Source organism: Megalopta genalis, unplaced genomic scaffold (genome assembly GCF_051020955.1).
Source record: "Megalopta genalis isolate 19385.01 unplaced genomic scaffold, iyMegGena1_principal scaffold0034, whole genome shotgun sequence".
Classification (NCBI taxonomy): Eukaryota; Metazoa; Arthropoda; class Insecta; order Hymenoptera; family Halictidae; genus Megalopta; species Megalopta genalis.
In genome coordinates, this window is record NW_027476103.1 from 1,320,223 (window position 1) to 1,392,311 (window position 72,089).

Genomic DNA, 72,089 nt, shown 5'->3' on the forward strand with positions numbered 1-72,089 from the left:
ATTAGATTCGCTCGAGCGTACCCACGCAATGTCGGGTCGCACACTTAGTGTGCGCCTTCGCTGATTATTTCAGCGAAGGAAAATTTAAAACGATCTTAGCTCGCGAGTCATTAGATTCGCTCGAGCGTACCCACGCAATGTCGGGTCGCACACTTAGTGTGCGCCTTCGCTGATTCTTTCAGCGAAGGAAATTTTAAAAAGATCTTAGCTCGCGAGTCATTAGATTCGCTCGAGCGTACCCACGCAATGTCGGGTTGCACACTTCGTGTGCGAATTTTTCCTTGCATGTTGCAGATGATGTTCACGCGGATCGGCAGTAAGGTGTGCTTGCGATGCTACCATTGACAGCGCCAATGCGGTTGAGGGAACGACCGACAATGTTCTGGCCAGAAGGAAAGAAATCGCTCTGGCATTCAACGCCGGGAAAACTGTAGGTATATGCAATATATATGTACGATGACATGTATATTCATAATGTATGTACTTCTAATTCTACTTCCGTGTTACAGTCGCAGTGGAAGACCATTCTCGGCAAATTAGCTCGGGAGGCGGAAACCATCTCCCTTTTGTCCGGAAGGTAAGAAATCGCTCTGGCATTCAACGCCAGGAAAACTGTGGGTATATGCAATATATATGTACGATGAAATGCATATTCATAATATATATACTTCTAATTCTGCTGTTATGTTACAGTCGCAGTGGCGAAATATATTAGGCCAGCTGGCTCGGGGGACAGCTAGGCCTAACCTGGCGAACCTAGTGGCTGCCAATGTAAGTAAATGAAAAATACTTTTATATATAATTTAATATAGTAATATATGTATAATAACAAATAATAATAATAATAATAATATACTTATACGTTGCAGAGAGAGCTGAAAAAACTTTTTAAAAGAACTGTTTATGGCCCCCAGAAGAGGGGCAATGAAAAAAGAAGAGGAAGAGGAGGAAGAGGAGGAAGGGGAGGAAGAGGAGGAAGAGGAGGAAGAGGAGGGAGAAGAGGGAGAAGAGGGAGCGCCAAATATATCGTTAATTTTTATTAAATGAAAGTTTGAATAAAAAATTTAAATTAAATAATGGTAAATTTAGTGCCAGCACTATTTTGGGTGTTCACGCAGTGCGAAGGTAATGCTGCCGCGACAGTCAGGAGATTGCGGGAAGAATTCCCGAACTTACGTACACCAACGGAATATGCCGTACGTTCATTGGCACATCGCTTCTATTCCCGCGGCATTTCATCGTAAAATGACGAGGGGCGGGTAGAGCATTCTCTGCGCGGACCCCCCGATCAGAAAATGATGTGCAGGCGCTGATAGAGGAGGACGGCACAGAAAGTGTGCGAGGAATCAGTCGCCGCTTGGGGTAAGTCACAATTAAAGTAACCATGATTTTTAATTATGTAAAAAAAATGTTCTTGATCTGTAAATGTTTATGCATTTGTATGTATTTTTTTTCTAGTGTCAGCCGTAGTACCGTACACCGTATCCTGCAGGACAATTCTCTGCACCCATACAAGTTCGTACGGGTGCAGGAATTACTGGATACCGACTTCGATCAACGGATTCAATATTCAAGGTGGCTGCTGGGAGAAGTAGCGCGAAATCCATCGTTCTCCAAATACATTTTATGGACAGATGAAGCACTCTTCACAAAAGAAGGGTGTTTCAATGCCCATAATTTGCATTTGTGGAGCAACGAGAATCCGCGTGCGCTTCGGTCACACCATACGCAGGTTCGCTTCACGGTAAATGTATGGGCCGGAATTTGTGGCAATTTTATCGTTGGGCCGTACATCCTTCTTAACAGGTTGGACGGTCCAGCGTATAAAATTTTTTTAAAACATGTTCTGCCAGAGCTTTTGGAAGACATTCCTTTGGAGTTCCGGCAGAACATGTTATATCAAATGGACGGTGCTCCGGCCCATTTCGCCACAGATGTTCGCGCCCATCTAGACGAAACCTTTCAAGACAGGTGGATCGGCCGTGGCGGACCTGTGCCGTGGCCCCCACGATCACCTGATTTGAATCCGTTGGATTTTTATTTCTGGGGGTACCTAAAGGTAATTTTAGAAATGAATATTTTCAAATTATTGTTGCATTTTTTTACTGTTTCTTTAGATTAATTTTATCTACTTCTAGGATACGGTGTACAAAGAAGCGGTAAACAATGTCGATGACTTTGTCATGAGGATGCACGCAGCTGTCGCAATGATAACCAATGATACATTGGAAAAAGTCCAGCGACAAGTTGTAAGCCGTGCCGAATGGTGTAACGAAGTTGGAAGAAGACACTTCGAGCAGCATTACCGCTAATTGTAATCGGCCCTTTTCAGGGCCACCAATTTTTAACGAGGGATTGAACGATTCCATAAAAAAACTCTACCCTTCCATAGGATACCTCACGGTGTTTGGAAGATCGGCGACGGGCATGGCGCCATATTAAATAAACAAGGTGTGTAGGAACGTAAACTGCGACCGACCCGCTGTCACCGACGGTACTCGGCGCTCTTAGGATATAATTAACGGCCGTTCAAAGAAAATGGTATCGGGTGTCATTTCCTCGGACGACCGAACGACGAACGACAAGGGCCCACCCATGGTTGTCTAGGCTTGGATTTTTCAGCAGTGAAACGTCGACTCCCGAACGAACGAGTCGCATAAACGATTATCCGCGAACTAGTCTCAGTGATATTTCGTTATGTTTCCGGATTATCAGTGATTCATTAAGTGGTCAGTGTTTGGTGACCGTGCAGTGCAAGTGAATTTCATAAATATCCATACCAGAGGTTCCTCCGACAGTATCCCTCGAATGTTGCGGTCATCTACCTGGAATCAGCTGTGTGTTGTACGAGGTCAGTGCCCTTCGACATTGTGAGCCACAATTCCAGCCAGCAAATGCATCCTCAACTAAATGGGTGAGTTTCTTATTGATAATATTCTTCATATTTCTCTAACAAACATATCCCTTATGTCCTTTAACGCGATTATTATTTATTAAATTAGCTTTGCGCATCGTTCGTTGAATTCTGTTCGGACACGGAATTATTTAAATTCAAATATCATTTATGTACTTCGACTGGGTTGCTTATTGTTAATCTTCACTGTACATATCGCATACAAATTTCACACGGTACACGTGAGAAAATTAAAACGGTTGTCACGGTTAAACTACATATTATTTCGGGACCGAAAATTTAGTAAACATTCTTTAGACATTCTGAAATAAGGATGAATAGAGTTTTTCTTGAAATTATCACTGTCACGTGGTAAAAAAAAATATCAAAAGATCATGCTCCGTGACTTGTTCATTGATTCGGACGCCGCACACAGTCCCTCCTTCAACTGTCAAACTCAGCGGTAAACGCACGTGCCGCTCGGCCGATCGATAACCATATGGTTCGCGCCAATTCGTCTCATTGGCCAGTGTTTTTCGTTAATAACTCGCAAACGAAGCCGCGGATTGCATTTTCGCAAAGGAAAAAGTTTTCATTTTCGGCTGTTAAAATAATTGTGGGACACCCTGTATATATATACCCGAATAGCAATAAGTAGTAATAGTAAGACCATATTATACGAAACACGTATAGAATAAGTTAGCGATATCGAGTATAGCATATAACCACGTTAACATAAGTTAGTATAGTCGTACCTCTCGAATCTACTGTATAGAACGAATTATTCTAAGTCCGAAATTCCGCCCGAGCGCGTCAAAGACACGCTCCTAGTTCTGACGTCACCCGCTCAACGCGGCCGCCCCACTCCGGCGACCGCCCCACCACAACGACTCCCCACCAGGACCTACCGGCAAGATGGCCGCCGAGGACCGGAGGAGCTCAGAGCGGCCGCACAACCGATCAGACTCGTTCCGGGCTCCAGCGAGGGAAGTCGTCTCCTCCTGCAAGCCATTCCCCTAATTCAACTCAAGTCTCTTTTCTATTTCAAAGTCTCATTCAAACTCAAATCACCGCGTTAGTAACTAAGTCCTTGTATCGTTAATATCTTAGAATATATTTTAGTTATTACTACTTCTACAATCATTAATTACCTAGACTCTCTCCCTACTCGGCAATACATTCGTACATATTCACTTAGAAACTATTCCGCCTTCGTGTGTACCGATCTCACCCCGAATGATCTGCACGAATGCGTAATACAATTAACGACATTATTCCCAAAGCGCTTGTACCGATCTCACCCCGAATGATCTGGGCGCAGCAGGGATAAAACCGTCCTTCTTACATTCTTGCTTAACAAATAACGAATGCCCAAACGCGCCGGTCGTCGCCATCAACTAAGAAAGCTGGCGAAAGCTTTCGTTTACGGGCCGTATCGTTCGAAGCACCAGTACTCCGAACGCGTCATCGAGGTAATCTCGCACACCTTCGTCGCCGATCTAGCTGTTACGTCCTCCGACGTTTGTATTAGTATGCATGTGTGTGAGTGTGCATGTATGTGTGCTCCGCGCGTACTAGTACATAAGCATATTATAACCGACTATAGCATAAGTTAGCATGTATCTATTTTATAACGTACCACAGAATAAGTTAACATAACCACATTATATACTCTCTCTCTAGACACTAAGCGAAATATTTCTAAGTATCACAAAAAGCGCGCGGACTAGGACTACGTCATCCCGCTGAACGCGGCATCCCCTCTCCAGCGCCATCCACCACCATGGCGGACGCCCCCACCACCGGGACTGCCCCCACCAGCGGACCGGCGGCCATGAGTCGAGGGAGCTCATTGCAGCCTGCGGCAGCTTCACTCTTGCTCCGGGACCCGACCAGTACAGTCGCATTTCTCGCACCGAAGTCCGGTCGTCCGCGGCCGTCAAATTCTTTGTCTTCGAAATCAAATTATAATTCTATTTCCAATTCCAATATTCTTGCGTATAGTGTTAAGGCATTGTAACCTTACTCCAGTTTTAAATTAGAATATATATTAATTTAGAAGCAGTGAACGTGAATTCATTCAATAACCTCTGCGTTCCCAATTCCAATTATCAGAATCATTACGATATTTCGAATTACAACTTCAGAAAGCGTGTGTACCGGGCTTTCTCCACAAGTCCTGCACGCCACCGAAGTTGCTCTAGCCAAATCTGTCCAGAAAGCGTATGTACCGGGCTTTCTCCACAAGTCCTGTACGCCACCGGACAGAGCGGACCATTTCGATATTTACTAATTACTGCTAATATTACCTATGCCGCTACAATCAGGGCGCAGAGCTCAGTTGAAGAGACTCGTCCGTTTATATGCGCAGATTCCGTACGAACGTCGAGTAAATCACAGGAGTCAAGACATTAGCATAATCGGTCATAGCCCGCGAGTAGACTCAGTTACGGGCGAACTTTCATACCGTGTAGAAATTCATTCGCCATGCTCGCCAGCCCAGCGGACGGTACGCGGTCCAAGTCGCACAATTTAGAGGGGAAGCAGTTGACGCAGGACGAACTCGCCGCGGTACAAAAGTCACTAATGAATAAAGAGCAACGGCTCATAGAACAATCGCGTAGTCTAGATAAAAAGAGGATGATAATAGAATCACAACAGATTCAAGCGCAGGCGGACATCGATAAAGATCGCGACGAGATGGCGGTCAAGAACGCGAGACTCCGCGAACAAATAGAGAAACTAACGTTAGAGAATACGCGAACCGCGGATCCGATAAATCCGACCCTCGAACTTCCTATGCAGGCGCAATCGACGTATCGGCCATACTATGATTTCCGCGAGGCCGAAGATAATCAGTTAACGTTAAAATCAGCGGCCGACATGATCCCCATGTTTAATGGCACGCAGCCACCGGTATTGCAATTTACGCGCGCCTGCACCCACGCGCGATCGTTGGTACCCTCACATTCGGAACGAAGTCTCGTGAGATTAATCATAGGTAAATTGCGCGGGGCACTTTGTGAGTAGTAGAGTTTCGTCACTTCAACCGTTTCAGAATTGTGCGAACGTCTAAAAATGTTATTCGGCGCGCAACACAAAATCCAGCATTATCAAGGCGAGCTAGCCAACATCTATATGGACGAGCGCGAGAACATTTTTACATATATAAATAGAGTAAGAGATCTGCACGGCGCAATCATCAATTGTTTGCCGGACCGAGCCGACATCGCGAAATCGATGACTTCGCGCGGGACTGTTTCATTGACGGTTTAATTCCTAATATCCGGACAGAATTTCGCGCGATACGACATAAACACATGGAGGATATTTTCGACGAGGCAGTAAGGTCATTCGAACAGCTAGAGATCGATTTGAAGAGATATGGCAACATAAACAGTCGAGGGGTCCGTTTTTCCAGTGAAATAAACAACGCGCGGCCGGAAACCCGAAACTTCCTGCCGAGGAACCGATCGCCATCACCCTACAATAACAGAGGGTCCGGTTTTGCTGACCCGGGACGGTCATATACAAACAATCCGAGCGATATGCATTCAAGGTATTACGAGTCACCGATGCGTCAACGCGACCATGACTCACCGGCGCGCCAATACGTAGACCGTCGCGAGCGCGCCCCGGACTACGATTACACATCGCGTAAACAAACCACATCCAGACCTTCGCCGCGTTACGAATATCAACGCGAAAACAATTACCGGGAACAGCCACGCGAACAATACCGGCCTAACTACATAAGAAACTCTCAAAAGTTTTGCAACTACTGTAAAACGCCCGGCCATGATATCCACGAATGTCGCAAACGCGAATTTAATAATAGGAACCGCGAGCAACAAACTTCGGGAAACGGGAGGAACCTCCCGACCACGCCGAACAACCGTCGGGAGGGAAGCCGAACGTTCCAAAACGTGAGACCGATCGCGAGCGAAGAGCAGACAGTAGAGACGGGAGAATCGCGAGGATAAACCTCCGTCCAGCCTCCGCGGTCCCACATGTAATGGTGTCTCCCCCGGAATTAATTAAAGCAGCCAAGTTAATGATAGACACCGGTGCCGAGCCTAATATCATCAAGGTCTCACAATTAAAACCGGACGTGATCGTCAACGTGAACAACGCGATTAACATCACCGGGATAGCAGATGAATCTGTCACCACACTGGGCACGACGTCAATATCTATTGCAAGCACAGAAGTAGAATTTCACGTAGTTTCCGAAGCCTTTCCAATCTCTGCAGACGGTATCTTAGGTTCTGCATTTCTATCACAAGGCGCGGAAATTTCGTACAAGAAAGAAAGCGTATCGTGGCAAGGAAACGAGTTCCCTTTCACGACGCAATCTAAAGTCAGCATCGAACCGCGAACCGCGGCATTAATCAAGGTAAAGGTGACCGGACCGGAATTCGGTTACCTCAGCCGTCGCGAAGTTTCAAAAGGAGTTTTCCTCCCGCATTGTCTCGTAAGAAACTCCGACGGACAAGCGATTGTGCGTTGTGTCAATACGAACAGCGAATCAATAACCTTTGCCACGCCGGAAATGGAGCTGGTAGAGGTGGAAGAGTTGTCGGACATCGCCATTCCGCAAAATTTTTTTTCAAATCCTAAAATCAATTCTAATTCTAATTCCGCTTCGATATTCAATTTAAATGCAATAAATTCCCGCTACGAGAGGATTAAGGGCATCATTAGCACCGATCACCTCGGCGGAGAAGAAAGATTACACGTAGAACGATTGCTGGAATGCAATCAAGACCTCTTCCACCTCCCCGAGGAGCGCCTCGGCAAAACTAACGCGGTGCAGCACCGAATCGCAACAACTGATCATTCTCCGGTTCATGTAAAACAATATAGATATCCACCGATACACAAAGATGAGATCAATAAACAAATGAAAGAACTCCTCGAGCAAGATATCGTTGCTCCTTCAAAGTCTCCTTACAATAGTCCACTCTGGATCGTGCCCAAAAAGGCCGATGCAGAGGGGAACAAAAAATGGAGAATGGTTATAGACTTTCGCGCACTAAATGAAAAATCGGTGCCCGATGCATACCCGCTACCCAGTATTCTCGAAATTTTGGATCAATTAGGTAGCGCCAAATACTTTAGCGTTTTCGACCTCGCAAGCGGATTCCATCAAATTGAAATGCACCCGGACGATGCAGAAAAAACGGCTTTCTCGACGCCGTACGGACACTATGAGTATAAAAGAACGCCATTCGGCCTCCGAAACGCGCCCGCAACATTTCAAAGGCTCATGGATAACGTGTTAACCGGCCTCCAAGGCACAGAACTCTTTGTATATCTTGATGATATCGTCATATATGCGCGGAGCCTGTCGGAGCACGCCACAAAATTTAATAAACTCGCAGATAGACTCAGACAAGCAAATCTAAAACTTCAACCGTCAAAGTGTTCGTTTTTACATAGGGAAGTGGCGTATTTAGGCCATATAATTGGCGAGAACGGCGTAAAACCATGTCCGATGAAGATCGAGGCCGTGCGGCAATTCCCGCGTCCGAAAGCGTTAAAGCTTAAGGGAGTTTCTGGGTTTGTCAGGATACTAGACGTTTTATACCAAAATTTTCGCAGATATCAAAACCGCTCACAATACTTTTAAAAAAAGATACTAAGTTCGTGTGGAATTTAGAGCAGGAGAAGGCGTTCAATACCCTCCGCGAAATCTTAACCACTCCTCCAGTATCCTGATTTCGAAAAAGATTTTAAAATTACTACAGACGCGTCCGGATACGCAATAGGCGGTATATTGAGTCAGGGCGAAATCGGAAAGGACCGCCCGATAGCCTATGCATCTCGATTACTACACGGGGCAGAGCTAAATTACTCCACAATAGAAAAGGAATGCCTCGCGATCATATATTGCACCCAATATTTTAGGCCATACATTTATGATAGAAAGTTCAGTTTAATCACAGACCATCGCCCACTGGTCTGGATGAATTCCGTGAAGGATCCGACATCGCGATTACTCAGATGGAGACTGAAATTAGCAGAATTCGACTACACGGTGATTTATAAAGCGGGCAAAACGAATCTCAACGCGGACGCGTTGTCCAGAAACCCCGCGACGGTACTCCCACTTTCCTCAGATTCCTCAACTATATTTGATAGCGTTAGAAAACCTGCCCGTTCCCCGATTCTCGGATCAAGACCGGCAGCAATAAATTCTCCTACGACATCCGAATCTAATCAACCACGTTCCCGCCCCACATCGCCACAACCCTCCACGTCACGAGGAAATTCCCCTCCGACGGAAAACACACTAGTATTCTCTCCCTCGAATAAAAAACAAACTTCGAGTCCGGACACTGACACAGAGACAGATACAGACGAGGACAAAAACATATTCGAAAATTATAATACTCCAGCCTCCCCAAAAGGAAGGACCATAACGATCACTAGGGATAGATTAGTCATGCGAAGCGATAATCTCGCTGCATTTGTAACAACCAGCGGCCACCCATTAGACCCGGGCGCCGTCGACCTGTCCAAGGCAGGAAAAATTCCAAAAGATTTAAAACTAACACTCTGCCGGACCACAGAGTAATGAAAATCGGTACTAAGAATCTACTTTTGCTCCCAATAAAAACATCGCAACACCATACCGCAACGCACGAAAACTTACTTGAACTTTTTGCCTCAATACTTGACGTGACGATCGAATTACAGCTAGATTCAATTAATATATCAAAGACAAACTTAGACGACATCCCATGGCACACCGTTTACAAAATAATCATTGATACATTCGCGACCACAAATACCCAATTCTTTGCATGCGCGAATCAAGTCATTATACCGACGGAGAACGAACGACTTCCTATCATAAAAGAAAATCATCTCTCTTCCTTTGCCGGACACAAAGGAATCACAAAAACGTATAGGAGAATCCGCGAAAAATATTATTGGAGTACATTAAAAAAGGACGTGACTGAATTCATAAATAATTGCGAAACTTGTCAAAGAAAAAAATTAGTTAGAGTCAAAACGCGACAACCGATGACGATCACTGATACACCCGGAAAAGCCTTCGAAAAGATATCTATGGATATCGTAGGTCCCCTTCCAACTTCCTCAAAGAACCACACGTATATTCTAACCATACAGGACCTCCTCACCAAGTATTCCCTTGCCCTCCCGCTGCACAACGCGACCGCGATTGAGATCGCGGACGCCTTTATCAAAGATTTCATCTGCCGATTCGGGGCTCCTAAGGGAATTTTAACAGATCAGGAGCGAACTTCCTGAGTTCACTAATGAAAAACATTGCAAAACGATTCAAAATTACGCAATTTAAGACGACGGCATTCCGGCCTCAGAGTAATGGTTCCATAGAAAGATCTCATCATGTGTTAACAGAATATTTGAAGCAGTATGTATCCAGAGCCGATTGGGACGAGTGGCTCCCACACGCAATGTTTTCTTATAATACAAGTGTTCATGAGGGCACTCTCTACACTCCACACGAACTGGTATTCGGTACACTAGCACGAACTCCGTCAGCAAACCCTATAATGCATGATTCATCTGACGAGTCATACATAGCTTATCTAGAGAACCTACGAACAAAAATTTCTGAGACCCTGACAGACGCCAAAAATAATCTTACCTCCGCGAAAAACAGATCCAAAAAATACTATGATAGGAAAACCAACGCACAGTCCTTTGTCGTCGGAGACAAAGTATACTTACTTAAACAACCCAAACGCGATAAGTTCGATGATGAATACATCGGACCAGTTTACCATAATCGAATGTATGAGTGACAAGAATGTTAAAATAAGAATGAAGAAAGGTACAAAGATTGTTCACACGGATAAACTTAAGCATGCGCCACGTCAGAATGTAAATGTAGTGATTCACGCACCCCCACCAACCCTTATCGCGAACGATAAACAAGATCTCGTATATAAAACCGCCGGGGAACTCCGCAGCAACCATCAGTCTACAACCAGAGCAGACACCATGAAGACCGCAACGATATTCTCAGTATTCTTTCTCCTACGTTCAACCAACGCATTGATAGGGTATGACTGTAACAGCCCTACACTAAATACAACCACAATTTCGACTGTGGACTCGCCTAAATGCGAATATACGCATTCGAAACCGATAGCTACGAACCTTACGATCCAGCTGCTCCAATTGATCGAGTTTAAAGATGTTCCGACATTTCAATGCAAAATAGAAGTTGACAGGACTATCTATTATTGCGGTATGCACTCGCATACATCCGTAGTACATAATGGGCGACATCAATACATACTAGACACCCCGAGGGATGTCTGCAAGACCATCCACGAATCAGGAATTCTACCCCTTCCACCCACCGGTCAAATGGGACCGTGGGAATCAGAAGAAATAGTACCACGACGCGAAGCTTCGCATTAGCCGGATCGATCCAGCAGGACGGCACCTGCAGAGGAACGGCATACAGCGACCCGTACGGTACTTGGGACAATGTGGTGGTCCAAGCGGTCATAAAAGTGACGTTAAAAACTTTCCAGGCTTCGATCAAGCTATCAAGTAATACGTTATACTTACCCAGCGGCCAACGATGTCCACTAGACAAAGAGTACTGCATGGACTCCGAGGACGGTTACACGTACTGGACCAGCCTCCCTGAAGATCCCTGCAAGATGAGCAACTATAACGTGTTGTTCGAAGGCAGAGCAATAAAGGTGTCTAACAAAAATTCGAACCTTGCCTCTCTATATTCAGTTACATCCGGCGACACGGCATTCGCTTTGACCAGCACGGGCCGTACGCAAGCATGTGGCTATACGCTCGTAAAAACCGAGCACCCAAAATTATTAATCCTGGAAACAGACAAGGAAGGAAAATTTAAATCGGTGTCGAAACCTCAAACAAATAATCTCGATATATTCACTTACGTGAACACCAAATTCGTTTATGTCGAAAGACATATCAAATCCCAGATAGTGGCGCTATATAAAGACACCATGAAACAAAAATGCCAGCTCGAACAGCAAATCCTGAAGAACATAATTTCCTTGGTTCATGTTTCACCAGCAGAGGTAGCAGCTACTATTACCAAAGAACTGGGATACATGGCCCTCCCAGCTGGAGAAGTCATACATATAATTAAATGTGTGCCAGTCCAGTGCTCCCTGAGAAAGACCAAAGATTGCTTCAATGAACTTCCTGTATCATACAGAAACAACTCTTTCTTTTTAACACCAAAGAATAGAATCTTGGTCAAAACAGGAACACGAAAAACGTGCAACGAATTAATACCTCCAACTTACTGTATCCACGGTACCTGGTACAAGCTCATGCCAAATCCAGTGGAGAGCGTCGCACCACCTCCATTGCAGCCATTAACAGCTTCCGCGTGGAAATACACAGATCCGATGAATCTCGCCAACGGAGGAATCTACTCCAGGGAAGACCTCGAGAAGCTCAATGAACACATCATGTTCCCAGTCGAGAAGATGGCGGTCGTCGATGCACTGGCGCAAGGAGCGTCTGGCAGAGAATACGCAGATGGCTCCGTCAGGATGATCAACCTACTCGACGAAAATACCCTGCAGCAGATCGCGGAATCCACAGGAAAGCACATATGGAATGGGTTCATACAATTCGGATCGGCAATGGCCGGCGTCATAGGAATCTACGTGACCCTAAGAATTATAAAAATTATAATAAACACTATTCTCAACGGGATAGCCCTCCATGCGGCATACGGATGGAGTTTGCAGCTGTTCGCCGCCTGCTGGAGTGCCTTGGCCCACTTCTGCCTGTATCTGAAGGACAAGAATAGTGACAGTGAAGTGCAGCAGTGCTCCGTAAACCCAAATCCCCTAGAATGCGTGACATTAAATATGCCCAGTGACAAAAATCGTGCGAGCGACAAAGTGATTGAGAACGTGGACAGTAAAGACAATAAACGCGACTCAATTGAACTGTATGTCAGCGAAACACCACAATACATTAGCTATAAGAAATGCAAACGAGACTCAGAAAAGAATGACTCCTAATGTCGTCATTTTTTTTGCGAAGGGGGGAGGTGTTACGTCCTCGACGTTTGTATTAGTATGTATGTGTGTGAGTGTGCATGATGTGTGCTCCGCGCGAACTAGTACATAAGCATATTATAACCGACTATAGCATAAGTTAGCATGTATCTATTTTATAACGTACCATAGAATAAGTTAACATAACCACATTATATACTCTCTCTCTAGACACTAAGCGAAATATTTCTAAGTATCACAAAAAGCGCGCGGACTAGGACTACGACATCCCGCTGAACGCGGCATCCCCTCTCCAGCGCCATCCACCACCATGGCGGACGCCCCCACCACCGGGACTGCCCCCACCAGCGGACCGGCGGCCATGAGTCGAGGGAGCTCATTGCAGCCTGCGGCAGCTTCACTCTTGCTCCGGGACCCGACCAGTACAGTCGCATTTCTCGCACCGAAGTCCGGTCGTCCGCGGCCGTCAAATTCTTTGTCTTCGAAATCAAATTATAATTCTATTTCCAATTCCAATATTCTTGCGTATAGTGTTAAGGCATTGTAACCTTACTCCAGTTTTAAATTAGAATATATATTAATTTAGAAGCAGTGAACGTGAATTCATTCAATAACCTCTGCGTTCCCAATTCCAATTATCAGAATCATTACGATATTTCGAATTACAACTTCAGAAAGCGTGTGTACCGGGCTTTCTCCACAAGTCCTGCACGCCACCGAAGTTGCTCTAGCCAAATCTGTCCAGAAAGCGTATGTACCGGGCTTTCTCCACAAGTCCTGTACGCCACCGGACAGAGCGGACCATTTCGATATTTACTAATTACTGCTAATATTACCTATGCCGCTACAATCAGGGCGCAGAGCTCAGTTGAAGAGACTCGTCCGTTTATATGCGCAGATTCCGTACGAACGTCGAGTAAATCACAGGAGTCAAGACATTAGCATAATCGGTCATAGCCCGCGAGTAGACTCAGTTACGGGCGAACTTTCATACCGTGTAGAAATTCATATCATCCGCGAATATCCTGCACCACGTCAACGCCACCTCTATCCTTGGACGCAGCTGATAGAAATCGACATTCCACAGCCGACGTACAACCTCAGCAGAATTCCAGCAGGAGATCCAAGGCTGCCAGCGTACGTGAAACGAGCGAACGAGCCTTCCCAGCAACGAGACCCGCCGACAATAGTAAGTGCCCGCGTTACCTATCCCTGCGCGTGCGAGTAGGCGATACCCTGTTATACGCGAACGGTACGCGTCGCGTGAACTAAAGGCGATCATTTTAATTGCTCACGTATTGATTCCGCGTTCTCGCGGAATAATATATATTTTTGCGGGAAGCCACTCGCGGGACGTGACACAGCCACCGGAGTCTGCACCGAACATCAATCTACGGCCGTCCTGAGAGAGCGAACAGCACCCCGAAATTCCTGAGGACCATTGCGAGCCGGCGTGCGATCGACCGACAAATTAGGTTCTCCGATAAAGGTTAGAGTTTGAATTGTACACCCGTCGCAGCGCGTTATTCGTGAAGCCCAGTGGATACGCGAAAGAACCGCGTCGCGTGCCCTAAAAGTTGCAATCTACGTCTTAGCCGCGATAATCGCGCGATATATTATATATTTTACGCGTCGAGACTCGCGGGACGTAACAAATTTGGTGACAGCGGTGAGATACGCAATAATTCACGATGTCGACGCCTGCTGGAAGTACACGTTCGCATCAAACCCCGAGAACCGCGGAACAACTCGTAGAACTAGAAAAGCAATTAGAACTCCGTGAAGCTCGCTTAAACGCCCAGAACGCGAAATTCGAAGAGAAAAGAAATAAATTGTCAGTTGAATTCAATCTCGCTCAAGAAAAGCTAACAGAACGGCAGAACGCGTTTGGAGACGAGAAGGCCGCCCTTCACGAAGAAATAGAAGCATTACGTTCGAATAAAGAAACGGTACACGATCTAACAATGATCAATACCGCTAACAACAATGGAGAATCCTCCCCGACCAGACCGCTCGACGACCGCGAACGATTCCCGATCCCTACGATGGATTCCGGTAATACGGGAATTACCATGAACGCAGCATGCAACGCTGTTCCCGAATTCGATGCTACAAATCTGCCCGTTTGGCAATTCGCGCGAGCGTGCTATCGCGCCAGAAATGTCGTGCCGCCTCACGCGGAATTCACCCTGACCAAATTGATAATTAATAAATTACGGGGCCGCGCCTACACAGCCATCGAGGATAAAACGGTAAACTCTGTCGCGAGCCTTTGCAACCGCCTAAAGGATATATTCGGGCCGTCGAACACAATAGACCATTATCGAGGCGAAATGGCAAATATTAGAATGCGCGAATCCGAACACATCCTCGACTTCATCGCACGGATAAAAGATTTGCGAAACGCGATAATCGACTGCGACCGGATACGACCGGATATTGAAAACATCGACGAACTAACGAAACGCAGTTTTCTCCGTGGCGTCATTCCCACGTTCCGTTATAGCATGAGATATTTGGAGCACGTTCGACTCCAGGTATTATTCGACACCGCGATAAACTGCTTCAAAGAAGCAGAGGCCGATAAAGAGTATTACTCACGTCCGCCTTCCCGCGAAGTACGATTCTCAGATGACCGCCGCGGAAATATACACAACCGTTATACATCGCGATACGCCGAACCCTCGAGATCAAATTATCCGGTACCTCGACCATCCTATCGCGAGGTGACGCAACGGGTGAGTCAGCGTTCGCCGAATGTTAATGTTTATGATCGACCATATACCCCGACCCGAGATAATCCTAGATATACAAGAACGACCCTTGACGCATCCGGGCCGCGTCCCATAAACAACCCTTCACGTAATCCTTCGGCAAATAAACACTGCAACTACTATAAAAACCCAGGACACGACATACACGAATGCCGTAAACGTGAATACAACAACCGCGTCAAATCTCAGCAACAGTCGGGAAACGGGCAAGGCCTCCCGACTCCCGCGAGCGACCGACGGGAGGTAACCTATCGCAACCAAAACATCCGAACGATGTCGAACGATCGTCCGACCAACACCGAAGAGTCGCAAGAATAACCTTGCAACCCACCTCTGCCGTGCCACATATTATCGTCGCGTCCCCCGAACTAATTAGTAACGCAAGGCTGATGATAGACACCGGTGCGGAACCGAACGTCATAAAGGCGTCATCGCCGCAACCGGGCGTGGACCGTTACGGGACCCAAAGTCGGATACATTAGCCGTCGCGAACTTGCACCAGGGGTACTCATTCCCCACTGTGTGGTGAGAAACTCCGACGGATACGCGTATATCCGATGCGCTAACACCACGGACCAATCTATCGACCTCCACATGCCGATCATGGAGCTGGAGGGGGTGGAAGAGATGGTAGATGCCGTGGAAAACGCGAATTTTTTTTCAACTTCTAAATCAAAATCTAACTCAAATGCCAATTCTAATTCCAAGTCCATACTAAGTCTAAATTCTCGACCTCATAAATCCCGCTACGAGGCGATCACCGACATAATAAGTCTGGATCACCTCGGCGAGGAGGAACAATTGCACGTCAAGCAATTAATTCAAGAGCACCACGATCTCTTTCACCTCCCAGAGGAGCGCCTGGGAAAAACCAACGCAGTCCAACACAAAATTATCACGACCGACGACATCCCAGTCCACGTTAAGCAATACCATTATCCCCCCATTCACCGCGCAGAAATGGACAAACAAATGAAGGAACTGCTCGAGCAGGATATTGTCGCGCCGTCTAAATCCCCTTACAATAGCCCGTTGTGGATCGTCCCCCAAAAAGCGGATTCAGACGGAAACAAACGTTGGCGGATGGTCGTCGATTTTAGAGCATTAAATGAAAAATCCGTCCCAGACGCGTATCCGCTGCCAAGCATCCTGGAGATCTTGGATCAGCTCGGGAGCGCAAAATACTTCAGCGTCTTTGATCTCGCTAGTGGTTTCCATCAGATTGGAATGCATCCGGAGGACGCAGCAAAAACTGCCTTCTCCACACCGTACGGCCATTACGAATTCAAACGCATGCCTTTTGGTCTTCGTAACGCCCCCGCGACATTCCAACGACTCATGGACAGCATCTTGTCAGGCCTCCAGGGAACCGAATTATTTGTTTACCTCGATGATATCGTTATTTACGCACGGAGCCTTTCGGAACACAAATCGAAATTCAACAAACTAGCTCAGAGGCTCCGCGATGCGAATCTAAAATTACAACCCTCTAAATGCTCTTTTCTGCACCGGGAAGTCGCATACCTGGGTCACGTCATAGGCGAAGAAGGCGTCAAGCCCTGTCCTAAGAAAATCGCGGCAGTCAAGGATTTTCCAGTCCCCAAAAATATAAAATCGCTTAGGGAATTTCTGGGCCTTTTGGGATATTATCGTCGGTTCATCCCGAAATACTCTCAAATCGCGAAACCATTGACGACGTTACTGAAAAGACACAAAATTCGCGTGGAAATACGAACAGGAACAAGCTTTCTCAACTCTCCGCGAAATTCTGACCACGGAGCCACTACTTCAGTACCCCGACTTTGACCGCGAATTCAATATCACCACAGACGCTTCGGGTTTTGCAATCGGCGGTATTCTCAGTCAGGGCGAGCCAGGGCAAGATCGTCCCATTGCCTATGCTTCAAGGCTGCTACATGGTGCGGAACTTAATTATTCAACTATAGAGAGAGAGTGCCTAGCGATTATTTATTGCACACAGTATTTCAGGCCTTATATATATGGACACCGTTTTAATTTGATCACCGACCACCAACCCTTAGTATGGATGAATTCAGTCAAAGATCCTACATCCAGGCTACTCAGGTGGCGTCTCAAGCTAGCAGAATTCGATTACAAAATTATATATAAAACAGGCAAGACTAATCTCAACGCGGACGCGTTATCACGAAATCCAATGTCCGCTCTCTCGCTCTCCACCGATTCCAACTCGTCTGGTATATTCGACGCCGTCAAGAAACCACCCGTCCCCGCCTCGCGACGGCCTTCCCCGATCATTGGCCGCCGTCGGCCATTGCCAAGTTCTCCCTCCACCTCCTATTCTTCTCCGCCGCCTTCACCACGGTCCCCTCCAACGACGCCGCAGCAACCACCATTTTTCAATAGGCCACTCCTTCCGTCCACATCGCGATCCCCGACTCCTGCGCGCAATTCGTCTCCTCGTACCTCCCCTTCACCAATCCCGACGATCCAACAACCCGCCGAGATGGCGATAACATCAAGCCCCGACTCGGAATCTGAAACCGACGGAGACCTTTTCGAACATTACGACACCCCCGCAACATCTACTACGAGGATACTTACGAACACACGGCGACCGTCTCATCATGAGGAACGACAATTTAATAGCATTTATCACAATGAACGGATTACCGATCGACGAAGGCACGACAGACCTATACAATTCCGGGAAAATCCCCAAAATTAAAGACCTTACGTTAGCTCGCGCGAAGGTTCTAAACATCGGTAATAAAAATTTAATCCTACTCCCAATAAAACCGACGCAACACCACGCGGCATCGCACGACGACGTAATAGACTCTCTTAGATCTATCCTAGACGTTACTACAGAACTCCAATTAGACTCCTTCAGCATATCAAAAACGACAATAGACGATACAACCTGGACGGCGATTTACAAATCCTTAATTGAACTTTTCTCCAACACCAATGTCCAAATTTTCGCCTGCGAACATAAGGTCACCATCCCTCCTTCGAACGAGCGCCCGGAAATCATAAACGAAAACCATTGTTCCGCTTACGCCGGTCATAAAGGAATCACGAAAACCTATAGACGAATCCGGGAAAAATATTACTGGCCGACCCTAAAGAAGGAGGTACAGGATTTCGTCAATGCCTGTACCACATGCCAACGGAAGAAACGCGCCCCTAGTCCAGTGACTCGAATGCAGTGCGCGGTAGTGACGTGTTCCCCCACCTCGCCCACGAACAATAGCAGCGCAACCTCGAGACAATACGTAACCGCGAGCGAGCTCCGGGAGACCCTTCATTCATCATCCAGCACCGTCAAGATGCAGACACTCCTCGTGCTCGCCATCCTGCGACCAGCCACGGCCCTAATAGGCTACGACTGCGGAGGCTCAACGCTGAATACCACTACCGTCTCTACCGTAGACCGACCCCCCTGCGAACTCGCCGACGACAAACCAACGATCCAAAATACGAGTGTACAATTGCTTCAACTAGTCGATTTCGAGGAAGCCACGGCAGTTCAGTGCAAAGTGGAGATAGACCGTACGATTTACTACTGCGGAATGCACTCGCATATGTCCATAGTAAATAACGGCCGCCAACAATACCTCCTTAATACCCCGCGGGATACCTGCAAAACAATGCATAGTTCAGGTATACTAATCCTACCCCCCGCCGGACAATTGGCCGGATTAATGAGTAACAGCACAACAGTTAGAAGCATTACCCTGGCCGGATCCATCCTGCAAGACGGAACGTGCGGCGGCACAACCCTTTCGGCACATGAAGTGTGGTAGGTCCAGGCAATAATAAGGATAGCCCTTAAAAGCTTCAACACTCCGGTCAAGATCTTCTCTAACCAAATATACCTGCCTACTGGACATCGCTGCCCCCTCGATAAGGAATACTGCATGGACCCGGAAGATGGGTTTACATTCTGGAACAGCCTGCCCTTGGATCGGTGCCCCTTCAACAAGTACGAAGTTCTCTATGAAGGTAGAGCAACAAAAGTATTCTCGGAAGAACACCGCGGAACTCCGACGTGCACAGTGACCTCGGGCGACACAGCCTTCGCTCCCGCAAGCACAGGACGCACGCAAATCTGCGGGTATACACTCATCACAACGGAACATCCGAAAATCCTTTTATTAGAAACTGAAAGAGAAGGAAAATTTAAATCCATTTCGAGAACCAGAATCAACAATTTAGATATCTTCACGTACGTAAACACGAAATACATATACGTCGAAAAGCACCTCAAATCCCAAATAATCGCACTTTACAAAGATATTATGAAGCAGAAATGCGTATTGGAACAACAAGTGCTCAGGAACGCAATATCACTGGTTCACATTTCCCCGGCCGAGCTTCCCGTCACATATAGAAACGACTCATTTTTCCTAACACCGAGAACACATATTCTAACAAAAACCGGAACGAAGAAGATATGCAATGAGCTGATTCCATCGACATATAAAATCCATGGAACCTGGTATAGGATGACGCTACGCCCGACGGAAAGCATTCCACCTCCACCACTTCAACCACTGACGGCATCTGCCTGGAAATACACGAACCCGGCAAACCTGGCTACCGGCGGAGTATATACTCAGGAAGACATGCATAAACTCAGCGACCACATAATGTTCCCCATAGAGAAGATAGCAGTAGTAAACGCTTTGGTTCCAGGAGCATCGGGTAGATCATACGCAGATGGTTCAGTAAAAATGCTCGGCTTAATAGACGAAGGAACATTAGAAAAAATCGCAGAATCAACCGGAAAGAAAATATGGAGTGGATTCATCGAGTTCGGCTCAGTAATGGCGGGACTAATGGGAATATACCTCGCCCTCCGCATAATTAAATTATGCATTAATACCATCCTCAATGGAATTGCCCTGCACGCGGCTTATGGATGCAGTCTCCAGCTCCTCGCGGCATCGTGGAGCGCGCTGACGCACTTCTGCTTGTACCTAAAGAATAAACAAAGTGACAGTGAAGTGACCCCTCAGTGCACCACCACGGAGTGCATCCCCATAGACAATGTGTTAGTTAGTAAGGCAGAGCCAATGGACTCGATAACTAGAGACTCTAAGAAGTTCGAAAACTCTATCAAACGTACTAATAAGTTCATATCATATAAGAAAACATCCCTCTTCACCGATACAGACGAGGAAGAAAAATAACCAGCGTCATTTTTCTTTTCCCAAGGGGGGGGGGGGTGTGTTACGTCCTCCGACGTATTGAATTAGTCGCATAAGAACATGTGTATATATATACATATATACCCGAATAGCAATAAGTAGTAATAGTAAGACCATATTATACGAAACACGTATAGAATAAGTTAGCGATATCGAGTATAGCATATAACCACGTTAACATAAGTTAGTATAGTCGTACCTCTCGAATCTACTGTATAGAACGAATTATTCTAAGTCCGAAATTCCGCCCGAGCGCGTCAAAGACACGCTCCTAGTTCTGACGTCACCCGCTCAACGCGGCCGCCCCACTCCGGCGACCGCCCCACCACAACGACTCCCCACCAGGACCTACCGGCAAGATGGCCGCCGAGGACCGGAGGAGCTCAGAGCGGCCGCACAACCGATCAGACTCGTTCCGGGCTCCAGCGAGGGAAGTCGTCTCCTCCTGCAAGCCATTCCCCTAATTCAACTCAAGTCTCTTTTCTATTTCAAAGTCTCATTCAAACTCAAATCACCGCATTAGTAACTAAGTCCTTGTATCGTTAATATCTTAGAATATATTTTAGTTATTACTACTTCTACAATCATTAATTACCTAGACTCTCTCCCTACTCGGCAATACATTCGTACATATTCACTTAGAAACTATTCCGCCTTCATGTGTACCGATCTCACCCCGAATGATCTGCACGAATGCGTAATACAATTAACGACATTATTCCCAAAGCGCTTGTACCGATCTCACCCCGAATGATCTGCACGAATGCGTAATACAATTAACGACATTATTCCCAAAGCGCTTGTACCGATCTCACCCCGAATGATCTGGGCGCAGCAGGGATAAGACCGTCCTTCTTACATTCTTGCTTAACAAATAACGAATGCCGAAACGCGCCGGTCGTCGCCATCAACTAAGAAAGCTGGCGAAAGCTTTTGTTTACGGGCCGTATCGTTCGAAGCACCAGTACTCCGAACGCGTCATCGAGGTAATCTCGCACACCTTCGTCGCCGATCCAGCCACCGGAGTCTGCACCGAACATCAATCTACGGCCGTCCTGAGAGAGCGAACAGCACCCCGAAATTCCTGAGGACCATTGCGAACCGGCGTGCGATCGACCGACAAATTAGGTTCTCCGATAAAGGTTAGAGTTTGAATTGTACACCCGTCGCAGCGCGTTATTCGTGAAGCCCAGTGGATACGCGAAAGAACCGCGTCGCGTGCCCCAAAAGTTGCGATCTACGTCTTAGCCGCGGTAATCGCGCGATATATTATATATTTTACGCGTCGAGACTCGCGGGACGTAACACAATCCAGACTTTTACTAAAAAAATCTCCTGCTAATACGAAACTCAAAAATTCTAAAAAAAACACATTATAGCTGAATCCAGTTGTTGGCGACGCGGACCAACAAGATTTATAGCACCATTGTGGGCGCAGCGGACAACGGATTCGCATCTGGCAAGCGGGTGGCAAGGCCTGCGTATTTTTTCCAACGGGTTTTGGAGCCGGAGCGTCATGGACCCGAGGTTTCCAAGCAGCGAGAAGAGCGGACCGTCTTAACGGTTTTCGAAGGTGCAAACGCAGGCCTTGGGTTTTCCCGCATGCTTGCCAGACTTCCGCCCCCCGAAGGAGTACGTGCTAGACGCTGAGCCCCCTTCCCCTTCTGCGTAACTGCGTCGTTCGTCAGCGGCGACTACGGGCACGGCGCACGGAAGGGACCTCACTTCTCAGAAAACCCTGACAAGCGGCACATCGGAACACACCAACGGTGGTGTCATACGCAAGGTCGCGAGTTAGCGGGCATAACTATTGCGGCCGAAACACCAGTACTAAATTCAAACCAGCACGTAATAATACCGATCAGGATTCAAATGATTTCAACATTAACTTCCCCGTTCTTCCTAACATTCCTGTTCATAATCGTTTCGCGTTTTTCACCGCGCTCGACAATCCAAACGACTCCAGTAACGCTAGTTCTTTCAACAACAAGCCCGTAGTCAATACATCTGCTGTTGCCAAGCCACACGCCTCGACAACACATTGCAAAACTTCAAACGATTCTAGACAAAAAATTGTTGCAAATCCGGAGGCTCCAACACAAAAACCACCTCCCATTTATATTTACAACTTCTCAAATATTCAGCTGATAAATTCGAAAAAGAATTAACTGCCTATTATGGCAACAGTTTTTCACTAAAATATAACAGAAAGAATGTCCACATTTAACTTTCAACCATCAAAGATTTCAAAACACTAAAATTAGGTCTTCAAGCTAAAAATATCACCTTCTACATATTCACAATCGAGAACGAAAGAGCAATGGCAATGGTCCTCAAAGGTCTTCCAAACTGCACACCCGAGGAAATAATCCAACAAATTATTTTGCAAGTAATAAATCCCACAGCCTGCTTTCTCATTGAAGACTCAACCGTCTACAGAGTCAACTTCTCAATGGGCACCTCAAACCAGGATATTTACAAAATTAAATTCCTATTCAGGGCCAGAGACAAGTACATGTCCAGGATCAAGCACACTCAGTTACTACAGATGCCAAGCTTTTGGCCATTATTCTTCTAATTGCAATCGGCCCCCGGAACGTGTTAAATGCGCAAGGCCTCACCTCTCCAAAGATTGTTCGAAATCATATGAAGCCATCCCTAAATGGATCAACTTGATGGAAATTATCAAGGAAGAAAGTGGATGTCGTTCCCGGTATGGCATATATTGGGGACCCACGCCTGCATCATGCTCCTCAGGTCGAACCCTTTAGTCAGCCGTGTCTATCTGCCACCGGACAACCCCCTCAACCTTCTCATCGACGACTACATGGACCTAGAGACAACGAACGATGGATATTCGAGATACAACCCGTTATTAGGAAAAAGGTAAGCATCTTCTGTCTCGTCAGACATCTCGCCGATATTCGATTCAGTATGAAAAAGGACAAGGATGGAAGAAACGTCCTTGCTTCAAAGAGAAGATAATCTACGCATCCCAACTTCCGAAGCTCAAGAAGTATCGTCACAACCTGAAATCCCTGTCGAACAATTATCGACGAACGATATAATAAATTCTAGTCCTAAAAATTATGATGAAATGTTAAATAGAAAACGACGACAAAATTCAAATTTGCAAATTAAAGAAGTTTATGAACCATTAGATTTAATTTATCTTATGAAAGTGTAGCGGCCAGTCGGCGCGCATAAGAGAAGATTTATTTCTCGCGCAAACGACTAACATATTTATGACTCTCCTTCGAAAAGGCTATCTTTGAGTAAGCTGTTTTCTGTGCGGATGGCAATAAGCCAGTAGAGTTTCTTTTTTACCTGATTCTCGATAGTCTACGAGACCGTCATAAATAACGGGAAATTCCGAAGGGTACGCAAAACGGACCCGAACGCCGGACGTCCGAGCGCAACGGCCCTGAGGAAAACCCAGGCCGTTACATCATAAAAAACGCACCCACTCCGATCACCACGCGGTCCCAAAACGGGACGCGCTCAGGGCGTAAGGGACAACGCGGTGAGAAGGAGATGGACAACGCTGATTGGGAAAACCCATTCGCGGGTCAACCAATCAGGGGGTGTCCAGAGCCCTTGCCGGGGGCAAACGGGATAATATAAAAAGAGCAACAGTGAGACGCTCGCCCTGATACCTCGCATACCTTCGATACTTCTCATACCTCTCTTGCTACGACGTCACGTTACCCGAAAGTGTTTCTACGCAACTTAATAAATAAAGTTTAATAGTTACACCGCACGCACCAGTTATTTACCAGAACACACCCCATAACTAAATTGGTGACCCCGACGTGATAACTGTGCAGTGCGCGACTAAAAAACGACGGGTGAAGTAATCACAAGTGACACGCCGTAAAATAAGGGCAGAAATGGACACAGGTATGAGCCAGGGAAACGCCGCGTTACCTGAGGTGTGCCGGGTCGGCATACGAGTGCCACCGTTCTGGCCCGAACAACCGGCGATCTGGTTCCACCAGATAGAAGGCCAGTTCGCTTTGAATGGCGTCACCGCGGACACGACGAAGTACAACTACGTAATGTCTCAACTGGAACCGAAATATGCCCTGGAGGTCCAGGACATAATCACGTCACCGCCGGCCACCGAGAAGTATGAGACACTAAAAGGCGAACTAATCCGGCGCCTGTCCGCGTCCGAAGGGAGACGAATCCAGCAGCTGCTGGAAAAAGAAGAGATGGGAGACAGAACGCCATCTCAATTTCTGCGGCACATGCAGAACTTGGCGGGTCAGGCAGTACCGGACAAATTTCTGGGTACATTATGGACTGGCAGGCTACCCAGCATGATCCGGGCGATCGTAAGCGCGCAGCCAGACATTCCGCTAAACAAGCTGGCGCAAATCGCGGACCAGATACACGAGGGCACAACCCAAGCCCACGTGGCCAGCGTAGCCGCCCCGCAGACCGAGACGACAGAGGCAATGAGAGGCCTGCTGGAGGAATTCAAGCTCGTCGTCAGCGAGCTCACACGTCCGCGGACCCGTGATAACCGATCAACATCGAGGCACCGTTCGAGGAGACACCGCGGCCGTTCGGGATCTAGAGGCCGTCGCCGGAGCGCATCCCCGCGAAACGTGGACCATTGCTGGTACCACCAGACCTTCGGAACGAGATCCACGAAGTGCCGACAGCCGTGCACATTCGACGCGGGAAACGATCGGGCATCACGGTAAATGCGGCAAATTGTGATGGACCGCGGACCCGCCACCTCTTCATTCTTGAACGCAGCAAGAACGAAGAATACCTTATAGACACCGGTTCAGACCTGTGCGTGTACCCGCGTGCGTACATCAAAGGCCCGTTAAAAAAAGCGAAACACGAACTGTTTGCGGCAAACGGGTCCGTCATCGGCACGTACGGGCTGAAACCAGCAGACCTGGACCTGGGATTGCGACGGTCGTTCACGTGGAGATTCGTGATAGCGGACGTCTCCAAACCCATCATCGGAGCCGACTTCCTGGCGCACTATGGGTTATTAGTGGACCTCGCGGGAAGACGACTCCTCGACCGGACGACCACGTTGACATCCAGCGGGAGGATCGCCGCCTCAACAACACCGACCATCAAGGCGATCGTCGGGGACTCGCCGTACCAGCAGCTTCTAGCGGAGTTCCCGTCTCTCGTGCGTCCAGCAGCGCGGCCGAACAGACCGATCACCCACGAGGTAACACACCATATTACGACTACCGCAGGTCCACCAGTGTATAGTAAGCCGCGACGTTTATCGCCCGAACTTTTCAGAAATGCTAGAACGGAATTTGAGGACCTGTTAAGTCTTGGTCACATCCGTCCTTCTAAGAGCCAGTGGGCCTCAGCCCTTCACATGGCTGCGAAGAAGGATAACGGATGGAGACCCTGTGGAGACTACAGGTTACTCAATGCCCGTACGATCGCAGACCGCTATCCGATCCCGCACATCGAGGATTTTTCGAGAATGTTGTCCGGAAAGACGATTTTTACCACGATCGATTTGGTGCGCGCGTACCACCAAATCCCCGTCCATCCGGAGGACATTCCGAAAACCGCGATAACGACGCCGTTCGGTTTGTACGAATATGTAGTTATGCCCTTCGGACTGAAAAATGCAGCGCAGACGTTCCAGCGGTTCATGGACACCGTGATAAGGGGACTGGATTTCTACTACGCGTACCTCGACGACATCCTAGTGGCGTCAGGTAATGAGACGGAGCATAGAGATCACCTGCGCACACTTTTTTCACGTCTGCAGGAGTACGGCATCGTCGTGAACCCGAGCAAATGCGTATTCGCGGAATCGGTAGTGAGGTTTTTAGGTTACGAGGTCAGTGCCGAGGATACCAGGCCACTAGCCGAGAAAGTTAAGGCCATACATGAATACCCGAAACCCGCAACAGTCAAACAACTGCGCGGTTTCCTAGGTATGGTCAATTTTTATCGTAGATTCATACCCGGCGCGGCCACGTTGCAGGCTCCACTCATAATAATTTTGATTGCATTTCAAATATGAAAAACACAAATTAAGCGAAAAGCAAAATGAAAATGAGCCTCTTTCTCTTCTGCGTCCCGGTTTGGCTCTTCGTAATTATGGTAAGCCTAATTATAGGTAATTATTGCCTATTTTTAATTTTTGATTAAACTACGGTTGTGTACCATGTAAATTGTGAAGCAAATATCGGCGGTCGACGTTGGTGTAGTACGCTAAGCTGCCGTATAAGCGCTAGTGTAGCGCGCGTTTTCTAGTTCAAAATGTTGAAACAGCGCTAGGTTCACTTGTGTTTCGTTGAAGCAAGAACAAGTAACAATACGACAACAATAAATACAATACGACAATATTAGCAAGTTTTATTTTGGCAAGTTTGGTGCAGATATTTCGACGATCATTCTACGAAAGAAAAGGTATACTTATATAAGACGAATGTGCGGATAATTTATTTGATATTCTAATTGAATTTCTGGATTTTGGAGAAATAGAAAAATTTGCAACTTTGCATCTTTTAGAGAAACAACGACGGAGAAGTAAAATTCGTCCAACTATTTAAATTACTGTCCTAAATAAAATATGTTTTTAATAATCTATGAGGTTCACAAAATTCGAAAATGTCAAAATTACTTAAAAAATATTGTCATTCCGAAACTAGTATCGAACGCATTTCCGAAACTCGATCAAGCCCAAATTATGCAAATAACTTCATTTCACATAGAAACAATGTTAGCGAGAAGGATTTTTTGAAATTGGAATGTTACGACCCAAAATATTGCGAGAAATGTATTGCACTGTTATGTAAACAATAAATATTTACAATTTCTGTCTTTTTTAAAAACGTTTACAAAACCTCCAATAAGAATGAAAAATTACTTTCCTGACCGAGTCTTTTCCGTACTTCAACCTAAACCAATGCAGTTTCTCACAATCAGTGATCGTACCAAATTGCAGGTTCGAAATATACAGCGTTCGTACTCGAGCACATAATATACAATGCGATTCCATTTCACAAGAATAACTGCGATAAATACTGTCCGATATAAATCATAGTTCTGTATAAACCAATAACACTACTATGAAAAACCTCAGAAATAAGTTTATTAATTGCATTAACTCTGCAATGCTATAAATGCTTGAGTTTGCTCGAAAAGATTCGACGCACCTACTTTTTAACTTTGCAGCTTACTTAATAGACAACAACAAGGTTTTGTCCTCGCAAAAGTTACTACAACTAGACAATCTGCATTATCAATTTCATCGAATGAATGTTCCAACTTGAACATTTTAAACATGGATTTTTATAAATCTAGAGTATTTGATTTAATCGTGTCAGAATAGGAAGCAGACAGTAAATTGATCAACGAACTCGAGAAAGCAATATCTCTAGTGGCAGTAGGATTTGAATGTAGAAATCAATCCTCTGAAGCTGTATTGCTTGTTATCCAAATATGGTTGCAAGTTTTTAATTAATGGAAGGCAACAGCATATAATGACGAGTAAATAAAAATTACCGATCCAGATTTCAAGTTTGCTTCTACATGACTTTTAGTGCCATTACTGCACAATTTGATTCATAGATAATATACACGACTTCGCACAATCGCTTCCGATCCTGTTCACCCCGAGAAGTAAATGTTTCAGACTGTTAACCAAATTCAGGAAAGTTTGGTATGAGAGATCCAAAATCAAATCTCAAATCCTTGCACCAAAAGTACATCGAAATTCAGATCAATGTAGTCTTCCTTTTCTTGTTGATTACTTCCGCAATTGCGCCATACAAAGTCTCAAGCCGAAGAACCAGTCTTCTAGATATCTGCTGAACACTGACGTGAATCTTGACATGAAAACGGCATCACTCAATCTCCATATTAATCCAATCGGTTTTTGCTGACGATAAAAGCCGTAAATCTTCAAGCAAGAAAATTCCTGCTTTCTATATTTCCACTTGAATGTTTAGTAGGAATCGTGCAATCTTGGTATTTTTCATTATGTGATTAATATTTGTTGCCCGTTTATTGAGAATGTATCCACTGCAGGTTACATTTCTTGTTATGTATATCACACTATTTGAAATTTTGGAACCTAGAATTAATCAGCAATTATTTCCAAATACTTTGGAAATTGAGGTTGATCGTTGTGAAGTTAACTCATCATTCTTTGAAAATGGCTATATTTACATATAATTAATACTTAGGGAAGCATCGCTCTAATATCGAAAGATATGAGATAATTAACAGTCCAGCCATAGTTGTCTTCAACTACTGAAACCAAGCTGCAGTAGTATCATTAATGCATTTCGAATAATTTGGTTTCGATGAATAACATAAGAGTGGGTGTTGCACTGCTTTTCTTCCTCCATATTATAACCATTACAGAAACACATTTAGTTATTTCGGGCGCGTAGAGTACAAGAAATGTCCTGCAAACTACCAAGAATGCACAGCTCTGCAGTAATAAAAAATGGAGTATTCTCAATCTGAATGTTCCATTTAATGCAACTCTTCATTTGTGGTGAAATTAGATGTTGGCGATTCCGTTGCTGATTCCGAATATTGGAAATTTGTCAAGCAACAACCCGACCCAACTATAAATTTTCCAATACAGATCCAGTGCACTGAAGAAAATAGCCCCGTGTGTCTAAAATCAAATCGATCAATTTAAAATCGCCAGTCGATTACCTCCTCTTTACTGGTATCACTTGGATCGATGCATAAGAATTCTAGCGCGACAATTATTTATTTTCCGTCGTTTCCCATACAACGTTGTTCGTTAGGACATTGCTCTCGTGCACTGTAACGAACATTCAGTGCTGCTTAGTTTTCAATATTCACAACGAAATAAATAGGCCCTCACACCGCGACCGTGGCTAGTTTTCATTTGTCATCTCAGTTATCAGCTACTGTTACGTAGATACATATAGTTACGCTTGAAATTCTTCTCTGCTCTTGTGCGCGCAATTCACATTACGCTTGTAATACTTTTGCGCTTGCAGCCTAGCTTCGCTACAATCGATTGCGCTTGCAAATTTCGATACAGCTTTATAGCCATAAATTGATCGCTTAATCGTATCATTCATGACCTTCACGACACATCATCACATTTCATAATTCTATTGTATATCATCTATAACCTCCTCTGTACGAATCTTATTGGTTAAAACATATTTAGCGTTATTACACCAGCGTTTTGTATCATACAGTCCACTATCCAATTCATCCTTCCAATCCTTCCTCCAATTCATCCTTCCCAACGAAAAGATACATTTGCAACATATTTGGAAATTTGAGAAGAATAACAAACTAGTAATTTTGGAAATTGTCGAACATTTAACTTATTTCTGCACTTTATGAGCCTTCCCGGGTACTACACATTTCCAAAACTTCATCCTCCGGTTACGTAAATACATACAACTGTGAGATGTAGATGGTTCATTCTATTATATAATATTTCACATAAAACATTATGATTCAGATTCTGATAATACTCTACATTGATGTTTAAACCCACGATTTAAAAAAGTGATGAAAAAAGTGATGTCAATTTTGCAGGTTGTCTTCGCTATAGTAAGCATGAAAGTAGTATAATAATACTTTACTATCCACACTTTAATTATGCATGATTCGTACTCAAGCCGCTATATGCACTATTCAGATTTGACGAGGAGATGACTATAAACAGTGCGGGCATGTTCGTCGCAAAAGTCTTCTCGTTAGCTTTAAACTATACGATAGTAGGAGTTATGAATTGTACATTAAACTTAATATAACAATTTGCGTTCAAATTTTTTCGAGCAAACTTATTATAATACATACAAATACACTGTATGTTACCGTGTTCGTTTGAACAGTTCAAACAGATATATGTATAATTCTTATAGTTCAATACTGTGCATAGTACAAACAGAATTAAGTCTCATTATGAATTGATAGAATTAAGAATTAACTTTCCTACCTCGAGTATAATGATATAAAAAAATGATCACGTTTTCAACTGGCATTTATGCATTACTATCCTACAAATGTAAGTTTTATAAATAACGCTAAATATTTATTACTAAAAATAAGATCAGATTAAATAAAACTAATGAAAACAAACACTATGTGGCATTACAACATAGTATAATATAAAGAGTATTTTCCCGAAACTACAGAGATTTAAATTATTATATTATCATTAAAAAGAATTTTCTCAGCTACTTTTAAAGTACACCTATGAGATTTATTATGTGTACAACATTATTTAAAATACCAAAATTATGAAATCCTTTTTCGAAAATCATCGGTTAGTGTGAAATTGGTTTAGTCAAGTGTATATAAACCAGTGTATTACAAAAGATGAAAAGTAACATTCTCTATTATTCTGAAAATGTCTAGTCATATAAGTCAACATAATAAAAAACATGGAGAATACTTAGGCGTGTTTCGTCCAAATTTTAATAGGAGTTTGTAGACAAATGTTTTATTTTATTTTCTTCTCATAGTTACTCTGGGGTTTTAATAATGTCAAGTAGAAAGTTGATTGAAGTCATAGAAAATGCTCACTGGAAGTGTGACATACGAAGAACATTCCTGACATATTTTTCATAGCTTATCTTCCACATACTTTAAATAACATAACGTCGAAAACGTGGGAATTTAAGACAGCGTTAAATTCATTTAAGTCATCCACAACCCACACTCTCAATGAGAGCCAAACGTCCAAATAGCGAAATAACCACATCGACGACCTAAGCATCATTTGCAAACGCAATTCAATAGATGAAACTGTGATAACAGCGAAGCCAAGATTAGAAGAAACAATGATGCAAACTCCACTCATCTACAATCTCCCAGGAGCCTCATCTACGCCATTACATCTACCAATAATCTCACTTGCCAAGATCAGTGAACCAAGTATAACTTAGTCTATACCTGATTACGAATCTAAATCCCAGGAGAACAGCAGTTCAACTGATGGAGACGAACCAGATATTAGCCCAGTTTTGCCACAACCTACGAACACGGATAACATTGTCACACCAGTAGATGAAATTCGATGAAAATTAATAGAAGAAGCTCGCAGTAGATTAATCGCAGGTCACGAGGGTGTAACGGAAACCTTAAATCAATTAACCCTTTCAGTACTACCGCCGCCTATTCGCGGCATCCACGGAAAGTTATGTGGGCACTTTATGTGGGCACCGTTAACAGCACCAACGGAAAGTTATGTGGGTATGATTACTCTCTATAGTACACATTACTTTACTATTCTGTGTTTAAAATTCCCGGCTGTTCTAATCGTTCCATTATAATATATAATTAGTAACAGTCAATAGCGTGCCTTAATTATATATGTTTTATAATATATAGATAAGCTACGAAAAACAAATTGGAATGTTTGCTTATATCGTTAATTTTTTTAATGTATAACTTACAATTTGAATTTAGTTCCCTTCAGGATGAGTGTAAAACGCTTGAAAGGATAAAGGAAATCATTGATTCCAAAAGAGATTCTGATGAAGAAAATCAATATAATTTAGCATTTCGCAAAAGGAGGAACAATCGAGCACGTGTACTTAGCACCTCAGTATCTGAAGAAGCAGTAGAGCCTGAAGTACGAATTGATACTCCTTCTAGCATCAAATGGACATCAAAGAAGCTTAGTCCAAAAATCCATGATTTTACGCCACATCATTCGGGAGTAGTAGGGAACAATTTAAATCGTTCGTCGAGAATTTTGAACTACTTCAGACTGCTTTTTTCTAAAGATTTAGTTAAATTTATTGTGCAAAAAACAAACTATTACCGGTGTCAACAGCTCAAAAGAGATCACTTGAACGCTTCAGAAGGGATGGAAGTGGATGAATTATATTGTTTTATTGCTGCGTCGTTATTAATGACGCGAACCAAAAAGCTATCCTTAAATGAAAATTGGTCTAAAGATAAGTTTCTCCGAAGCGATATTTTCAGTAAAATTATGAGTAGAGATCGCTACTTTTCATTATTGAAAATGTTGCATTTTACGGACATAGTCGGCCACACTGCCGATCATTTACACAAAATAAATGAAGTAGTGGAAATGCTACGAACATCTTTTTATCAATGCATTTCAGCCATACCAGCGGTTATGTATAGACGAAAGTCTACTCCTCTACAAAGGCCGTCTCTCGTTTAAACAATATATTCCCTCGAAGAGGAGTAGGTTTGGCATAAAATCATTCCTACTTTGTGACTGCAAGACGGGTTATATCCAAGACATAATCATTTATTGTGGGGCTAGTACTACTGTAGCTACCGAATATCAATATATTGGAAAGCCAGGGAACATTGTAATGTCGCTTTTGCAACCTTTTCTAAACAAAGGCCATACTATTGTATTTATCTGGATAACTGGTTTTCCAGTCCCATATTGTTCAACCTACCCCACGAAAAAAGTACGAACGCTTGTGGCACTGTGCAAAGAAGACGGAAAGAGATGCTTAAAATAACTGATAAATTGAAAAAAGGAGAGGCAGTGTTCCGCTCATCTGAAAATCTGTTTGCAATGAAATGGTTTGATAGAAAGAAATTTCAGAAGTACCTAAGAAGTCAAGAAAAAATGAAATTATTCTAAAGCCCAAATGCGTAATAGATTATAACTCTTCAATGGGTACAATCGATAAATCAGATATGGTGATAATTACTATCGATGCAACTCGCGCGCGCGCAAAAGTTTAAAGTGGTATCGCAAATACTTTTTCCACTTGATCGACATTTGCGTGTGAAACGCATACTGCCTATATAAGCACACCACAAAAAAACAAATCTCAATGGCGAAATTTCACCTTCAGTTGATTAAGGAAATATTAGAAAAATAACACAAGAATCATGAATATCATCGGTGCAGCAAGTCAGGAAGTAATTATCCCACAAGGCTCACAGGGGGACATTTTCCTTCGATATATCAGTCGGGGAAAAAAGATCGAAAACGAAGATGTGTTGTATGTGCGGCTGGTGGTGTGAGACGTGAATCCAAGTATCAGTGCGAACAATGTAATGTGGGCTTGCGCGTTTCCCCTTGTTTCGAAAACTATCACACCAAGTTACACTATTAGTTTTGTCGTTGATTATATTTCACTATTAGTTTTTTATTATTTATTATGTTACACTATTAATTTTGTTATTTATTTTAATTTTGTAATATTGGACCATATTATTTATATCAATGCCATTTACTTTAATTAATGTACTGTAAAGAAAAAGATATGATTTTAAAACGTTAAGCGCTATGCCTGTTTTGTCTGTCCTTCCGTCTGATCCGCGAGATAAGATACCGTCGAAATCGGTTTTCTGCCGAGGATTGGTTTAGGTTACGACAAAGCAGTATAAACATTTTAGAAATGTTTTTCAAACACGTTAAATTCCGCATCAGTCACCGATGTCGCGGTCCGAATGAAAAGTTTAGTGTCAATCACGCTCGAGATCTCTATGAATGCCGCAAAACATGTTTTCGCGGTTTACGCTGTCGGACAGTGCAACCACTCTTGCGAAAAACTTCCTCGTTCCACGAATGTATAACCGCGGCCAGGTCCTCCGTACCGAAAGGGTTAAAAGAAAAATATGACTGCCCCGAAATGAGAAAAGATTCACAAGAATTCGTTCGTTCACTTATCAGAACAAAACCCGTCAACCCGTGATTATTACGGACACATCTCTGGAACCTTTTGACGAACTTGCCATCGACACATTTGGACTACTTCCAAAAACAATCAATGGAAATCGCTACATTTTAACTATGCGAGACAATTTAAAAAAGTATTGGTTAGCAGTTGTTTTATCAGATATTAAAGCCATGATAATAGCTGACGCGTCCGCGAGTCATTTCATTGCAATACGTGAGACACCAAAATCCATTTCGATAGATGAAAACACTAGTTTCTTGGGAAACTAATACTACATGTTGCCGAGATGGATCGTTAAAAAGGAGCCATATATTGTATTAACAGAACATCTAAAACAATACATCGAGTCATATGAAGAATGGGACCTCTACTTACCATTTGCCATGATTTCATATAAATACCTCCGTCCACGAAGCTACGAATTTCACATCCCACGAATTAATCTTCGGGAATTACGATAAGTGAGCTAATCCGACATAACTTATGGTGGAGTAATACGTCCATGTGTAAAAAGAACCTGAAACAAGTAAATTCGATCCACGTTACATCGGGCCATACGAGATAGTAGATGTCGGATATAAATAATGCAATTTTAAAAACAGATGCGACCGGACACCTAATCGCGAAACATCAGGATAAATTAAAACACTCCTTCGTCTTCGATAGTTCGTCCGACACAAATTAAAAATTGGATTCACTTTCAGGATGAAGTAAATCCCGCTGATTATCCAGAGGTGCACGAGGATCTCTTAATATGCCAATGTATAAGGAAAATGCAACTCGTGTTTGAAGCTGAAGAATACAAATTGTGTGAAAAATGTTGGTCTCGAGTGGCAGCAGAAGAAAGAGAATTATTTCCTGAAGGCTGCTGGCATACCATCGCAGGAAACCACAGAAGTGAGGCAGATTGTCATTGTGAAGGATATGGTTCTGTAATCCTGGAAACATCAAACACTAGTCGATGCCGAGAATGCATCGAAGAATACATATTTCGAAATGTAACTGGAGACATTACAGTAATTAAAAAATGGCAAGGCCATTGATGTGGTTACTCAGTGGTAGCATCATGGCCGTTGGCAGCAACACACGCACATATATACTGCAAAATAATTAATTTATACAAGCAGGAGAGTCATCGGATGAGAGCATTAATACTTTTGAAGAAATACTTCAATGTAGCAAGGAAGAAAATGTAGACCTTATATTTCATTGTGGAGATTTATTTCACGATGCGAAACCAACAACTTCTGATGAATTAAAATGTATGGAATTGTTAAATAAATACTATATGGGTCCCAGGTTAGCAAGATATGATAATATCAATATAAGATGGTATTTGAAGTATGACAAATATTAATTATTGTCTTTCCATCAGAGCAATTAACATCCAATTTTTGAGCGAGCCAGAATTAACATTCCCACACTGTACTTTTAAAACTGTAAATTTTTAGGATCCAAATTTTAATATTGACATGCCAATATTTTCCATTCACGGGAAAAATGACCATCCAAGTAAGAAATATAATATCAATAGTTTAAGTACAGTGATTTTTCAACATTGATTCAGCCATTAGTAATTATAATCAAAATTATAGGTTGTGGAATAAATGGGCCAAATGGACTTGTTGTCTGTGTCTGGTTTCATAAATTATTTTGGAAAATGGACAGCCACCCCTAAAATGATCATTCCTCCACTGATGATAAAAATGGGTAATACCATGTTGCAATTTTTGGTTTAAGCTACATGAACGATGATAAATTAACACGGATGTTGAACGATTTTAAGGTGAACTTATGAGATCCCTATATGTATTGAGAGGTCTTTCCATTTTTTCTTAATGCAAATGATTTTCATTCATAGGTGAAATGCTTTAATTTGTTTGTTTTACATAAAAAAACGTGCACCATGTCTTAAACGTGGATATACTTTGGAAGCCCATCTTCCCTCTTTTGTTGACTTTGTTGTGTGGGGAGGGGAACAGGAATGTTGTAGCATACACGTGTTTATCTCTAAAAGACAATACTACATTTCTCAAACAGGTATATTTTTAGATTTATTTATTAATTATGATGCATGAAAAATAAGAAACTACTGCTTAAGAAACGCACTTACAGATTGCGATTTCTTTATGCGAAGGCGAATCGAAGGCCAAACACATTGTCATACTTAGCGTAAACGGTAATAAGTTTAAGTTGAAGAAATTGAAATTAAAAACCGTTAGACCATTTGTGTTTGACACTCTGGTCCTTAATGATACAAATATAAAAAGTAATAATGATAGATTGCTATCAGAATGAGTTTTTAATATCGTCGACCGACGCATAGAAAATGAATTGATTCCTAGTACCGCGGAACAATTGTCAAATCACCCGAAGCAACCGGTCTTGCCGTATATTCGATTGAAAGTAATTTACTTGAAAAATAAAGAACGGTTCGATTCGACCAGGTAAGATTCTATTAGTATATTAACGAATACAAGTAATAAATGGAAATAAATAATATGTGTATTTTAGATTGGCACAGAAATATTGTGATAAAGTTGCTAATTCTCACGAATTAATTGTATTCTGTAAAACAAGAAGTTCCGGTAAGTACTCCAGGATACGACTGACATTATGAGCTATACTGAGGTAAACAAAAATTGCGATATTCTACAAGGTGCTCGAAGGTAAAATTTGTTTGGTTTTTTAATTAGGAGAATTAAGGTTTTGTGGAAACCACATACAAGCAAAACTAAAAGGACACCAGTTTGGTTGAAAATAAAAACCTATGAACAATACTAACAGTGAATGATCTAAATAAAGCATTAGGTAAATTTGTTAACAAAAATAACACTAACGCTTTTAATAACCTACAGAGGTCAAGCATATACAATGTAATATTTCAAAATATTGATTTGCCATTACAAGCTCGATTGTATTGTTACAATTAATTCTTTACATATAGTCGTGAAATAAAAGAACTTGTGCTATGTTTGGAAACTACTGAAACAACTGCAGATATTGGAAATATCAGGAAAGAAATTAAAAATTATTGTGATAAGAGAAAGGAGGAAGCACAAAAAGAAAAGACAGAAGTATATGTATACTTGCAAACAAACTCATTTAAAAATGATAATATACTATTAGATTAGACAGATTGGATAATCGCATACTATTTTATAGATGCAAACATTATTCGCTAATAGACCGGTAAAACCCTTTAATAATAACAAGATAATAGTTATTGACAGTAGTAGTAACGATGAACAAGAAGCGGAAAAAACAGATAAAGCTAATGGCAGTGGAGCATGTAACAAAAGCAAAGAAACCGATAAAAATAATGAAAATCATAAAACTTCTGTTGGTGTAACATCTGAGAGGTAATTTACTTCAACTAAAAAACAGACAACAGCGCAGGTACATCATCGAACTCTATTAAACGATTCACAGTTTATATGCATAGGTCTTTGATTTACTATTAACCATGACATTTTATCATTTGCTACAGGATGAAGCATTGGGCGGTGATGTAATAAAGAAAATAAATTGAGGGAAGCCTAATAAGATACGGTTCCTACGCAATTTCGATTCCAATTTAGATTAGTTTGTCCAGGTCCGAATCCTTGTTTATACACTACTTGTAAAACATTATATTAAACAAATACTTTTCATTAAATCTTGAAATATTTGATAATATATAATATATATTATATATAATTCGGACATTCAAGTTGCAACAAAAAAAAATACATACTATAAACAAATCTTAAAATCGTATAAAATAGAGATTTAAAAACGACATCAATCTTAAATAAATACTAATGATAGAACAACTAGTACAAGAACTAGTAAAACACCGTTTATCTGGACTGTGTTTATCCAACATAGTAACCCGTTACCAACAATTGGATATCAGGAACGATGCTCCTCTTATCCAACTCCAGTCTACGCGACATACCCATTATACAACACACTGTTTTTGTTTCTTAGTTAGAAATTCTAGCATAGTCTTCCTGCATAGAATGTAAGATAAGTAACGATTTAATTCAGTTACTTGTATGTATGTGATTCGTCCAGAAACTATATTCTCATTACGTCTTCACACAAATCAAACGAAAAGAGAAAAAGAGTGGTGCTTTGTATTGAAGAAAAATTTGAAATTAATAGACGCTTCAGAAACAATTAATTTCTTGTCTCGTAAATATAACATTGGTAGATTTACTGTATATATCATAAAAAAATTATAAAGATAACATATTAAAATGCAAAGAAGATGATGCAGCAAACACGAATAGAGGAATAAAAATGAATAACAGCTTCTAAAAGTTGGTGAAAGTAATTCATCTTTGCATGAAAGATCAGATAGCGAACAAACCGTAATCACAAAGTTATATATATAATGTTGCAAGGTGCATTTCACACTGCATAGAGTGCGATGTAGAAAATGTGATTAAAAATGATGGAAATGATAAAGGATTTCATATTCTTAACGACAATAAAATAATATCTCAAGTTATAGAGGATCAATCTGAAGTGAATGTATAATCAGGTACGCTATACAGTATGTTATATAATACTTACGTTAAACAACTTAAGAAACAGTTTCAGATATCTAGAAATAAAGAAATAAATACAAGACATGCCCATAAAGCGACATTTTATTAGAAAATAAGCTTACATATTGCAAAGAAAATATATTAGGAACATCGTAAGAAAAGAGAGTGGAACGTAGTGTATAAAGAGGTGGGAAAAGGTGAGCACTTAAAATAAACCTACCAGTTACAAACTGAAAAACTCTCGTTTTTTAACTTTTCTATGCCTATAACGAAAATTAAAAAAAATACGTATTGTAGATCTCGATAAGTTACATGCATGCCGAAAATTTCATCGAAATCAGTTAACGCAAGATCATAGTTACGAGCATTAAACAAATTTTAAAACAGCAACTTTCTCACAATTATTGGACAGAAATATTAAAAATCAGGACAAAACTGCGATTTTTGCGATCTTTAACTGTTTACCGCTTATACCAAAGTCAACCGATTCCACTGAAATTTTCAACATGCATATAAATTACCGAGATCTATGAAATGCATTTCTTAAATCTTCGTTATATATATTTCGTCATATATTATTTTCTTTAATCATTCTAAGCAATAACAAAATTCAAGTTGTTCAGTCCAGTTCTAAGCAAGTTATGGCGTTTTAAAAGTTGTCCGAATATTAATATAAATAAATATGGCCGCGACGCCATATATCCGCAAGAACCGATTGCCCACGTGGAAGACACGTGCTTCCAGTTTCACAAGCTTTCTCGAGACGCCATATGCGTAACGCACGTGGCGTGTAATAATTCGCACTGGCGAATAATTAGCCCAGCCGAGAGAAGGTGTCCGAGCCATCGAAATGTAAATGAAGAAATTCGTACTGATAATGAGACTTACCGAAAAACCGATCAGAAATTCCCAGTTACGAATGCGGCTTCTGGCCGGTCACTAGTCTTGACATATCTTTGGAACGGTCGCTGCCAGTTGTTGCCAGCACTGTCCTTTATTATTTCGCCTGCTGCCCTATGGTCTTTAGCGGCTATCTTCCTTCATTTCATATGAATTAATCTCGGCTCGAATTGTCACAGTTATACTTATTTCTTCCAAACACCCAACGCTACGGTCTACGCGACAAAGATCCTCGTTCTCGGCAGATCGCTTCTTCAGCCAGAAACGAGGCATTCCCCACTCCCCAGACTCACGGCTCGGCACGACGCACAAACCCTACGCGCACTCGCCGTTGCTCAGGGCCGGCACCATTCGACTCAGCCCACGCTCCGAGCGTCCTAGATCTCGCGGCATAATTTAGTGACTGTAGAGAATCCGCAACATGTTACAATTTCAAGAAATTTAGTTTATGCAAATACGATAAGCTCAATAAATGGAAAACCAAGAAAGGAATTGGTGGCCAGAACTTTAAAGGACAAACATCTCGAAAGTGAAAACATGTGACATGCAGTGTTTTTTCTTCCAGCCGCAGAATTTCCTTCTTTCCTGATTTTGTTAAAAGATTTACGAATCACTTTGCAAATAAAGATAAAAAAAATACAAAAATCATGCTTTCCACAAAACAAAAAAATAAATTATTATATTCAAAAAACTCTACCAAATTGCAGAAAAACAGTCTAGACTGAGCCCTCTTATAGGAAACTACGTGTTACATTTAAGATTACTTTTTTTGTCCGTGAAATGTGTATACGCTATACGTGATTGTACTGAACATGTGTAATAAATTATGGTACCCAAAGCTCATACAATTTTCGAAGTTTAGTATTTACCTATCACTCTTTATAGTGATTAGGTCAGTGCACAGAGATTGACACATAGTAATTAGATGAGTGTGCAGATGATAACTAGAAAAGGCTCAGTAAATGAGCCGTTCAGTGCACACATCGCTTAACTCCATAAAAGAAAAAGTTGAGAAACGCGATGAAACGATGTACATTGTTTTCTAAAATTCCTGTTATAATATAGATTCACACATATAATGTAGAATGCATAAATACAGATATAGCTTTCATCTGACGCTGTATAAAATTAATAAGAAAGAATAGCCACAAAAAATAATCGTCAGTAATGTTACAGCTTTTATGTGACTGGTGGAGTTAATCAATTTGGCAACTGAAAAAAAGTAGTAAAGTTAAATTCAGTCTTTAAATTTTTAAGTTTTTTATTACAGAAAAAGTCAGTTATTATATATTTTTATTACAGCTTTTGCATAAAAATGAATGTTCACAGTTCTGTTATATTATATTATTTGTAATTAATTCATCAGAAATATTATAAATAATGTCTTCTTCATCAGCTGGATGTGAGGATTCGTCATTTCGATTTGTTGTCAAGTTTTTATAGTAATCATGTTCAACAGGAGGAATGTATTTTAGCAGGTCCATCATGTCTCTCCATTTTTCCCTTGTCACAGTTCTGCCTTTAGGATATAATAAAGGCTGATATATATTTTTCAAACTTTTGCGGTCTACCTGATACAGATTTTCTTAAATTAATGGCTTTAAATTCTGTATCTTCATTATAATCACATTTGAATTGTATGAGATGGGGTTTGGACCTTTCTAATTTTATCCAGCGTATTTTAAGCCAATTTACTGGAAAGCCTGTGACGGTTACTTTTCTGTTAATGAGTGATTGTTCTAAAGGTTTTGTTGAAAAAATATCTTGGTGGGTCATTTGAATTAGATGAAATGGAGCTTTCTTTTTACATGTTTTGATTATATTGTACCAATCATCTGGTGAAAAAATGTTTTGATTTTTTTTCGCACGTGACTCAATAATGGCAAAATCTGAGTCATTAGGCAAATAGCTGTGCCCACTTACCAAAAATTTCATTTCAATTGACTCAGCTCTTATTTCCATACTCTGAACAAGTTTCAATAAACTTAAGACAGTTTTAATATTTCTGTTTTGCCCGGTACACGAATCCGAATATGTTATTATTTTTTCAAAGTTTGTAGCGTAAGTCTTTATGTACTTTATTAGACAAGATGAAATTTCTTGAGACCCACGAGATCCTTCAGTTTCTGGCCAAACAAACATGTGGCTTATATTTTTACTGAATTCATGACATCCGAAATTATAAACATATAAATTACGCTTATAATAAGCTACGGATGCGGTCAGCTTGGGAAAGGCCAAAGCTTCTTCCAAGTCGAAAGAAAATAAGAAAACATTTTCTGATGTTGCCATTCGGTCGGCAGCCATTTGACTGCGAGCCCGTTCAGCCTCTTCTAAGTGAGTTTCCTTTTCAATTTCTGCCATCTTCTTTCCCTCACCGTCTGAGGATTGAATTTTTATTTGCAAAGCATCACAATTTTGACACGTATCCTTTGATGGTTGTTTAAAATGTAAATTAAATTTTGTAGAGAACACATTATAGTAATACTTTTCTTTCACTGGTATTACATTTTCCTTTTCACATTCTGTGACGTATAGTTCACACATCTTCTTAATATTTAAGTCAGGATCTAAATATTGTCGTCTTGGATTATGAGCTCTAGTGTAGTGACTACGGTAGGCTGGAAATAACTTTATATGTTTTATAACACTTGTGTCATCTATTTTATTGCTTGCAACATGGCCTTTGCGCAGATTAACCAAAGATGTAACTTGTTCTTTAGGACAACATTTGTATATCCGCCCATCGCTCACCTGATAAGTGTCTCTAAAATATTGTTTGCAAACGGGAATATCACGTGTGTCTTTTCGAAAGTAATATGTAAAAGAATGTGATCTTCGTTCTTTAGTTTCATTCGTGGGGCGCCTTCTTTTTATTTCGTTGACTTTAATACAACCTCTTAAGAAAATATTTTGGTCAAGCTGACTATGTAAACTATAAAATGCCTTCATGGCAGTCTCTCTCTCATTTGAAAAAATTTTTTGGTTGCACTTTTGGCGGCATCTGCATTTTATATCGACAAATGTTTTTGCAGGTATTAAATTTCCTCCCCTATTCCTATATGCCAAACCTTTTGTTCTGTTATGCTTTTGTAAATTTCGTGTCCATTTATCAGGATTACAACTTCTTTTCCTCCCAATCAACGTGTTTGTTGCGAAATTTGTGCTGTTGCAATCAGATGAATCCGAGGAAAACGATAAACGTCTTCTTGAACCACACTTTCTGTTAATAAATCGTATTGAAGAACCATCACTGTTTTCGTCATCCACGTTGTTAGTAGTCTCACTCATCTTGGTTATAACGGTATAATATTTATTTCTTTAAAAACAATCTGGGAGTAATGATGAAAAGACCAAGAAAATATGTAGGCCGTGCAATAATGGTGAAGTAGACAGTAACATTCAGCGTGCGAGATCACTGTTATACTAACTACCGTTTGCGTTGCGCTTTTTTTTAATCTGTTTGTCGATGCGATTTTATTACCAATATTATTGAGAGGGGGGAAAGCATCTTCGGCTGTTTAAAACAAAGCGTTGATGCATGACAATAAAGCAACGATTACATTAGGGTATGGAGTTAATCAAAATGACTTCTGAAATAAATTACTTATTTTTCAATGGCCAAAAAAATGTTGCCGTTTAATGGTGTTAATTTTTATTATTCAGGGAAGTTATTATAAATATAAAAAGTTATGACTATAGCAAGTGCTTTGACACATAAATTTAAGATTTTTCAAAAAGTGGAGTTAATCGATGTATGCACTGAACGGCTCAAATAGCACGCAGTAGTAAACTTTTCATTCTTACAAGGCACAGTAACTCGATCGAAAACTACTATTTATATTTTGTTAAATATTTTATGTTCCTTATATATTTCAATTATAATAAAATTAGTAGTTATGTAAAAGACATCAACATATATGACATCAACAACATAAAAGACATCAACATAGAAAACCATATAATTTATCGAAAACTTCAGACGCCACTTTAATGGGCACAGTAAGTGACATACTAATCCTATCTAGCTATCATACAGAACTGAAAATTAACAGTTATGGACCTATATACATAATATCGATTTTAAATATCGGCATTCAACTATCACATTTCTCCTTGGTGCTCGAAGACATCGTCGCTACTCGGCAGTTATTTTGTGTGCATTGAGTTTTTTGTTTCAATTGATGGGTCAAACAACGCGTTTTAGTCAGCCTGTCGCAGTTACATAAACGGATATAAAGGACATAAAATAGCACGTGTGCATACTTCGAATAAAATATCATTATTTAATTGGATACGCGGTATTGCTTTTTGTTTATTTCCATCATTAAACAATGGAAACTGTTTGATGAGAATTTTTGGATTCTCCATAATTCTTTCACGAACTGAAACCGATGTCATAATTGTTTTCAATCTCTGCTTTATGAAGGTATATTCAAGAATGTAAAAGTTTGAATCTTCAAAATTCTGGCAAAAGTTATCCGCAAATCTATTCGTAGCCTTCATATAAAGATAAAGATAAAAGATGAAAATTATATTCAACGCCACGAATAAATACGCTTTGAATAAAAAATATATGTATTGGAAATGGATGTAAAAAGAAATGTGCACTGATACTTTCTGGTAGAAAAATATCTTTACTTCGCGACATGTGAAGAAGCTCAAAGAAGAAGAAACTCAACGAGCTACAGTGCCGGACGAATAGATAGCACACTTTAAAATTAACGTAATTTAGATTTATTTAAGGTAATAACCGAGATTCTAATACTATATAGATTTGTAAATTACTGTTATGAACATACACAAATAAAATAAAATTACGTTACGCCAGTTTAAACAATTTTACTTAGAAAAAAAGAATTTTTATGGAAATACGGTGGAAAATAATGATGGCATATTTCACTAAGAATTATGTTGCGACTCCATGTAATTCCAAATAAAAAAAAACATGAAAAAAGTGTAAAATAATATTTTTTTGTTTAGGATTTAGTTTTCGAGAAAATCGAGATTGAAAATTTGCTAAGCGCTGTACATCGCTTATAGCCGGAAAAGCATATGTACAAAGCAAGGTTTAAAACCTGGTTTTCTCAAAAACGAAATCCTAAAAAAAAAGAAGTCACTCTATATCTTTTTCATTCCTTTTTTATGAAGAATAATCCGGTAACCGCTTGTATATCGTTTCAGGAATACCCTGTACATATTTTTCAACAGGGTGATGCCGCGATTTTTTTTCTCGAGGATTAATCAGCAAGATCATATCGTTGAAAATTGTTGCGAAAATCATAACCATGCATTATGCAAATGACAGATAATTTCAAAAGATTGCCGAATGATAAAAATGTATTTAAGATGATAAGAAACAATTAGAACAAAAAACTAATAAAGAAACTTCGTAGATAATGACGACTGTTAATAAGTGGAAAGATGAAGCCACAAAACATTAGGCATTCAATATTATTGCTTGATTTATTGACATACATAATTTTTAGTTAAGTGTGCTAACATTTTGTCCGACTGTATTTCCATAAAAATTCTCTTTTTTTAAATAAAATTGTTTACACTTGCGAAATGCAATTTTATTTCATTTGTGTATGTTTATAGTGGTATTTTGCAAATTTATATAGAAACAGTATTTTAGTTGTAATGTTACATAAATGAAAATTACATTAGTTTTAAAGTATGCTATCTTTTTGTTAGATACTGTACTATCCCGAAATGAAAACTAGAGAGCATAATCGGAGACTTGAGACCAAGCATCCACATATTCGACACTTTCCTATCTTTATTTGAAAAACGATTCTATGAATATTGATTTGTTTTTGTTCTGGAACAATGTAGTTACGTGTTGATAATTAAGTGGTATTTTTATTTGTCGGACAAATTCTCGACTAATAAATTTATTTATTTCAAACACATCGAATAAAGATACTTATTTTATTAGGACCCTCCACAATATTGCATAAAGATGAAGAAGTATCTTTTGTTCGTAACGTTTCTATAATTTATTATCTAAATAATGTACAACTCTGCTAGGTTGTCATTTGTTTCGCAATTACAAGATGCAAATGAATTTCAGCATAAATTATACTGCAAAAATATCGTACAGTATTTATAATGAAATAGTCGAAAATGTAAAATGCTAGATGTTTTTAATCGAGTAGTACATATATTTAACCGATCCAAAAGTTTCAGTCATATTACTACGAGATCGATTAATATTGCATAAAAAAATAATGCATTGTCAGACATAATATAAAATTCGTTTATTAGAAGTAAGTTAAAAAGATTAAATATTTAAATTATGGAAAAAATTATAACTTAAATTACATTGCACAGCTACTGCAGTAACTCGAAATTTTATATTATTTTCACGATTCCCTTAGTTTCGTTAATATCATTTATTCCAAGTAGACTAACAAATATACGATCAAACCCTACTAGAAAATCTGAAAAATTTGGAACATTGATTGCAATAGATCATGTTGTTGAGGAACAGTCTTCTCTCTATTCCTGTGAAAAAGAAACATCAATTATTTTGCTTCCTCATTATTTTGGACCACAATTTTCAACAAAGAAGAAGTAGACAAAATTCTGTAATGTATCAGAAAGGGTCTAGGTCTAGGTTTATTTAAAAATGGTTTCATGAAAAAGAAACAAAATACGTCGAGATATGCTGTGCAATGCTTCGAAATTCTTGTTTACGATAGCAATGGTAAAAAAATGCGTGCTGCAGCATAGTTTCAGGACAGTTCTCCCATCCTTGACAGCAATTACAGGGAATACTATCTTATGGCACCCTCAAGTGGCTTTCTCGTTTAGAGTCTCCGACGATAAGAATCAAGCCGTCAGAGGAATGATTAACAGACGACTCGAGACAATAGATACGAACATGTGTACGCTAGAGGCGAGCAGGACAAGGATGACCTGCAACATCGAGATCTCATCGAATTAGGAAAGGACGAAAGAAATATTATAGTATATGCTTCTGATAGAATTGTTCGGTACCTATGAACCGAAGCATATACATTCGGATAAACGATGGAATAAAAAATGCTCAAAAATTAGTTTTGCCTATATCTTTATCCGAAATATATTTAAAACATTAAGAACTTAATTTTGGAAAAAATTGAGAAAGAGCAATACTTATGAAAAAAATTAGCCTCATCGGCGCTCGTGTGAAACGAGGACTTCAACATCCAATCTCCGAACGGCTACATCATATCCCTCTGACTCATCCGATAACTTGTGAACAACAACATCGTATAACCTGACTCACCTATGACTCCGAACTTCAGACGACCACATCTCATCCCCTTGACTCAGCTTCCGACCTTTGCACCCAAACCCCTGTATAAAAGCCCTAGGAAACTAAATAAAGATACTCATTTTCACCCAGAAGCTCGTTGCGTTAACTTCGTCGAACTTATTAGCGTACGCGTACCATATAAGTATCGTTTTCTAGTGTTGTGTTAATTTGTGTTGTGTCCCATGACACTCGCACAGCGTTCAAAAGATTCGTATCTCGCTCGCACCATCAACCAACGACGTTGTAATCATAACGAAGATTTTGTATATCACGCATATCATAGTTTTATATCTTGAATTTCGTGTTCCTAGTTAAATAATCGTTTCTTTAAATGTAAAACCGTTTAATACTGCATAATATACTTATTAAGTGGACAATATCATACTTAACGAAGTTAAGTATGAAGAAAATGTCGAAAGTTTGGTTTTTATTTTTTATAACATTGTTTCACCCCCACAAAAAGTCTGGCAAAGATTGCTGACAACATCAGAGATTGCTGCTTTTGACAATATCCTCCGATAGAATTGAAATGGCGAAGACAAGATTTGTCATTTCCGAAAAATTTGCAACTTTCCGATTTGTTTTTTCGTTCTTTATTTTTGGTAACCATATTTTACGATCGAAAAATCTGAAAAAATTCTGTAACATGTGACCTGTTATTCAAAATGGATCAAATCTTTTTCAAAATTTTAAAATGCCATCGTTCATCAGTTGGTAAATATAAACAAAACTTTGAAACTGTTTTAAATAATTATATTTAATTACATATTTTGAGGTTAGCAATCTGTTGTTAAGAAGTTAACAAATTTTAGGTTAAAAAATTAGTATTGAGATGTGCCGATTTATACATATTATGTTTGTTCTTATTTTAATCAGAAAAATCTTACAAACATATTTATGCAAATTTTATTTAAAAATAAACAAAAAGAAGGATGTTTTATCTTTGCATTATGTATTTTGTACCTATTGTCCCATATTCAAGCCTGGATTAGATTACGATCCATGTGACTCGTTCGACTATGAATTTTTTCGGCATGCCAAGGGGAGCCCCCAACTCCCCTCAGTAGTAAGTGAGAAACTACCTAGAACTACCATGCCATAACCACACCAAACAAAAATTACGTGTTCTAAGCAAAATGACCTATGCAAGCGTAATAAGTGGTACCACTCAAGAAGGAATTGAACGAATTTTCAAGAAACCAATCACATTTCAAGATAGTCGTATACAATCCTGTATGAGTGGAGAGTGTTCACAGTCGCTGTTTCGGCCGAATCGCGGACCGCGGGTCAACGCACGCTCGACTTTCGATGTACGCCGTCTCGCCGTTTTTGTCGAATAAACGGCGAGGCGGCAAGACAATAACACGATCGACGTGCGTTGGCCCGACCGTCAAACGCTCGCCTCGGCCTAATGTATACATGCAGCGTTTTTGCCTTAGGAGGCAATGACCGGCCTTCGGCACCTGACGATGCGTCACCTTGAGCATCGGCCAGGTGTCTATATATACTGCCGCAAATGTGATAACGAAAATTCTCCAAGATATCGATATAGCGAACAGTCAAGTTTGATTTAGCGCCCCTTGCGCCGATACGAAGCCGTGCTTCAGTTTTTATACTTCTGTCGTAGCCGTGCTACACTGCATACGCCAAACGGAGCCGTGCTCCAAAAGCTTGTAAACCAAAGGACTGTGGAGTCCAAATCAAATAAATCGCGTGTCGTCTCCTCCCGAATTCCGGCGCTTTAATTTTGTGCCGTGCGCAACAGTCGCGATAACGTGGGAATGATTGGTCTCGAATGTATTTAGAATGTTGATTGTTCGAATGTTGATTCAATTACGAATTATTTTAATCACGAGTGTAATTGAAATACACAATATAATATATATGTATGTATAATTATTTGTTGTTTGAAAGTTTAAATGAAAGAGAAAACAATTACTTATTAATTATTTGAAATAATAAAATTTGTTTATTAATTACGAATACGATTTCAATTGTTACTTATTAATTATCATTTAATGGTTAAGTATTTATTATTCATGCGGTATACCGTGTCCAATAAATAATAATTACGTCGTAGTTATTAATAATATTTTAATTTATTTATTAAGTACATTGTAATTCGTAGTTAATGTAATTGAAATACTTAGTATTTTGTAATTATACTCCTATTGAATTACAAATCACCTTGTATTTTAATTAAATGGCGATCTCAATATCGAATTACATTGTAATTGAATTACTTTGTAATTATAATTCCTTGAGAAATTCAAATGTTCGCCAGATCCTTATCCTTAACCGATAAGGATTTGATGAATTGTCCGCAAAAGACCGCAATTTCTAAAAAGCATTCCATAAATCGCTCAAGTACTTTTCCAACTAAGGAAAATCCACTGTAGGTTGGTTCCTCAACTTTCTCAACACAACTTCCAAAGCTATACAATTACGCTGTAAAGGTCGTGACGAAGAAAGAGAGTCCCGCACAGCGGTGTGGCGTGTCCACCGCGTGAACGTTATAATTTTGAACATTATAACTCTTTCACCCGCTAGACGCGCCACGTCGCTGTGCGGGACTCTCGCACATGCGTCGCTTGTCCTCACTCCTTGCGTAGCCTTTTTCGTGAACAGGTTGGTCGTAACATATAAATTCCTTACAAACAACAAATACATATATAGGAGTGTGGTGACATGAAACAAACGTCTGACTTGCAGAATGTCTTGTCGAGCACTGTCGTTCGAGTATGTTCAAGTAGACGCAAGTGTAGCGCGAGGCTACGCCTACTAACAATGCTGCATGCTCGATAATTTCAATCCCCGATTTACATGGATGGATCTCGATAGGAGTCATATAGTATTACATAAAAGTCATTGACGTACCATATCAGCCGCTAGTTTCGAATCGTTATCCCATTAAAAATAGTATGTCATTCCCATTCCTAATTAACCCGCACTTTTTTGCTAATTTTCCTTTCATATGTCAAAATTCAAGTGTTTACCCATTATTTCGTCTATAAACACTAATTCTCCGACTCAGAGAGAGATTTGCTTCGCAAATTCCACTCTCTTTGTTTTATTCACTTCACTGATGTACGGTTGCTTCCTCACAATTTTGCTTTTAAATTCTGCCCAATGTAATCTGAATCGTTCTTGTATGCATTTGATTTTTATTTCGTTCCTGGACTTTTGATACAATCTCAGACGCACTTATATCTGGCTTCTTTTTAATAATCCTAAGAATTTCATGTTTTTGTACTGTTAATATTTTTGGTCTGCCACTCGGTGCAATATTCTTTCTTTTCTATATTTATTTACTAGGGTAAGTGGGTTATTTACTGTGTTTGTTCCGGTCGAATCGCGGACCGCGGGTCAACGCACGTTCGACATACGATGTACGCCGTCTCGCCGTTTTTGTCGAATAAACGGCGAGGCGGCAAGACAATAACACGATCGACGTGCGTTGGCCCGACCGTCAAACGCTCGCCTCGGCCGTTGTAAACACGCGGCGTTTTGCCTTAGGAGGCAATGACCCGGCCTTCGACGCCTGACGATGCTTCTCCTTGAACATCGGCCAGGTGTCTATATATACTGCCGCAAATTTGATAACGGGGGATTTTTGGTAGACAACGTTATCGCTTATAGACCAGTATTATTCAGCGCCCATGCGCCCATACGAAGCCGTGCTTCCATTTCATAGTCTCAGTGAAGCCGTGCTTCACTTCGTAACAAATTCGTAGCCGTGCTGCAATTTATACGTCGAACGGAGCCGTGCTCCAAGAATTGTAAACGAGGACTGCGGAGTCCAACAAATAAATCGTTGTCGTCTCCTCACGACTTCCGGCGGTTATTTTGTGCCGTGCGCAACAGTGTTCATTAAAGTGTCGTCCTAAGTTTTCGACAAATTAAATGGTTTTCTTAACCCTTATCGCAATTCTTAAAATATTTAAAATATATGTTGATTAGTGGTGTGCGTGAACTCGGGATTTCCCGAAACCCGATGCTTGGAACGGGATGAGAAGATGTGTATCGGGTCGGGACGAGATCGGGACGACAATATTCAAGATTCCTGAAAACATTCGATTTCCTATGCTATCAATTATTACAAAACGACACATCGCCGTACCTAGTACAAAATTGACTAGCGAAAAGATGTTTTCAACAATTGGAAATATCGTTGCAATCGAGAGAACCAAGCTATTACATACTGTCATACGTAGAGAATTTTAAATCAAACTATACATATCTTACTTTTCTGGTTTGATAAAAAATATAAAATTTTGCAAAATAAACTGCAACAATGGAAATCAAAAATTTTTAACTAGGACCGTATTAAAAAAAAGACGCTCTCCCAGTATTTTAAGAAGTCCTAAACATTTCCGGAAAACTCGAAAGTTTCAAGATCCCGTCCTGATCCGTACTCGCACACCTCTAACATTGATGTCTATTATATAATATACATACACAAATTTTATGATAACCGAAATATATAAAGAACACAAAATAATTAACAAAATCTAATATAAAAATCAGTTTTCGATCGAATTACTGCGCTCTTAAAAAATGAAAAGATAATTACTATGTGTCAGTAACTGAGCCTTTTCTAATTACCATGTGCCAATTTCTGATCACTCATCTAGTTACCGTGTGTCGATTTCTGTGCACTGATCTAATTAGATCTAATTTGATGTAATCAGTTCTAGGTAAATACTAAACTTCGAAAATTGTATGAGCTTTAGGTATCATAACTTATTATACATGTTTCAGTACTTGCAATATTATTTTAAAAAAGGAAAGAAAATTACGTGCAGTGTCCATACATTTCACAGACCAAGAAATTAACGTTAAATGCAATACGCAGTTTGTCATAAGAGGGCTCTGTAATCACAACGCACGCATAAAAAAAGACATGAAAACTTAAAACAAGACGTAAATGTATCTAGGCAGTGGATTATTTATTATTTTTCTGTAATTTTGTCGAGTTTTATAGATATAATAGTTTATTCTTTTGTTTTGGAAAGCATGATTTTTGTATCTTTTTCGTCTTTACTTGCAACCTGATTCATAGGGCAAAATGACGTCAAACCATTATTAGAAATTTAAGAAGGTAGTTTCCGCATTTCATAAATCTTAGGATGTTAAACTTTTGATTCGGTTGTGAAAATTACAGGTGAAGGGAACTAGTCAAATAAAATGGTTTTCGTTCTGTGACACTATGTTTCCTGAAGCATTCTGTTATATATCTTGAATATATTAGATCAATTGAGAATAAACATAAGAAATTATCGTAAGATCGGCAGTACCCCAAAGTAGCCATGTTGCAGTAACGAGGACAATCGTTTCCGACTTCAAAATGTCGCGGCCACTTAACATGTAAGCGACTTTTTAGTCGACATTTCGAGCTCTACATTTAATTATTATACAATGCACTGAAACACTTGACTGAGCATTCATCGCAGGTAGCTGTTAGGATAGCTGTTAAAGTGATAAGGTACCCTGCGAGTTATTGACCTAAAAATATAAAAATAACTGTCTGTTAAATATGAGTTACCTAGAATCATATGATACAGCAACCATTAACTGCTATTGTAAAAAAATACTTAGTACCTAGAACTGTCGTAATGGGAACGTCAACTTCTGCCAATGAAATTCTTATTCAATGAAGAACGGCTCCATTCCATTCGTAAAGTAATAGATTCAAAAATAGCATATCAGTCATCCCTTTCACAATACATACCTGGTTTGTGAGAAATAATATCCACAGCCTGTCTGTAATTTAAATGTCTACAAGCGAAAAATAGTTTATCAAGAAACTTATAAGAAACAGGAATGCCTTGCAGCTATTTGTTCATATACATGGAAAATGAATACACGTCACAATATGGTAGTATTTTTGACGTAATACATGAAGAAATGAAATAAATCGTTCGATTCATTTGTTATTTATGCAAAAAAGTGAAATTTTGTGTGGACGAAATGATAAGGCACTTTAAATATGAAACAAAAATGCTTTGACGTTGTTCCCGTTTTGACCGGTGGTCAAGCTGGAAAATGAGGCCAACTCCGGGATTTTACAGGCTCCTAGGCAGACCATCCGACATAATGCATGATATTCGGGAATTCGATTCATGACGCAGGAAAATTCGTTCGGGTAGAGTGCCAGGCGAGCCCACCTGAGACGCATTCGATCAGCCTATCTTTCGGACATCCGATCCCTTTTACCTGCGCTATCATGTACGCCGTTATAATTGTACATGCATTCGATCACGTACGCCACAATGACAAAAGGTATAAAAGAGTAATAAAACAGTCGTTCATTGGTAATCAAGCATAATACATTTCTTACCTTACTTATTAGCTCTGTATTATTACGCCACGGCTAACATACGTAAATTACTGAATAAAACCGCGCAAGTAACATGCAAATACGAGGCATAATTCGCTGATCACAGTACAATACACGTGTGCCAATAATTAGGCCAGTATCCTCCCCCTCCCCTATATGTACTTCGTTTATGCTAAAGTAGCTACTACCATTTGGGACCAATTGTTTTTTTCCACCTTGTGCCATCCACGTAGACCGAGAATTTTTCTCATCAAGTATACTTAAAACCATTTATTTGTTGATCGCGTCTGCGATTCTGTAATAAAGACTCGACGTATTTACATGTATTTAATCGTTTATTTAGGTTCAACCATTCCGACTAACAGTCTCCCATTCTGGGATAGTTCCAGCCCCGAACAGAAATGAATAACACATGGAAGGGATGAAGCTGGGTTATGTTAGAGGAGGAGGAAACACAAATTTTTTGAAAAGATGATTATTTATTGTATAATAAGGATGACGAAGAATTATGACAGAGGAAGAAAATTGTAACTTTGTTTTTAAAAATTAATTATTTAATTATTTATTTTTATTGGGATTATGGCTTGGATTATTTATTTACTGTACAAAGTTTTACTAAAACTTTTATTATAATTTTTATTTTAAAGAAGATATATGTACGTTATGCACGAACGACTGATCGCCCAATTTCAACTAACAAACCGCGACTGAATATCGTCCCCGTATATACCTTTTTGATGTGATCCTCTCCACCAATTAAAGACGGTCATTTATCGCGTTTTACATTGTATGCTACCGCTGGTGTGCTCTAACGACACCGGCGATAATGGGTGTGTATCGCGGTGTGTATTTATAAGTTACAGTTTATATTACCGCCTGTGCGCGCTTAAGAAACCGGCGCAATGAAATCTGATAATTTCGAACTTCAGTCCCAAGTAAAGTATAAATTAATTTTTGTCCGAGGCTACAGTTACTTTTTCAACAATTTTAGATTACAACTATTACTACTACTACTACTACTATTGGTTGTCCTTTTAATAAATATATGTACTATTAACTCTGAATACACTTGGTAATGATATAATGAGTAAAAGAAAAGTGATAATAATAGAGTACACCTATATCGGCCATGAATTGAATTTTGATGAAATCGAATCGATTATGAATTGGGTACGAGGTGTGAAATCCAATCGAATAAAAAAATGGATCGTGTGCTACGAATTAGTTCGCGGTCAATTAGTATAACAACAATCCACCACCGTCCCTGATAGATCCGCATTTTTTAAAAATTGCTACGCAATACATCGTTCTTTTCTAGCACATGTTTATATATTTTGCATGTTTGTATTTTTTCAGAAGTAAACAAGCTGTAGGAACAAAAATGATGCGCAACGCAGGAGTCGACGAAATGAAGATTATGCAAGAAATGCTCGAAAAATCTCAAACCCATATTCATTGTCAGAAAGCATTTCATCATCGAGGCAGGGATGCAGAAGAAATCACGTGCACGATCCATCATCGCCGAAGGATTCAACATTGTGGACTTACGGTCCGTGGTCGAACAAGCTTAGTGATAGGATATTACTCACGAACGTTTGCGTGTTCCACCGGTTTAAGGAGCTCAGGATTAACAACAACAATGTGCGTCCCGACATTTCACCGGGACGTTCGAGCGACTTAAATGAGTTGCGAGCTAAGATATCTTGACGCAGTATTGGAACCTAATACTTTAGAAGAGACATTGTCAATTAAACAATATCAAGACCATACGATTCGTGGATTAAGAAATAGATTGGAAACAAGCGAGGAAAAACATTATGAATTAAGGGACGGTTAGTTTATCGGAAAATAGAAAAATTAATAATGATAAATTGTTATTTTACGTACCCGCGTGTTTAGAAAATAATATTATTAGGCTAATGACAATATATATATTATATAAATATATATAAATATATATAAATTATTAGGCTCATGACAATTTGGGGCATGTAAGTATTGACAAAGTCATCGATGACATAAGACAAATATACTGGTTTCCGGAAATGCGACAAAAGATTAAACAATATATTAACAATTGTTTGAAATGTATTGAATTTTAGCTAATTAGTGGTAGACAGGAGAGGTTTTTGCATAGTTTACCTAAAGGTGACCTACCATTTCAGACAATTCATGTGGATCATTACGGAGAAGTGTGGAAAAGGTTTTATATATGTTTTGGCAGTAGTGGATGGGTTTATACCAAATTCGTTAGACTGTTTGCTTGTAGATCGACAAGATCTGAAGAAGTGATTCGAAATTTGACAGAGTTTGAAATGAAGCATTGTGTCAGATTGCTCGAAAACTAAAACGATACCGCATTGTGAATAAGTTTAAGTTTGTGTGTGTTTGTATGCGTATTTGTTGCATTCCGTAAGACTTATTTTTATTATTTCTTATTTACGTTTTGTGTAATATGAATTGTATATTTTTTAAGATCTAACTCTTGGAAATAAAGTTGTGATTCTTTGGTGACCATGGATGGTCATTCTATAGTTCAGGATTGGCCGAACTGTAGAATGAATCGTGTTAGCTGTGAGATGCGATCGATAAGAAGATTGTTTAATACATTACGATGTTTATTCGAGCCGAGCCTTTGTGAAATAAACAATTTAAAACTTCGACTCAGAATAATAAATTTTCCGATTCATTTCCTACAGTATCATGATACAAATGTCGAGCGACCAGATCTGGGATGAGATCCTGACTACAGGAATCCTTCCCAACTCCCCAATAGTTCAAGAAACCGAGCTAACAACAAAACTATATCAGTCACCTCCTACGAAAATGCCAAACGAGAATACGCCCCAACCAAGGACCAAGCCATAATACTGCATGCTGTAGATGGTATTACCGTCAGGGACTATGCATTAGCCATAAGAAAAATAATAGGCCCCAGATCTATCAAATACATATCGAGAATTTCAAACAGTAGGGTATGCACATACCTAGATAACAAAGAAACTGTCAGCAACATAACAGCAATATTTAAATCAATTACCATCAGCAACACAAATATTGAAATCCGTCCTATGATATCGCCGACCCAACGTATCGAGCTGTCAAATGTAGCATCGATCATCCCAAATTCAGTAATTGAAAATGCATTTAGAACCAATAACATCAAACTCTGCTCTAGAATAACCGACCTGAGAGCAGAGACATCTGACCCTGAATTTGTGCAACTTCAGACGTCAAGTATACGTCGATATCGACGTCCTGAACAAATTTCCAAGCACATTCTTAATTAATTTTGACGATACCCTACACAGAATTTTTGCCTCTACTGACAAACAGATTTGCTTATTATACAAAAGAATATGCGCAATAAATAAACAAAATTAATGTTTCTACTAACTATAAGACGTGCTTTATTATATGAGATAACTATTGATTCAATAATACTATCATAAATAATAAAAGGGAGTAATAATTGTTATAATAATATCGTGTCCGAATATTAATGCGAGTCACTGTACTTGAAAGCAGTAATCACAGACCCAGATTTTGCAAACATATTAAGTTTCAGAAGAAGACAAGTCTACAAACTTGTTTATAACAAGTCTCTGAATATTCACCACTTCAGAGAAACAGATCTGCTTCAATTGTAATCAATCAAGCTATAAGCAATGTCCTAACAATACAAACACGAACGAAAACGGTTCCCAAACCGATCCGAATATAAATCCCCTCCCCCCGCATTAACGTATCAATCATCAATGATATATTCATATCGGTCAACGTATTGTCGAATATCAAGAAGGCAGGACAAATACAATGGAAATAGAGACAGAAGAATCCAACACAAACAAAACGGAGAATAAGAGACCGCTATCTATAACATCAGAAGAAAGCCATATCAACCCAATAAAATTAGCGACTTGAATTTCAAGATCTCTGCTCCAATAACATTAAAAAAAGATTAATCAAACGAACAGAACCACCCTTTTGCAACACGTGCAACCAAACTATGTCGACCAACCACGTCCTTTTCGAATGCAGAAAATACGAAATATCAAGACAAAAATACAAGATACTACCCGTCGTAAAATTCCTAAAGGAAACCAACATCTACCAAGAAATAAAAACAAGAAACAGGACAATAAACCGTCGCTAATGACATGAAGGTCGATGCGACGTTAAACCTGAAAAAAAGATTCTTGGTCTTTTCCACAACAGTTTTCTTGTACAAATTCGTTGTATATTACCATCGCTTATCAAAAATGAATATCACGAGCCAGGCTCGCTAACGAGAGTTAGTCGCGATTCTTATAATTGTTGTTCCAAAGCAGTTTAGTTATTAAAATGTAAGAAATCCCTACAAAATGCAAAATACAAAAGTGTTAGATAAAAGCAATGATAACGAATCCAGTGATAGTAACGTGTTTGCGCCAATCACAAAGCGTGTAAGGCGTATGATTATAGTTGGGAGTAGTGAAGAGAAAGGTACGACAATCATGGATTTGCCAGAAAGTAAAAAACACACCAATAGTTTGGAAGTATTCTGAACATCATGGAATAAAAGCGTCTATTTTAAATAATTTAAGCGAGAATCCAACAATGTTAGACCTATTTTTTATTACATTTGATAACAAGTTTCGGGAAATGCTGACCATGAAAACAAATCGCTTCGCACATCAGACAATTCACGACGAGCGAAAAGACGGCATGTGGACGACACTTGGTATCCTGTTATCTTAGATGAAATAAAGGCCCATTATGCACTGTGAATTTTGATGGGTCAAGTGAAAAAAATCAAATATTTAACTGTATTGAACTAGAAGAGCTGTAGTAGAAACGCCAATATTTAGACACACGATGCCTTTTAAGAGATTTCGGCAAATTTCGAGATTTTTACATTTCTCTGATAATGAAACTGCTGATAGTAATGACCGACTTCGAAAGATAAAAGCTATCATCAACCTTTGGAATGAAAAATTTAAAGAAATTTACACACCCAATGAATATGTCAGTATAGACGAATCCTTAATGAAATATAAAGAGCGTTTAGCGTACAAACAATTCAATCCATCCAAAAGAGCCTGATTTGTATTAAAAATTTACAAATTGTACGAGGCAAGTACCGGTTTCTGTCACGGATTTAAAATATATACTGGCCAGTACAAAATTGATCGAAGTGATAGTGCGTTAGAGAACGTTGTGATAGAGCTGCCAACATTTATAATAAACAAGGAATATACTTTGTCTCTGGATAACTGGTACTCTTCACCAAATCTGTTTTTAAAAATTACACCAGAAAAAGGTAAACGTAATCGAGACAGTGCGCAAGAACAGGAAAAATATGCCAAACGCCAATCAAAAGCATATTTTGAAGAAAGGAGAATGTATATGAAGATGTTGCAATAATTTGATAGCTGTGAGGTGGAAGGACAAGCGCGACGTGTATATGATATCAATGAAACACGAAACTGCAGAGATGGTCGAGTAATCAAACAAAGAATTACAGAAAGTAATGAAGCCTAAATGTATTCTGGAATATAACAAGGTTATGGGTGCAGTTGATCATCAAGATCAGTTGTTTGCCTGTTTCCGAATCATGAAAAAAGTCATCGAAGGATGCCGAAGACTTTTCTTTTGCATGTCAAATATGGCTCTGTTCAATACCTACATTATGCATAAAGCTATTCACAGTTGAAAAAGGGAGACTTATGTTGATTACGGTATAAATATAGCAGAAGCAATTTTACAAATTGTCGAATTACCGGACTACAAAATGCGTGGAAAATTTAGATCAGTTGAAACACCTCTTCGACTCCAAGCTCATACATAAATATAAAATTCGAAGCGAAACGAAGTGAGAATGCGCGAAAGGTAAAGTAGCTTCTGCCGGAATGTTTTAAGAAGTATCATACCGTGGAGGATTTTTAGAGTTGTACGTATTTTCTTATTAGATATTCATTCAAGGTAAACATTTTTTATGATTGATTTTTTTTTGTTTATAATATGCTATGTAACAACAAAAATGATTTCTGAGGGTGAAAAAATAATGTATGTAAAATTTCAAAGCGACTGGATAACGGTAACCCGTGTCGCATCGGGTTCAAAGATTTGAAATTTCTATTATGTACGTTAATTTTAATATAAATGTGTACCACTGTTTTAGAGGCGGTACTAAATATTTTTTATAATGAAAATGTAATCTTACATGTATATAATATTATCGTGACTTAATTTAAAATTATACGTTATAATAAAATTAATTGAAATATCTTATAAAATGTCACATACTGATCAATATACGGCTTTTATTCAGATTGATTTGCTGGCATCTGGATGACGTCACCGATAATCTTCTAATACTTGTTTATTATATTCATTTTTCATTAATAAGCTATTACATTCCGTGATAAACTTCAAGCCTCGTCTTACACTGTCATTAACTAATTTTAAATTCCTTACTATTTCTAAGGCTCTTTTATACGTTTCATCGCTTTTCGGAATGGAAGGATTATTATATAAAAATGCTCATTCCATTCAATCAGACACGAGAAAGCTTGAACATGATTAACTAGACATTATAAGTACGATTATAGGAGAACGATGCACCCCGATACATGTCATACAATTTTTATTAGGCTCTCAGGAGGAAGAAAGAAGAAACGTAAATGAAGAAACGAAAGAACTTCAAGAAGAACCGCAAGATATGATTTTTCACAGTAACGAAATTGTGAACAGAAATTACGTATTCTAATCGAGAGAATAACATTTGAAACTGCACACGCTCCGACGAACTCTCCTCACTCTCTTTCATTTCTCAAGGCCCATACCCAATAATAACAATCACATTCACATTCTCCCTGTTTTTTATTATGTTGTCTTATATGTCTAGTCATGTTTGGAATAATAGAAAATGTTACCTTTTATCTTTTGTAATAAACTTGTTCCGTTCCGTAGGACCTCCCGTAGAATCCTCATCCGCGGCATAAATTCGCTAACGAGCGAACGCAATCGTGGGTCGAAAAAGCTCGACTCGCTTCGCGCACACATTTTGGTCCTTCGAGCCGGATCCGCGACACATTCCGGTCCCTCGAGCCGGATAAGTGCGAAACAAACTGGTTTAATTGATTCGGTTAATCTCCCGACCACAAGTCTGGAAATATGTAGACCTATGCTTTTCTGGCCAGTGCTCAGTCGATACACTTGACTAAACCAATTTCACACCAACCGATGATTTTCGAAAAAGAATTTCATAATTTTGGTATTCTAAATAATGTTGTATACATAATAAATCTCGCAGGTGTATTTTAAAAATTGGTGAAAAAAATTTCTTTAATGATATTACAATAATTTAAATCTCTGTAGTTTCGGGAAAATACTCTATATACTATATTGTAGTACCATATAGTGTTTGTTTTAATTAGTTTTATTTATTTTGATCTTATTTTTATTAATAAATATTTAGCGTTATTTATAAAACTTACATTTGTAGGATAGTAATGCATAAATGCTAACTGAAAACGTGATCATTTTTTTATATCATTATACTCGAGGTAGGAAAGTTAATTCTTAATTCTATCAATTCAAATGAATTCTGCAGTATTTATGGAGTATATTTTGATTCCAATAGATCATTTTGGACATATGTCGCACAATGTGGTCATCGAGACGAGCTTTTCTATTTCTTCCATCGAATGTGTCGACCCGATGTCGCGTTCAGTGATGGTTCGTGAAAGAAATTATACGTAATGAGACTTAATTCTGTTTGTACTATACACAGTATTGTACTATAAGGAAATTATACATATATCTGTTTGAACCGTTCAAACGAACACGGTAACTCCTACTAACATATAGTTTAAAGCTAACGAGAAGACTTTTGCGACCAACGTGTCCGCACTGTGTATAGTCGCCTTCTCGTCAAGTCTGAATAATGCATGTAGCGGCTTGAGTACGAATCATGCATAATTAAAGTGTGGATAGTAAAGTATTACCATATTACTTTCATGCATGCTATAGCGAAGACAACCTGCAAAATTGACATCACTTTTATCAACATTAAATTAAATCGTGGGTTTAAACATGAATGTTGAGTATTATCAAAATCTGAATCATAATAACGTTCTATGTGAAATATATAATAGAATGAACCATCTACATCTTACAGTTGTATGTATTTACGTAACCGGAGTATGAAGTTTTGGAAATATGTAGTACTCAGGAAGGCTCATAAAGTGCAAAAATAAATTAAATGTTCGACAATTTTCAAAATTACTAGTTCGTTATTCTTATAAAAGTTTATGTTGCAAATATATCTTTTCGTTGGGAACTCTAGTAGTGTTGGAAGGATGAATTGGATAGTGGACTGTATATAGTAAAGAACGCTAGTGCAATAACACTGAATATATTTTAACCAATAAGATTTGTACAGAGCAGCATAATATACAATAGAATGATAAAATCTAATGATGTATCATGAAGGTCACGAATTTATACGATCAAGCGATCAATTTATGATTACAAAGCTGTAGCGAAATTTGCAAGTGCAATTGATTACAGCGAAGCTGGGCTGCAAGCACAAAAGTATACAGACACTGGACTGCAAGAGCAGAGAACTTAGAGTTATATATACTAGCGCAACTATATGTATCTACGTAACAGTAGTTGATAACTAATGCCACGTTCGCGGTGTGAGGGCCTATTTATTTCGTTGTGAATATTGAAAACTAAGCAGCACTGAAAGTTCGTTACAGTGCACGAAGGCAATGACCTAACGAAGAGCGCTGCATGGGAAACAACGAAAAATAGGTAACGGATTTGATATTGGGATTATTGGAAGGTGATAAATACATTGCGACGCTGCAAAAAAAGACTGTTTGAAGTGTTTACTACGGGTTGTCTACCTAGATGGGCGTCGAATTCGAACAGCTGAGCTCGACTTAATGTAAAAAAACTAACGTCGCGCTAGAGTTCTTATGCATCGATCCAAGTGATACCAGTAAAGAGGAGGTAATGGACTGGCGATCTAAAATTGATCGATTTGATTTTGGCGATACGGGGCCATTTTGCTTGACAAATTTCCAATATTCGGAATCTGTAACGGAATCGCCAACATCTAATTTCACCACAAATGAAGAGTTGCATTAAATGGAACATTCAGATTGAGAATACTCCATTTTTTATTACTGCAGAGCTATGCATTCTTGGTAGTTTGCAGAACATTTCTTGTACTCTACGCGCCCGAAATAAGTAAATGTTTTCCTGAAATGGTTATAATATGGAGGAAGAAAAGCAGTGTAACAATAGTCGTTGGTTTCATTAGTCGAAGACAACTATGGCTGGATACGACAACGATACTTACCTAAGTATTAATTACAGGCAAATATAGCCATTTTCAAAAAATGATAAGTTAACTTCACAACTATCGACTTCAATTTCCAATGTATTTCGGAATAATTGCTGATTAATTCAGGGTTACAAAATTTCAAATTGTGTACATAACTAGAAAAGTAACGCGCAGTGGATACATTCTTGGTAAACTGGCAACAAATATTAATCACATAATGAAAAATAGCAAGAATGCACGATTTCTAGTAAATATTGAAGTGGAAATACAGAAAGCAGGAATTTGCTTGCTTGATGATTTACAGTTTTTGCCGTCAACAAAAACCGATTGGGTCAACATGGAAGTTGAGTGATGCAGTTTTCATGTCAAGATTCACGTCAGTGTTCAGCAGATATCCAGATGACTATTGCGGAAGTAACCAACAAGAAAAGTAAGACTACATTGATCTGAATTTCGACGTACTTTTGAAGCAAGGCTTTGAGAATTGTGCAGTAATAGTACCAAGAGTCATTGAAATCTAGATCGGTAATTTTTATTTACTCGTCATTATATGCTGTTGCCTTCCATTAATTAAAAACTTGCAACCATATTTGGATAACAAGCAATACAGCTTCAGAGGATTGATTTCTACATTCAAATCCTACTGCCACTAGAGATATTGCTTTCTCGAGTTCGTTGATCAATTTACTGTCTGCTTCCTATTCTGACACGATTAAATCAAATACTCTAGATTTATAAAAATCCATGTTTAAAATGTTCAAGTTGGAACATTCATTCGATGAAATTGATAATGCAGATTGTCTAGTTGTAGTAACTTTTGCGAGGAAAAAACCTTGTTGTTGTCTATTAAGTAAGCTGCAAAGTTAAAAAGTAGGTGCGTCGAATCTTTTCGAGCAAACTCAAGCATTTATAGCATTGCAGAGTTAATGCAATTAATGAACTTATTTCTGAGGTTTTTCATAGTAGTGTTATTGGTTTAAATAGGTCTATGATTTATATTGGACAGTATTTATCGCAGTTCTTCTTGTGAAATGGAATCGCATTGCATATTATGTGCTTGAGTACGAACGCTGTGTATTTCGAACCTACACTGATTGTGATACACTGCATTGGTTTAGGTTGAAGTACGGAAAAGACTCGGTCAGGAAAGAAATTTTTCATTCTTATTGGAGGTTTTGTAAACGTTTTTAAAAAAGACAGAAATGGTAAATGTTTATATTGTTTATATAACAGTGCAATACATTCTTCGCAATATTTTGGGTCGTAACATTCCAATTTCAAAAAAACCTTCTCGCTAACATTGTTTTTATGTGAAATGAAGTCATTTGCATAATTTGGGCTTGTGATCGAGTTTCGGAGATGCGTTCGAGACTAGTTTCGGAATGACAATATCTTTTTCAGTAAACTTGACAATTTCGAATTTGACGAACGTCATCAATTAAATTGTTAGAATATTCAAAAATCTTATTTCTCTACAATCATAAATAAATTATTTTTGATGATATAATTAAATAAGTCAATGCGGGTGAACTCCTGGTGCGAATTTTACTTCTGTATTCTATCGTATTCTGTAGATGCTATTTTTATCGCTGGTATACAGGGTTTCTCAAAATAATGTTACTTGAATTGACCTCAGGAACCCTCCATTTCCGCAAGTAACATAATTTTGGGACACCCTCTATATGGTGTCAGAATGTTCACTTTACTGTACACTAGAGGTAAGCAGGGATCTGAGATTTCAGGTTAGAGTCGGGTCGAAAATTTTCTTTGAGTTTGGGTCAGAACCCGAAACTTTGGGTCCCGAAATGTTCAGAAATATAGTGTATATTACATAGTACATGTTACTCGTGAACTCGTCATGAAATCTATATAGCGGGGCAGTGTCCTTCGGGAGCCGGTTTTGCAAGTAGCACCTTGCTTCTAGGCTCCTGGTGAAACGCTGACGAGTGGTTTTTTTTGGTTTATGCTGTGATGTTGGATCCGTTGCTGCCTGTAATCCAGACTTATCAAGTGAATTACGTGATTGTGGTTACCTGCAGGATGTAAAAAATTCATTTTAATGAGTGACTGAAGGAGAAAAATTTGCAAGAAAACTCCGGCTTGAGAGGATGCCGTTGAATAATATGGTGAATAATATGATTATATTGTTACGGTGACTTGTCCAAATCAAGTCGCTGTAATGTGAAACTGCCCTGTCGTGAACAACTCCTTAAAAAATAATAGAAGATAGGTGTTGCCACGGAAGAGTGTTACCAACGGACAATCGGAGAGTCGAAATCGGACCGTCGAACGAGCAACATTTCAAATTGAAAGATCTGAAATATAATCGTATTGAGTTGTATTATAGTTTATATTCTTTATTGTAAATATATATAAAATGCCGCGACGCGAGAGAAACGGAGTGATTCGCAACAATATGATAAGTAGAGGATAGGTGTGGAGAGGAAAGGAGGGTAGGGTGAGTCAGCGATGAGGAAGTGGGGTTGTTGGATTGAGTGAGTAGTGGTGTATTACCATTTGTTGCTTTGGTTGTGATGGGGTCAAGTCAAGTTGAATTAGGATTGTACGTGGAAAAGTGCTGAGAGTTGGAGTTAACTATTTGTGTTAAGGCTCGAGAATTGGTAGGTTTCAAGATTATTGGAGTTGGGTGGAAGGGAGGGAAAGAGGAGTTCGTTGTTATGATTGTTGTACTTTGTTGAGCTTGTAGCTCCTGTAGTGGTTGTTGCTCTAGATGACGTGGAGAACTTCAACGTTGAGTGTTCTGTTGAGCAGAGGGAGTGTACAAGATCTGTGTGTATGGGCTATAATTGCCGCAGTTTGTTGGTTAAAGTTGCTTGAGATGCGTCAGGGACGGGGGTAAATGAAATGTAATTATTGGACGTGCGAATTGTAAAAAGAGATAATAGGAGTGCAATGCATGCAACCGCGCAGGAACATTTGCTATGTTACGAGCCGAGGGCCAGGCAGCTTTGCGTGATCAGAGGTTCGATGCGATTGGGATTTTTTATAAGGGAGATTGCGTGGACCAGCCGATGCTTCTTTCAGCACGGATGGCTACCTAGTAATCAGGATAGGATTTGGATAAATTGGATAGGATGAATAGAATAGATGATAGAATAGAATAGAATAGAATAGAATAGGATGCCTCGTAACTTTTGCAAGAAAAATTGAAGATACACCTCGAGTAGTTGTTTATTGGTTAAATATTTGTATATTATTAAATAATTAATAATATATCATAAGTTAATTATATTTAAGAATAATGTTAAGATGTAAAGATTTATAAATTTAGATTACTTCTTTTGAAGTAAAATTGTTAATTAATCTATGAACATGTAAAGATATTTATTAAATATTAATTATTTGTTCAATGGATCCATTTAAATATATCTATGAGGACAGATAATATTTCTAAATTTATAGTTGATCTATTAAAAATATATATTAATAAATTTAATAATCCTGTGATTTATATATTTTATAAATTTATAATATATATTATATAATTCTCTAATTATAGTTAATTAATAAAATATTTGAATAAAATATAGATATTAATATATATTCTAATAAAACGTAAATATATATTTAAATATGTATTTATTATACAGGGTGTCCCAAAAATGTCTCGCAATACGGAAATGTGGGGTAGCTGAGATCATTCTAAGTAACTTCTTCCTTCGCGAAAATGCAATCTGCAGCTTTGTTTACGAGTTATTAACGAAAAACACTGACCAATGGGAGGTGACGGCGCGAAGTTCGAGAGCCCGCAGCCCGAGACTTTGACAGAAGGTCCGGACGGACTCGAGCCGCGTTCGAAGTACTGAACAAGTCACGAATCGTGAACTTTCCGGATTTTTTTTTACTATGTGAAAGTGATATTTTTAAACAAAGAGCTGTTCATCTTTATTTTAGAACGTCTGAATAATATTTACCATTTTAATTTTCTAGTGTGCATAACACCTCATGTGTACCATATGAAATTTGTATGCAAGGTGTACAGTGAAGATTAACAAAGTTCGTAAATGATATTTTAATTTAAATAATTCCGTGTCCGAACAGAATTCAACGAATGATTTGCAAAGCTGATTTAATAATAAATAATCGCATTAAGAGACGTAAAGGATTTGTTTATTAGATCGATTTATTATCGATTATCGTGAGAATGTATCGATGTCCTCTATTGTCTCTAGCATATCGTTGAACCTCGACGATGTCGGCTTGCCAGAGATTGTTACGTAAAGCAATACCAAGAAGTATAAAAGAAGAAGGAGTTGATCCGTTGCCCAACTCTCTAACTCTTTATTACAAATAATACAAGTTTTATACGATTTACAATAGTTTATACCGAGTACAATAGTTCCGTAGCTGGTGGAGGATTCGTCAAGGCTGAGGTTTGGGGCGTTGGAGACTGGTATTTATATCGGTCTTTGTCAGGGGTTGGTGCTTCCAGAACATTCGGCGACGGGGACTAATAAGTATTTAGAGTATCAGTTTATGACATTAGAACGTTACACGTTAAAATAATATTGTTCTCTTTGCACAGTCGTTTTACACTTAACACAGTTAATTAAAAAAGACGTTGCCAGGGCCCATAACCTATTGGGATTAGGGCTTGGATTATTTCTCAAATGAATATGATATTAATCCTTTTTCTTATAAAGCTATATTTTTACTTTTATTTGAGTGAAGGTATATGTATGAACTGACTGAGCGACCAAAATCAATTGAGAGACCGGAAATTGAAAATCGCCTGCTTATATACCTTTTTTGGTGTGGTCTTCTCCACCAATCAGAGACGGTCATTCATCGCGTCTTATATTGTATACGCGGTACTGGGATCGCTAACGGTCATAGCACGATGTGTTCTAACGACACCGGCGATGGTATAAAGGGTGTTCCACAATTATTTTAACAGCCGAAAATGAGGGGTAGCTGAGGTCATTTGAAGTAACTTTTTCCTTTGCGAAAATGCAATCCGCGGCTTTGTTTACGAGTTATTAACGAAAAACACTGGCCAATGAGAGGTGACGGTGCAAGGGAGAGGGTCCGCGAGAGAGTCCGCAGCACGAGGCTTTAACAGAAGGTCGGGACGGACTCGAGCCGCGTTCGAAGTATTGAACAAGTCACGAAGCGAGAACTTTCCGGATTTTTTTTACTACATAACAGTGATATTTTTAAGAAAAACGCTGTTCACCTTTACTTTAGAACGTCTGAAGAATATTCACTAATTTTTCGGACTCGAAATAATATGTAGTTTAACCGTGACAGCCGTTTTAATTTTCTGGTGTGCATGACACCTTATGTGTACCATATGAAATTTTTATGCATGGTGTACAGTGAAGATTAACAAAGTTCGTAAATGATATTTTAATTTAAATAATTCCGTGTACGAACAGAATTCAACGAATGATTCGCAAAGCTGATTTAATAATAAATAATCGCGTTAAGGTACTTAAAGGATTTGTTTTTTAGAGAAATATGAAAAATATTATCGATAAGAAACTCACCCATTTAGTTGAGGAAGTATTTGCTGACTCATACGTACTGACCTCGTACAACGAACAGCTGATCCCAGGTCGATGACCGCAACATTCGAGGGATACTGTCGGTGGAACCTCTGGTATGTTTATTTGCGAAGTTCACTTACACTGCACTGTCGCCAAACACTGATCAGTTAATTAATCACTGATAATCCGAATCACTTGTGGATATTAAGAAAGATCACTGAGACTCGTTCGCGGATAATCATTAATTCGACGCGTTCGTTCAGAAGTCGACGTTTCATTGCCGAAAAATTCAGGCCTTGACTGTGCGCCCTTGTTGTTCGTCGTTCGGCCGTCCGAGGAAATGACACTCAATTACTTTAAGCTAAATCATTCGTTTCGCATGGGCATGAAGCTAACTCGTTTGTTTCGCATTCATTTGAAGCTAGATCATTTACATCTCAATTACTAGAAGCTAAGTCATTTGTTTCGCATGCATTTGAAGCTAAACTTTCTACTCTGCATTGATTCGAAACTAAATCATGTGTTTCGCATGGATTTGAAGCTGTCTCGTTAGTTTTGCATGCATTTCAAGATAAACCTTCTACTCCGCATTGATTCAAAACTAAATCATGTGTTTCGCATTGATTTGAAGCTAAATCATGCGTTTCTCATGGACGTGAAGCTGCCTCGTTTGTACTGCATGTATTTGAAGCTAATTCATTTATATCGCAAGTATTTGAAGCCAAATCGTTTGTTTCGGATGGATTTGAAGCTAAACTTGCTACTTCGCATTGAAATGAAGCTGAATCATGTGTTTCGCATGGATTTGAAGCTAATCCATGTGTTTCGCATGAATTTGAAGCTAAATCATATGTTTCGTATGGATTTGAAGCTAAACCTTCTACTCCGCATGAATTTGAATATAAATCATGTTTTTCGCACGGATTAGAAGCTAAGTCATTTGTTTCGCATGCATTTGTAGCTAAATGATTTATATCGTATTTATTTGAATCTAAATCATTTGTTTCGGCTGACCTTGAAGCTACATCGTAAGTATCGGCTGAATCTGAAACTAAAACAGCTTTATCTGCAAAATTTGAAGCATAATCGTATGCTTCGGCAGAATTTGAAGACAATTCGTACGTTGTGTCTTAAATTGAAGTTAACTCATATGTTTTGGATGACCCTGATGCTATATCATGAGTATCGGCTGAATGTGAATCTAAATCAGCTGCATCTACTAAATTGGACGCTTAACCGAATGTTTCGGCAGATATTGATGCCAAATAGTATGTATAGTCCAAAACTGAGGCAAACTCATATGTTTCGGCAGAGCTTGAAGCTGTATAATAAGTATCGGCTGAATCTGAAGCAAAATAAGCTGCATCTGCTAAATTAGAAGCTTAATCGTATGTTTCGGAAGATATAGAAGCCAAATAGTACGTTAAGTCCAGAATTGAAACTAACTCATATGCTTCGTGTGACCTTGAAGCTATATCATCAGTATCGACTGAGTCTGAGGCTAAATCAGCTGTGTCTGCTAAATTTGAAGCTAACTCATATGTTTCGGCTGACCTTGAAGCTGTATCATAAGTATCGGCTGAATCTGAAGCTAAATCAAATGTATCTTCTAAATTTGAAGATTAATCGTATGTTTCGGCAGAATGCGAAGACAAATCGTACGTTTAGTCTTAAATTGAAGCTAACTCATATGTTGCGGCTCAGCTTGAAGCTATATGATAAGTATCGGCTGAATCTGAAGCTAAATCAGCTGCATCTGCTAAATTGGAAGTTTAATCCTATGTTTCGGCAGATATTGAAGCCAAATAATACGTTAAGTCCAAAATTGAAGCTAACTCAAACGTTTCGGCTGACCTTGAAGCTATTTCATAAGTATCGGCTGAATCTAGAGCTAAATCTGCAGTATCTGTTAAGTTTGAATCTTAATCGAATATTTCAGCAGATATTGAAACCAAATCGTACGTTTAGTCTTAAATTGAAGCTAACTCATATGTTTCGGATGACCTCGAAGCTATATCTTGAGCATCGGCTGAACACAACGTAACACAATGTAAATCACTGCAAAACAATATTAAACAACGTAAAAACAATGTATATCAACGTAAAACAACGTAATACTGTTTTAAACAACAACGCGGGACAATGCAAAGGACGTAAAGCATCGTAAAACAACGTAACATATCAATGCGAGAAAAAGTAAAACAACGTAACACAACGTAAAGCAATTTAGAACAATATAAAACAACGTAAAACCAATGTATAACAACGCGTAAAACAACGTAATACTATTTTAAACAACAAAGCGGAACAATGCAAGGAACGTAAACCATCGTAAAACAACGTAAATCATCAATGCGGCAACAAAGTAAAACAACGTAACACAACGTAAAGCAATTTAAAACAATATAAAACAACGTAAAAACAATGTATAACAACGGAAAGCCACGTGATACTATTTTAAACAACAAAGCGGAACAATGCAAAGAACGTAAATCACCGTAAAACAAAGTAAATCATCAATGCGAGACAAAGTAAAACTACGTAACACAGCGTAGAGCAAGTAAAGCAATGCAAAGCAATATAAAATACGTAAAAGCAATGTATAACAACGGAAAACAACGTAATACTATTTTAAAAAACCACGTGAAACAAAGTACATCGCCTAAAACATCATAATACAACGTAGAACAATGTAAAACAATATAAAACAATGTATAACAGCGTAAAACGACATTATACTGTTATAAACAACAACGCCAAACAAAGTAAAACAACGAAAATCGTCAATGCGAAGCAAAGATTAACAACGTAAGACAACGTAAAACAATCTAAAAACAAAAGAAAACAACGTTAAAAGACGTGAATCATCAATGCGATTCAAATAATACACAACGTAATGTGAACGTAATGTAAAACAATATAAAAAAACGTAAAAACAATGTGTAAGAACGTAAAACAACGTAAAACTGTTCTAAACAACAATGCGGAACACTGCAATGAACGCAAAGCATCGTAAAACAGCTTAATGGTGATGGCGCATTGATGATTTACGTTGTTTTACGATGCTTCATGTTCTTTGCATTGTTCCGCATTGTTGTTTAGGACAGTATTACGTTGATTTCTTTGCTTCGCATTGAAGATTTAAGTTGTTTTACGTTGCTGTACTTTGTTTCACGTGGTTTTTTAAAATAGTATTCCGTTGTTATACGTTACTATACTTTGTTTTTACGTTTTTGCTATATTGTTCTACATTACGTTCACATTACGTTGTGAGTTTTTTGATTCGCATTGATGATTTACGTTATTTAACGTTGTTTTACTTTGTTTTACTTGTTTTTACGGTGTTCTTCCTTGTTTCGCGTTGATGATTTCCGTTGTTTTGCTTTGTTTCACGTTGTACTTCAATACAGTATTACGTTCTTTACGTTGTTATACATTGTTTTTACGTTGTTTTATATTGTTTTACATTCGTTTACGTTGTGTTACGTTGTTTTTCTTTGTGTCGCATTGATGATTTACGTTGTTTTACGATGCATTACTTTGGTTGCTTCGTTTCGCGTTGCTGTTTATAACAGTATTATGTTGTTTTACGTTATTATACATTGTTTTTACGTTTTTA

The 72,089-nt window shown here is 39.4% G+C and overlaps 1 protein-coding gene and 1 long non-coding RNA gene across 14 annotated transcripts; one reads left to right on the forward strand and one right to left on the reverse strand.

The window, feature by feature from the left end:
- Positions 1 to 3,983: 3,983 nt before the first annotated feature.
- Positions 3,984 to 40,273, reverse strand: LOC143261095 (uncharacterized). Of its 13 annotated transcripts, none has more exons than XM_076527650.1 (9): positions 39,960 to 40,273; positions 34,909 to 35,050; positions 19,417 to 20,662; positions 18,282 to 19,320; positions 12,196 to 18,214; positions 11,821 to 12,057; positions 11,629 to 11,745; positions 11,471 to 11,558; positions 3,984 to 4,845 (listed from the first exon to the last, which is right to left on the reverse strand). In XM_076527650.1, the coding sequence occupies exons 3-4, from the start codon at positions 19,820 to 19,822 to the stop codon at positions 19,181 to 19,183; spliced, it is 546 nt and encodes a 181-aa protein (XP_076383765.1). In that variant the 5' UTR covers positions 19,823 to 20,662; positions 34,909 to 35,050; positions 39,960 to 40,273; the 3' UTR covers positions 3,984 to 4,845; positions 11,471 to 11,558; positions 11,629 to 11,745; positions 11,821 to 12,057; positions 12,196 to 18,214; positions 18,282 to 19,180. The 13 variants fall into 13 exon arrangements, with proteins under 13 accessions (XP_076383765.1, XP_076383764.1, XP_076383773.1 ...); XM_076527649.1 differs by having other exon boundaries at positions 12,196 to 18,231; XM_076527658.1 differs by having other exon boundaries at positions 11,821 to 11,922; positions 11,982 to 12,010; positions 12,196 to 19,320.
- Positions 36,409 to 38,211, forward strand: LOC143261093 (uncharacterized). The gene is made up of 4 exons (XR_013035318.1): positions 36,409 to 36,573; positions 36,649 to 36,980; positions 37,048 to 37,121; positions 37,230 to 38,211. It is a non-coding gene; the product is annotated as an uncharacterized LOC143261093 (long non-coding RNA).
- Positions 40,274 to 72,089: the final 31,816 nt, after the last annotated feature.

What these genes read in the sequence shown, in the direction of transcription:
- LOC143261095 (XM_076527650.1), bottom strand. Translation starts at nt 19,822, where the DNA reads ATGTTCCGTTGTGATGAGTGTATACCCGCAGATTTGCGTGCGTCCTGT. An exon ending in GCAGGATGGATCCGGCCAGG is followed by an intron (nt 19,321 to 19,416) that starts GTAATGCTTCTA and finishes ATTGTTTTGCAG; the next exon opens with GTATCCCGCGGGGTATTAAG.